General features: G+C 39.7%; 1 protein-coding gene across 1 annotated transcript; it reads right to left on the bottom strand.

Moving 5' to 3' along the window:
• Nucleotides 1–45,426: 45,426 nt before the first annotated feature.
• On the bottom strand, nucleotides 45,427–47,316 carry LOC122896793 (E3 ubiquitin-protein ligase RLIM-like). The gene is given in 4 exon segments (XM_044234853.1): nucleotides 45,427–45,890; nucleotides 45,893–46,883; nucleotides 46,885–47,198; nucleotides 47,201–47,316. Coding segments are annotated over 4 exon segments (1,857 nt in total). The 5' UTR covers nucleotides 47,289–47,316.
• Nucleotides 47,317–72,089: the final 24,773 nt, after the last annotated feature.

Below are 72,089 nucleotides of genomic sequence, written 5' to 3'. Positions count from 1 at the left end.
TTTGCCTTTGGATACATGTCTTCAAAGAAGACACCAATGTCAAAGAGGTTACTGTCTATATTCATCTCTACTTTGATAGACTCCTGCCTCACATTGACGTCTTTTATCCATTTTGAGTTTATCTTTGTGCAAAGTATAAGACAATTTTCGAGTTTCATTCTTCTATACATAGCTGTCCAACATTCCCAGCACCATTTATTGAAGAGACTATCTTTTTTCCACTGTATATATTTTTTGAAGACTAGTTCACCATTAGTTGAGGGTCCATATCTGCACTCTCTACTCTGCTCCACTGGTCTATGTGTCTGTTTTTGTGCCAGTACCATGCTGTCTTGGTGATCACAGCTTTGTAGTAATGTGTGAAATCAGGGAGCATGATGTTCACAAGTTTGTTTTTCTTTTTCATCCTTTCCTTAGCTATTTGGGTATCTTCTGTTTCCATACAAATTTTAAGATTGTTTGTTTAACCTCTTTGAAAAATGCCAGTGGAATTTTTATTGGGATGGCACTGAAAGTATAAATTGCTCTAGGCAGTATAGACATTTCAATAGTATATATTCTTCCAATCCATGAACATAGAATCCTTTTCCATCTTTTGTATCTTCTTCAGTTTCTTTCATGAGTGTTCTATAATTCCTTAAGTACAGATCATTTACATCTTTGGTTAGGTTTATTCCCAGGTATCTTACGGTTCTTGGTGCTATAGAAAATGGAATTGATTCTCTAATTTCCCTTTCTATATTTTCATTGTTAGTGTACAAGAAAGAAACTGATTACTGTACATTGATTTTGTATCCTTCCACATTACTGAATTGCTATATGAGTTATACTAGTTTGGGGCTGGAGTCTTTTGGGATTTCCATATAAAGTATCATGTCATCTGCAAAGAGAGAGAGTTAGATTTGTTCTTTCTCAATTTGAATACACTTTATATCCTTTTTTGGTTTTGGTTTTGTTTTTTTCTGATGGCTGTTGCTAGGACTTCTAGTACTATGTTGAAAAAAATTTGCAAGAGTGGACATCTTTGTTGTGTTCCTGATCTCAAAGGGAAGGCAGTCAGCTTCTCCCCCACTGAGAATTATATTTGCTGTGGGTTTTTCATGGATAGATGTTATGAAGTTGAGGAATGTTCCCTCTGTCCCTATATTTGAAGAGTTTTAATAAGGAACTGATGGTGTATCTTGTTAAATTCTTTTTCTGCATCAATTGAGAAGACCATGTGGTTCTTCTCTTTTCTCTTTTTGATTTCTATTATCACATTGATAGATTTGTGAATGTTGAACCACCCTTACACCCTAGGTATAAATCCTACCTGGTCAAGGGGGATAATATTTTTAATGTGCTGTTGGATCCTGTTAGCTAGGATCATGTTGAGAATCCTGGTATCCATATTTATCAGGGATATTGGTATGAAATACCCCTTTTTTATTTTTTTAATTTATTTATTTTGAGAAAAACATTATTCATTAGTTTTTCACCACACCCAGTGCTCCATGCAAGCCGTGCCCTCTAAAATACCCACCACCTGGTACCCCAACCTCCCACCCCCCTGCCACTTCAAACCCCTCAGATTGTTTTTCAGAGTCCATAGTCTCTCATGGTTCACCTCCCCTTCCAATTTACCCAAATTCCCTACTCCTCTCTAACACCACTTGTCCTCCATGCTATTTGTTATGCTCCACAAATAAGTGAAACCATATGATAATTGACTCTCTCTGCTTGACTTATTTCACTCAGCATAATCTCTTCCAGTCCCGTCCATGTTGCTACAAAAGTTGGGTATTCATCCTTTCTGATGGAGGCATAATACTCCATAGTGTATATGGACCACACCTTCCTTATCCATTCATCCGTTGAAGGGCATCTTGGTTCTTTCCACAGTTTGGCGACCGTGGCCATTGCTGCTATAAACATTGGGGTACAGATGGCCCTTCTTTTCACGACATCTGTGTCTTTGGGGTAAATACCCAGGAGTGCAATTGCAGGGTCATAGGGAAGCTCTATTTTTAATTTCTTGAGGAATCTCCACACTGTTCTCCAAAGAGGCTGCACCAACCTGCATTCCCACCAACAGTGTAAGAGGGTTCCCCATTCTCCACATCCTCTCCAACACATGTTGTTTCCTGTTTTGTTAATTTTGGCCATTCTAACTGGTGTAAGGTGATATCTCAATGTGGTTTTAATTTGAATCTCCCTGAGGGCTAATAATGATGAGCATATTTTCATGTGTCTGATAGCCATTTGTATGTCTTGATTGGAGAAGTGTCTGTTCATATCTTCTGCCCATTTTTTGACGTGCTTGTCTGTTTCGTGTGGGTTGAGTTTGAGGAGTTCAATATAGATCCTGAATATCAACCTCTTGTCTGTACTGTCATTTGCAAATATCTTCTCCCATTCCGTGGGTTGCCTCTTTGTTTTGTTGACTGTTTCCTTTGCTGTCCAGAAGCTTTTGATTTTGATGAAGTCCCAGAAGTTTATTTTCACTTTTGTTTCCTTTACCTTTGGAGACGTATCTTGAAAGAAGTTGCTGTGGCTGATATCAAAGAGATTACTGCCTATGTTCTCCTCTAAGATTCTGATGGATTCCTGTCTCACGTTGAGGTCATTTATCCATTTTGAGTTGATCTTTGTGTACAGTGTAAGAGAATGGTCGAGTTTCATTCTTCTACATAGAGCTGTCCAGTTTTCCCAGCACTATTTATTGAAGAGATTGTCTTTTCTCCACTGTATGTTTTTTCCTGTTTTGTCAAACATTAATTGACCATGGAGTTGAGGGTCCATACCTGGGCTCTCTACTCTACTCCACTGGTCTATGTGTCTGTTTTTATGCCAGTACCATGCTGTCTTGGTGATCACAGCTTTGTAATAAAGCTTGAAATCAGGTAAGGTGATGCACCCAGCTTTATTTTTGTTTTTCAACATTTCCTTAGCGATTCGGGGTCTCTTATGATTCCATACAAATTTTAGGATTATTTCTCCAGCTCTTTGAAGAATGCCGGTGGAATTTTGATCGGAATGGCATTAAAAGTATAGATTGCTCTAGGCAGTATAGACATTTAAACAATGTTTATTCTTCCGATCCAAGAGCATGGAATGGTCTTCCATCTTTTTGTGTCTTCTTCAATTTCTTTCATGAGTGTTCTGTAGTTCCACAAGTACAGAGCCTTTACCTCTTTAGTTAGGTTTATTCCCAGGTATCTTATGGTTCTTGGTGCTATAGTAAATGGAATCGATTCTCTAATTTCCCTTTCTGTATTTTCATTGTTAGTGTATAAGAAAGCCACTGATTTCTGCACATTGACTTTGTATCCTGCCACGCTGCTGAATTACTGTATGAGTTCTAGTAGTTTGGAGGTGGAGTCTTTTGGGTTTTCCATATAAAGAATCATGTCATCTGCAAAGAGAGAGAGTTTGACTTCTTCATTACCAATTTGGATACCTTTTGTTTCTCTCTGTAGTCTGATTGCTGTTGCTAGGACTTCTAATACTATGTTGAACAAGAGTGGTGAAAGTGGGCATCCTTGTCTTGTTCCTGATCTCAACGGGAAGGCTGCAAGCTTTTTCCCATTGAGGATGATATTTGCTGTGGGTCTTTCATAGATAGATTTGATGAGGTTCAGGAATGTTCCCTCTATCCCTATACTTTGAAGCGTTTTAATCAGGAACGGATGTTGGATTTTGTCAAATGCTTTTTCTGCATCAATTGAGAGGACCATGTGGTTCTTCTCTCTTCTCATATTAATTTGTTGTATCACATTGATTGATTTGCGAATGTTGAACCATCCTTGTAGCCCAGGGATGAATCCCACCTGATCATGGTGGATAATCTGTTAATGTGCTGTTGGATCCTGTTGGCTAGGATCTTGTTGAGAATCTTAGCATCCATATTCATCAGTGATATTGGTCTGAAATTCTCCTTTTTGGTAGGGTCCTTGCCTGGTTTGGGGATCAGGGTAATGCTGGCTTCATAGAAAGAGTCTGGAAGTTTTCCTTCTGCTTCAATTTTTTGAAACAGCTTCAGGAGAAAGGTGTTATTTCTTCTTGGAAGGTTTGGTAGAATTCCCCAGGGAATCTATCAGGTCCTGGGCTCTTGTTTTTTGGGAGGTTTTTGATCACTGATTCAATCTCGTTATTAGATATCGGTCAATTCAGGTTGTCGATTTCTTCCTGGTTCAATTTTGATAGTTTATATTTTTCCAGGAATGCATCCAATTCATCTAGGTTGCTAAGATTATTGGCATATAACTGTTCGTAATAACTTCTGATGATTGTTTCTACTTCCTTGGTGTTCATTGTGATCTCTCCCTTTTCATTCATAATTTTGTGAATTTGGGCTTTCTCTCTTTTCTTTTGGATTAGTGTAGTCAGTGGCTTATCGATCTTATTGATTCTTTCCAAAAACCAGCTAATAATTTCATTGATACTTTCTACTGTATCTCTGGTTTCTCCCTCATTGATTTCAGCTCTAATCTTGATGATTTCCCTTCTTATGTGTGGAGTTGGTTTGATTTGTTGTTGATCCTCCAGTTCTTTAAGGTGTAGAGACAGCTGGTGTGTTCTGGATTTTTCAATATTTTTGAGCAAGGCTTGGATGGCTATATATTTTCCCCTTAGGACCGCCTTTGCTGTATCCCATATGTTTTGGACCGAAGTGTCTTCATTCTCATTGGTTTCCATGAATTGTTTCAGTTCTTCTTTGATCTCCTGGTTGATCCAAGCATTCTTAAGCAAGGTGGTCTTTAGCTTCCAGGTGTTTGAGTTCCTTCGGAACTTTTCCTTGTGATTGAGCTCCAGTTTCAAAGCACTGTGATCTGAGACTATGCAGGGAATAATCTCTGTCTTTTGGTATCGGTTGAGTCCTGATTTGTGACCCAGTATGTGGTCTATTCTGGAGAAGGTTCCATGTGCACTTGAGAAGAATGAGTATTCTATTGCTTTAGGGTGGAATGTTCTGTATATATCTATGAGGTCCATCTGGTCCAAAGTGTCATTCAATGCTCTTGTTTCTTTATTGATTTTCTGCTTCGATGATCTGTCTACTTCTGAGAGAGGCGTGTTAAGATCTCCTACGATTAGTGTATTCATATCAATATGACTCTTTATCTTGATTAACAGTTTTCTTAAGTAATTGGCTGCTCCCATATTGGGAGCATAGATATTTACAATTGTTAGATCATCTTGGTGGATAGTCCCTTTAAGGATTATGTAGTGTCCTTCTGTATCTCTGACTACAGTCTTTAGTTTGAACTCTAATTTATCTGATATGAGAATCGCTACCCCAGCCTTCTTTTGAGTCCCATTGGCATGAAAGATGCTTCTCCACCCCTTCACTTTCAGTCTGCGTGTATCTTTCGGTTCAAAATGGCTCTCTTGTAGACAGCATATGGATGGGTCCTGTCGTTTTATCCAATCTGCAACCCTGTGCCGTTTTATGGGTGCATTTAGGCCATTCACATTGAGAGTGATTATTGATAGATACGTTTTAATTGACATCGAGTTACCTTTGAAGTCTTTCTTTCTGTAGACTGTCTCTATATTTCTGTTCAATGCTATTCTTGGGATTTTTCCTCTTTTATAGAACCCCCCTTAATATTTCCTGCAGTGTCGGCTTGGTGGTTGCACAGTCTTTTAAGCCTTGCCGGTCTTGGAAACTCTTTATCTCTCCATCCATTTTGAATGTCAGTCTTGCTGGATAAAGTATTCTTGGCTGCATGGTCTTCTCTTTTAGTGCCCTGAATATATCTTGCCAGCCTCTTCTGGCTTGCCAGGTCTCTGTGGACAGGTCTGACGTTATTCTGATGGGCTTCCCTCTGTAAGTAAGGTGCCTCATTGCCCTGGCGGCTTTCAAGAGATTATACATACAATTATAATTCTTCAATTTGACTATCAGGTGTCGTGATGTTTTTTTGGAGTGTATAATCTTGGGTGGAGACCGTTCAGCCTCTAGTACATGAACGCTGGTGTCATTCGCGAGATTCGGAAAATTTTCATGAAGGACTTGTTCCACGATATCTTCTAGACTTCTTTCTTTCTCCTCCCCTTCAGGGATTCTAATAATTCTGACGTTGGAACTCTTCATGGCATCATTTATTTCCCTGATTCTGCTTTCGTGGGATCTAAGCTGTTTGTTCCAGGCTTCCTCTTGATCCTTTCTCTCTATCTGTTTGTCTTCCAGATCACTAATTCTATCTTCTGTCTCAGTTACCCTAGTTTTGAGAGAGTTTTGATTAGATTGGAACTCATTGAGAGCATTGTGGACCTCCTCCCTGGTAGCTTTAAGCTCCGCCCTAACATTGTGAACATCCTGTCTGGTCGCTTTCAGTTCGGCCCTAATCAATTCTGTTTGGTCATCCATGGCTTTCTCCAACCTAGCTATTGCCTGGATAATTGTTAGCCTGAATTCTCTTTCCGACATATTGTCTATGTTGATAGCCGTTAGCTTTGTTGCAGAAGGTCCAACCTCTGTATTTTTCTTAGGTTGGGCATTCCTCCTCCTAGTCATTTTGGTGGGAGAAGAATGAACAGATGTAGCTGGATGTATCAACTCTGGTGCATTCAAGGTGCGCCCTGGAACACTTCTGAGCAATCAGGATTCCCCACCCAAACGAGAGACAAAGGAAAAGAAAAAGAAAAAGAAAAAAAGGAAAAGAAGAAAAAGAAAAAGAAAAAAAGAAAAAAAAAGAGAGAGAGAGAGAGACAGGAAAGAAAGGGAAGATGAAAGAGAAGGTTCAGCCCAGATGGGCCCCAAGGTAAGATTTATGAAGTCGACAAACAAAAAGAGATAAAAAGACTGATACAATTATATGGCAAGAGAAAGAAAAAAAAATATATATATGCAAATAAAGAAAGAACCTCATCAAAAAGAACCACAAGTGTAAAATTTATATGCTATCAGGACAAACACAAAAAACACAGAAACACTGGTGGAAGAAGATGGGAGAGTTCTTATAAATTCTCAGTGTGTGCGAGGAAGGTTGTTTTGATTCTTCCTGGATGTATCTTGATATCTTTGAAAGGACTCAACTTTCCTAAGATAAAGGGGATTAAAAATTGGTTTACCTATGGGGTAGTATTGATTGGGGAAAGGGGATTACTTTGAAGTTAACTCTATATGAATATTAGAGGATAAAAATAAAAAGGAATATACTAGACTAAACTAAACTAAAATTTTTAAAAAAGGAATTCAAAAAATAAAAATGCAAAAGAAAAACATAGGTGTATATATCAAAAAGTTCAGGTTAGAAAGGTATTATGGAATTTGATGTACTGTACAGCTCGCTGTGATGCTTAATAGGTTAAAAAAGTTACCTATGTGTAAAAAAAATATATATATATATGAACCGGAATAGTGGAAACGAGTGAACAATACAAGTTTTCCTATGAAGTAGTGGTGGTTCTCTTATAGTCCTTTTTTTTTCTTTCTTGGTTTGTTTTCTGGGGAAGGGGCCTGCCACGTGGGTTGTCAGTCAAAGATGTTTCCTGAGTTGAGTCCCCCCGCCCCCCTCAAGGGGGTGGGCTCTGGGGAAACTGCTTTTTTTTTTTTTTCAGGCTTTTGTTCTCTGGTGGGTTTTTTTTGCTTGTTCACTTTTTTACCTCTCACCTTGACTGCCTTTGATGGTTTTTGTAGTATTATAAGAAATCAAACCGCACCCTGATCTCCCTCTCAGAGAGAAGCCTCAGTCTGGGTGCAGAAGCTGAATAAATTCCCCCTTGGCCGCTGGCAGCGCAGGTTCCAAGTTGCGGACCCTGGGGGCGCAGGATCTTTTGCTCGTCCCCAAAGCCAAGGCAGTGGCGGCTGTCTGGGAGCTCCCGACCGCCAGAGAGGTTCCAAGCAGCGATCGCACACTGAGATTTTGCCTCTGGCCCGGGCTGGGAGTGCCCGGCTTGCGCGCACCTCTTTTCAGAGGCGGCTGTGGGTCGGGCGCGCGTCTGGGCCACTGAGAACGGGGCGCTGGTCCGTAAGCCGAAGGCTGGGCTTTTGCGTGCCTCTTTCAGGGGAAGTGTTTCGTACGCGCGCGGCTTAGGCTTTGAAACAATGGCGTGGGTCAAGGAGCGCCGGCTGGGCCTCAGTAACTCAGGGGAGCATGAGGGACGTGCTCGCGTATCTCAAGCTTTGTGGTAGGGCTAGCATGCGTTCTGCAGACCGGCGCAGCTCCCATCCCCTCACAGGAGCCAGAACCCACGCGCTCTGGGGCGCACTGGCGGCTTAGGGACCAGGAGCTGGTTTCTCCGCCACACTCTCTCTGCCTCAGCGCCGGGGAGGCCGTCTGGGACCAGGGACTTAAGACCCTGTCCCTAGCCACCCCGATTCCCACAATTTCCCCCCTGTGATCTTTTGCTCTTTTGGAGTGCTTTCAACCAGTCTCCAAGTTAATGCTGGTCCCCAGACGCAGGGCACTCTCGCTCACATTGGGGTATTACTTTCCCACCGGTCGCCACTGGTGGCTCCCTCCCCCTTTTGTTTATCTTCCGATATCAGTCCACGGTTCCCATTCTGCTTTACCTGCTCACTGGCGTCTTCTGCCCCTGTAGAGATCCAGACGTGTATAATTCTGATCTCAGGCTGATTTCATGGGTGATCGGAGTTCTTTGGTAGGTAATCAGCTCACTTTGGGGTACCAGCTGAAAGGGCGCCTCTTCCTACTACCCTGCCATCTTGTCCCCCTGAAATTCCCCTTTTTGATGGGGTTTTTGCCTGGTTTGGAGATCAGGGTAATGCTGGCTTCATAGAAATAGTCTGGAAGTTTTCCTTCTGCTTCAATTTTTTGAAACAGCTTCAGGAGAAGAGGTGTTATTTCTTCTTTGAAAGTTTGGTTTGGTAGGTGAACCGTGAGAGACTATGGACTCTGAAAAACAGTCTGAGGGGTTTGAAGTGGCAGGGGGTGGGAGGTTGGGGTACCAGGTGGTGGGTATTATAGAGGGCACAGCTTGCATGGAGCACTGGGTGTGGTGAAAAAATAATGAATACTGTTTTTCTGAAAATAAATAAATTGGGGAAAAAAAAAAGAAAGAAAGTTTGGTAGAATTCCCCAGGGAATCTGTCAGGTCCTGGGATCTTGTGTTTTGGGGAGGTTTTTGATCACTGCTTCAATCTCGTTACTAGATATCAGTCTATTCTGGTTGTCAGTCTTCCTGGTTCAGTTTTGGAAGTTTATAGTTTTCCAGGAATGCATCCATTTCATCTAGGTTGCTTAACTTATTGGCATATAACTGTTGATAATAACTTCTGATGATTCTTTCTACTTCCTTGGTGTTAGTTGTCATCTCTCTCTTTTCATTCGTAATTTTATGAATTTGAGCTTTCTCTCTTTTCCTTTGGATTAGTGTGGCCAATGGTTTATCGATCTTGTTGATTCTTTCAAAAAACCAGCTTCTAGTTTCATTGATACGTTCTACTGTATCTCTAGTTTCTACCTCATTGATCTCTGCTCTAATCTTGATTATTTCCCTTCTTTTGTGTGGAGTTGGTTTAATTTGTTGTTGATTCTCCAGTTCATTAAGGTGTAAAGAAAGCTGGGGTATTTGGGATTTTTCAGGGTTGGTTGGTTTTTGTTTTGTTTTGTTTTTTTGTGCAAGGTCAGATGGCCATGTATTTCCCCCTTAAGGCTGCCTTTGCCATACCCCATAGGTTTTGGACCAATTTATCTTCATTCTTATTGGGTTCCATGAATTGTTTAAGTAATTCTTTGATTTCCTGGTTGACCTGAACATTCTTAAGCAGGGTGGTCTTTAGCTTCCAAGTGTTTGAATTCCTTCCAAAATTTTCTTTTTTTTTTTTTTTTAATTTTTCTTTCTTTTTTTTTTTTTAAAGATTTTATTTTTTATTTATTTGAGAGAGAGAGACAGTGAGAGAGAATGAGCGAGGAGAAGGTCAGAGAGTGAAGCAGACTCCCCATGGAGCTGGGAGCCTGATGTGGGACTCGATCCCGGGACTCCAGGATCACGCCCTGAGCCGAAGGCAGTCGTCCAACCAACTGCGCCACCCAGGCGTCCCCCTTCCAAAATTTTCTTGTGGTTGAGTTCCAGTTTCAAAGCATTGTGGTCTGAGAATATGCAGGGAAAAATCTGTCTTTTGGTATAGTTTGAGTCCTGACTTATGACCCAGTATGTTGTCTATTCTGGAGAAGGTTCCATGTGCACTCGAGAAGAATGAGTATTCTGTAGTTTTAGGGTGGAATGTTCTGTATATATCTATGGGGTCCATCTGGTCCCTTGTGTCATCAAAGCTCTTGTTTCTTTATTGATTATCTGCTGGGATGATCTGTCTATTACTGAGAGTGGCCTGTTAAGATCCTCTACAATTAATGTATTCATATCAATATAATTATTTTGATTAACAGTTGTCTTAAGTAGTTATCTGTTCCCATGTTGGGGACATAAATATTTACAATTGTTAGATCTTCTTTGTGGATAGACCATTTATGAATGATGTAATGTCCTTCTTTATCTCTGACTACAGCCTTTAGTATAAAATCTAATTTATCAGATATGAGAATTGCAACCCCAGGTTTCTTTTGAAGCCCGTTGACATGAAGAATGCTTCTCCATCCCTTCACCTTCAGTCTGGATGTATCTTTAGATTCCACATGGGTCTCTTGTAGACAGTATATGGACAGGCCCTGTCATTTTTATGCAATTTGCAACCATGTGCTGTTTTATGTGAGGGTTTTGGCCACTTATATTGAGAGTGATTATTGAGAGATACGTTTTGATGGACATCAAGTTACCTGTGAAGTCCTTGTTTCTATAGATTGTCTCTGTAAATTTCTGTTCTATGTCACTCTTGGGTTCTTTCTTCTCTCATAGAAACCCTCATTAATATTTAGTAGTTCCAGTTTGTTGGTCACATACTCTTTGAAACCTTGCCAGTCTTGGAAGTTCTTTATTTATCCATCAATTTTGAATGTCTGTCTTGCTGGATAAAGTATTCTTGGTTGCATGTTCTTCTCATTTAGTGCCCTGAATATATCTTGCCAGGCCGTTCTGGTTTTCCAGGTTTCTGTGGGCAGGTCTGATGTTACTCTGCTGGACCATCCTCTGTACATAAGGAAACTCTTCTCCCTATCTGCCCTCAGATGCTTCTGTCTAAAATCATGATTCATTGGTTCCAAAATTAAGTGCCTTGAGGTCTTCCTAGATTTGTTGATCTTGGAGGGTGACTTTTCTTCCTCTAGGACATGAAGGCTCTTCCATTCCCCAGACTGGGAAAATTTTCATCCAGAATTTGTTCACCTATATCTTCTAGTCTTTTGTCTTTTTCCACCCCATCATGGTTCCCAATAATTCTGGCATTGGAACATTTCATTTCATCATTTATTTCCTTAATTCTGATTTCATGGCTTCTAAGCTGTTTGTCCCATGTCTCTTCCTGATCCTTTTTCTCTACCATTTTGTACTCTAGATCACTAATTCTGTCTTCTGCCTGTGTTACCCTATCTGTTAGAGTATTTAGATAAGATTGGATCTCATTTATAACATGTTTAAATTCTGCCCTGGTGGCTCTCACTGCTGCCCTTAAAGATTTTATGTTGTCATTAATGGCTTTCCCCAACCTAGCCACTGCCTGGATAATTTTAGCCTGAATTACCTTTTTACCATACTGTTCATGTCCATATCCAATAGTTCTGACAGAGAGGATATCTGAATTTTTCTCTCTTGTGAGTCTCTGAATTTTTCCTGTCTTGTGTGCTCCTCCTCCTAGTCATTTTGGTGAGTGCTTGTTGAGGGGATGTATAACTGAGTACATCAACCACGATCCAGGCAAGGTTCACCCTGGAATGCTTTGGAGCAATCTTAAGTCACCACCAAAAAGAAAGAAAAAAGAAAAGAAGAGAGAAAGAAAGAAAGAAAGAGAGAAAAAGAGAGAGAGATAAAAGGGAAAGCCCAGGCACTATGAGGCCAACAAGTAAGATTTATAAGGTATATAAACAAAAATGGACAAACAAAAAGACCGACAAAAGTAAATGACAAGCGGGAGGGGTGAGATGGCAGAGGAGTAGCAGGATGAGATGACATCAGGAAGCAGGATATCAGCTAGTTTATCAAATGATTCCGACACCTACAAATGCAACAGGAGATCAAAGAAAAAGAGCAGCAATTCTAGAAACAGAAAATCAGCCACTTTCTGAAAGGTAGAACCTGTGGAGAAGAGAATCCAAAGTGATGGGAAGATAGACCGTTGGGGTAGGGGCTAGCTCCTGGCAAGTGGCAGAGCAACAGAGCACAAAGTCAGAACTTTAAAAAATCTGCTCCACTGAGGGACATTGCTCCAGAGGCTAAGCAGGTGTGGATCCCTCGCTAGGACAACATGGTCTCAGGTCCCATAGGGTTACAGAAGGATTGTGGGTGTCTGAGTATCACAGAGCTCGCAGGTATTAGAGGGGGAAGCTGGTTACAGAGACAGAGCCAAGGAGTGAGCTCCAACTTGGGGTAACCTTAAATTGTGATCAGTGGCACAGTCATACCACTGCTCTTTGAGCAGGGACCCCCCAAGTGGCAGATCCAGGGAGAACCCCCTGTAAGAGTGGCAGGGATCTGCTGGGCTTGGAGACTACAGGCGGGGTTGTGTGACACAGATGGAGATACTCAGTCAAAAGCTGCGTGAGCTCGAAGCATGGCTGGAAACAAGGGAGATGGGAGTGATTGAGTGCTTTTCTCAGAGGGCACACTGAGGAGTGGGGCCCTGAACTCTCGGCTCCTACAGGCCAGAGATTGGGAGGCTTCCATTTTCATTACCATCCTCCAGAGCTCTACAGGGAGTGTTCAGGGAAAGAAAGCTCCAGACAGTGAACCCGAGCAGATTACTTAGACTGGCCCTGGGCAAGGGTGGTGAAATTCCATCTTGGGAAAAAACACTTGAGAATCACTACAACAGGCCCCTCCTATGGAAGATCAGCAAGAAATTAAGCCAAAACCAAGCTCACTGATCAAGGAGAACAGCAGAATTCCAGAGAAGGGGAAAACAAAACATGGAATTCATGGCTTTCTCCCCATGATTATTTAGTCTTGCAAAGTTAATTAGTATTTTAAAAATTTTTTTTTCTTATTATCATTTTTTTAACTTTTACACTTTCTTCTTTTAACATTTTTAACTAGTTTGTCTTAACAATAACTTTCAATAAAAAATCTTTTTGAGCAGTCATTATTATAGTCATACTTAACCTTTATTGTATCTAACTTTATTTTTTGTGTACACATATGGTTTTTTCTTCTAAAAAATTATGGGATACACTTCTTCAAATAGACCAAATTATACCCTAAATCTAGCACAGGGCTTTGTTCTAGTCTCCAGCCTGAACAAGTTCTCTCCACATCCTTTCCTTTTTCTTTTTTTTCCCAACCAACTTATCTTATCAACTACTTTTTTAGAATTTTCTTGAAATTTACATCTTTATAGTCATATCCCATCTGTTCTTCATGTTTACCGTGTGTGTGTGTGTGTGTGTGTATGGTTTTCTTTCATTAAAATTTTTGGAGGTAGCTTCTTCTAAGAGACCAAAATACTCCAAAAATTAAATGAGTGGCTCTGTTCTATTCACCAGTCTAATGTGTGTGTGTGTGTGTGTGTGTGTGTGTGTGTGTATACTTTTTAAAAATATTTTTGAACTTCTTTTTATCCCCCTTCTGTCCCCCACAATTTGAGGTCTCCTCTGATTTGGTTAACACACATTTTTCTGTGGTCTCTCTACCCTTTTAGTATTCTATTCTCTCCTTCATATATTCATATCTGGATAAACTGACAAGGCAGAAAAACTCACCACAAAAATAAAGGACAAGAGTCAATACTGAAGGCTAGGGACCTAACCAATATGGACATTGGTAATATGTCAGATCTAGAGTTCAGAATGATGATTCTCAAGGTGCTAGCTCATCTCAAAAAAGGCATGGAAGATATTAAAGAAATGCTGTCTGGAGAAATAAAAAAACTAAAATCTACCTAAGCTGAAATCAAAAAAGCTATTAATGAGGTGCAATAAAAAATGGAGGCTCTTACTGCTAGGATAAATGAGGCCGAAGAGAGAATTAGTGATATAGAAGACCAAATGACATTCAATAAAGAAGCTGAGCAAAAGAGAAACATACAACTACTGGACCATGAGGGGAAAATTCAAGAGAAGTGATACCATAATATGAAACATTAGAATAATTGGGATTCCAGAAGAGGAAGAAAGAGAGAGGGGGGCAGAAGGTATATTGGAGCAAATTATTGCAGAGAATTTCCCTAATATGGCAAAGGGAACAAGGATCAAAATCCAGGAAGGGCAGAGAACCGCCCTCAAAATCAATAAGAATAGGTCCACAACCCATCATCTAATAGTAAAACTTACAAGTCTTACTGACAAAGAGAAAATCCTGAAAGCAGGCCAGGACAAGAAGTCTGTAACATACAATAGTAAAAAATATTAGATTGGCAGCAGACTTATCCACAGAGACCTGGCAGGCCAGAAAGAACTGGCCTGATATATTCAGAGAACTAAACGAGAAAAATATGCAGCCAAGAATACTATATCCAGCTAGCCTGTGATTGAAAATAGAAGGAGAGATAAAAACCTCCAGGACAAACAAAAACTAAAAGAACTTGTAAACATCAAACCAGCTCTACAGGAAATATTGAAAGGGTCCTCTGAGCAAAGAGAGAGGCTAAAAGTAGTAGACCAGAAAGGAACAGAGACAATATACAGTAACAGTCACTTTACAGGCAATAAAATGGCACTAAATTCATGTCTCACAATAATTATCATGAATGTAAATGGGCTAAATGTCCCCAATCAAATGAGTCAGGGTAACAGAATGGATTTTTTTAAAGGCCCATCAATATTCTGAATACATGAAACTCATTTTAGACCCAAAGACACCTCCAGGTTTAAAGTGAGGTGGTGGAAAACAATTTACCATGCTAATGGACATCACAGGAAAGCAGGGGTGGCAATCCTTATATCAGATCAATTAGATTTTAAGCCAAAGACTATAATAAGAGATGAGGAAAGACACTTTATCATACTCAAAGGGTCTGTCCCACAAGAAGATCTCACAATATTATGATTAGCACCATACTTTAACCAGTTGAGCTAACTGGCCCACATTAGATCTAACAGTTTTAAATATCTATGCCCCTAACATGGGAGCAGCCAACTGTATAAACTAATAACAAAATCAAAGAAACACATTGGCAATAATACAATAATAGTAATAATAGTAGGGGACTTTAACACCCTCTTCACTGAAATGGACATATCATCCAAGCAAAAGATCAACAAGGAAACAAAGGCCTTAAATGACACACTGAACCACATGGACATAACAGATACATTCAGAACATTCCATCCCAAAGCAATAGAATACACATTCTTCTCTAGTGCACATGGAACATTCTCCAGAATAGATCACATCCTGGGTCACAAATCAGGTCTCAACAGATATCAAAAATTGGAATCATTCCCTACATATTTTTGGATCACAATGTTCTGTAGCTAGAAATCAATCACAGGAAAAAATTTGGAAAGAACCCAAATACATGGAGGCTAAAGAGCATCCTTCTAAAGAATGAATGGGTCAACCAGGAAATTAAAGAAGAAATGAAAAAAAAATCATGGAAGCAAATGATAATGAAAACACAATGTTTCAAAATCTGTGGTACACAGCAATAGCAGCCCTGAAAGGAAAATTTATACTAATATAAGCCTTTCTCAAGAAATAAGAAAGATCTTAAATATAAAACCTAACCCTACACCTAAAGGAAAGGGAGAAAGAACAAGAAAGAAAGCCTAAACCCAGCAGGAGAAGAGAAATAATAAAGATCAGAGCAGAAATCAATTATATAGAAACCAAAGAAACAATAGAACAAATAAATGTAAATAGGAGCTGGTTCTTTGAAAGAATTAATAAGATTGATAAACCTGTGGCCAGGCTTATCCAAAAGAAAAGAGAAAGGACCCAAATAAATAAAATCATGAATTAAAAAGGAGATATCACAACCAACACCAAAGAAATACAATTAGAAGAACATATTATAAGCAACTATTCACCAGCAAATTTGACAATCTGGAAGAAATGGATGCATTCCTAGAGACATATTAACTACCAATGAACCAGGAAGAAATAGAAAACCTGAACAGACCCATAACCAGTAAAGGTATTGAAACAGTCATCAAAAATCTCCCAAGAAAGAAGAGCCCAGGGCTAGATGTCTTCCCGGGGGAATTCTACCAAATATTTAAAGAAGAATTAACTTCTATTCTCCTGAAACTGGTCCAAAAAATAAAATGGAAGGGAAACTTCCCAACTCATTTTATGAGGCCAGCATTACCTTGATCCAAAAACCAAAGCTCCCATCCAAAAAGAGAATTACAGACCAATATCCTTGATGAACACAGATACGAAAATTCTCACCAAAAATACTAGCCAATAGGATCCAACAGTACATTAAAAGAATTATTCTCCATGACCAAGTGGGATTTATTCCTGGGCTGCAAGGTTGTTTCAACATCCTCAAATCAATCAATGTGATACAATACATTAATCAAAAAAAGAACAAGAACCATATGATACTCTCAATAGATGCTGAAAAAGCATTTGACAAAGTACAGCATCCTTTCTTGATCAAAACTCTTCAAAGTGTAAGGATAGAGGGTACATACCTCAATATCATCAAAGCCATCTATGAAAAACCTACAGCAAATATCATTCTCAATAGAGAAAAATTGAGAGCTTTTCCACTAAGGTCAGGAACATGGCAGGGATGTCCATTATCACCACTGCTATTCAACATAGTACCTGAAGTCCTAGCCTCAGCAATCAGAAAACAAAAAGAAATTAAAGGCATCCAAATTGGCAAAGAAGAAGTCAAACTCTCACTCTTTGCAGTGGATAATGATATTATATGTGGAAAACCCAAAAGACTCCACTCCAAATCTGCTAGAACTTGTATAGGAATTCGGTAAAGTGTCAGGATATAAAATTAATGCACAGAAGTCAGTTGCATTTCATACAGCAGCAACAAGACAGAGGAAAAAGAAATCCTATTTACAATTTACAAATTTACAAATCCTATTTACGGAGTCAATCCTATTTACAATTGCACCCAAAACCATAAGATACCTAGGAATAAACCTAATCAATGAGGCAAATAATCTGTACTCATAAAACTATAAAGTACTCATGAAAAAAATTGAGGAAGATATAAAAAATGGAAAAATGTTCCATGCTCATGGATTGAAAGAACAAATATTTGTGAAAATGTCTATGCTACCTAAAGTAAGCTACACATTTAATGCAATCCCTATCAAAATCTCATCCATTTTCTTCAAAGAAATGGAAGAAATATTCCTAAAATTTATATGGAACCAGAAAAGACCTCAAATAGCCAGAGGAATATTGAAAAAGAAAGCCAAAGTTGATGGCATCACAATTCCGGACTTCAAGCTGTATTACAAATCTGTCATCATCAAGACAGTATGGTATTGGCACAAACACAGACACAAAGATCAATGGAACAGAATAAAGAGCCCAGAAATAGACCCTCAACTCAATGGTCAACTAATCTTTGACTAATCAGGAAAGAATGTTCAATGGAATAAAGACAGTCTCTTCAACAAATGGTGTTAGGAAAATTGGACAGCCACATGCAGAAGAATGAAACTGGACCATTTCCTTACACCACATACAAAAATAAACTCAAAATGGATGAAGGACCTCAGTGTGAGAAAGAAATCCATCAAAATCCTTGAGGAGAACACAGGCAGCAACTCTTTGACCTCAGCCACAGAAAATTCTTCCTAGGAACATCATCAAAGGCAAGGGAAGCAAGGGCAAAAGTGAACTATTGGGACTTCATCAAGATCAAAAGCTTTTGCACAGCAAAGGAAACAGTTAACAAAACCAAAAGACAACTGATAGAATGGGAGAGGATATTTGCAAATGACATATCAGATAAAGGGCTAGTACCCAAAATCTATAAAAAACTTATCAAACTCAACACCCAAAGAACAAATAATACAATCAAGAAATGGGAAGAGGACATGAACAGATATTTCCGCAAAGAAGACATCCAGACGGCCAACAGACACATGAAAAACTGCTCCATATCACTCGGCGTCAGGGAAATACAAATCAAAACCACAATGAGATACCACCTCATACCAGTGAGAATAGCTAAAATTAACAAGTCAGGAAATGACAGATGCTGGTGAGGATGTGGAGAAAGGATAACCCTCTTACCTGTTGGTGGGAAATCAAGCTGGTGCATCCACTCTGGAAAACAGCATGGAGGTTCCTCAGAAAGTTGATCATAGAGTTACCCTATGACCCAGCAATTGTACTACTGGGTATTTACCCTAAAGATAAAAATGTAGTGATCTATATACACTATGGAGTATTATGCCTCCATCAGAAAGGATGAATATCCAACTTTTGTAGCAACATGGACGGGACTGGAAGAGATTATGCTGAGTGAAATAAGTCAAGCAGAGAGAGTCAATTATCATATGGTTTCACTCATTTGTGGAGCATAACCAATAGCATGGAGGACAAAGGGCATTAGAGAGGAGTAGGGAATTTGGGTAAATTGGAAGGGGAGGTGAACCATGAGACTATGGACTCTGAAAAACAGTCTGAGGGGTTTGAAGTGGTGGTGGGGTGGGAGGTTGGGGTACCAGGTGGTGGGTATTATAGAGGGCACAGCTTGCATGGAGCACTGGGTGTGGTGAAAAATAATGAATACTGTTTTTCTGAAAATAAATAAATTGGGAAAAAAAATGTAGTGATCTGAAGGGGCATGTGCACCCAAATGTTTATAGCAGCACTCTCCACAATAGCCAACTATGAAAAGAACCTAGATGTCCATCAACAGATGAATGGATAAAGAAGATATGGCATATGTATACAATGGAATACCACGCAGCTATCAAAAGAAATGAAATCTTGCCATTTGCGATGACATGGATGGAACTAGAGGGTATTATGATGAGCAAAATAAGTCAGTCAGAGAAAGACAATTATCATATGATCTCCCTGATATGAGGAAGTTGAACAGCAATGTGGGGAGCTTGAGGGATTTGAAAGGAGGAAATGAAACAAGATGGGATTGGGAGGAAGACAAACCATAAAAGACTCAATCTCAGAAAACAAACTGAAGATTGCCCAGGGGAAGGGGTATAGGGAGAGGGTGGTTGGTTTATGGACTTTGGGGAAGGTATGTGCTATGGTGATTGCTCTGAAGTGTGTAAACCTGGCAATTTACAGACCTGTACCCTTGGGCCTAATAATATATTATATGTTAATTAAAAAAAAATTTAAGTGCTCCCTGCTTGGCAGGGAGTCTGCTTCTCCCACTGACCTTTCTCCTCTCATGCTCTCTCCCTCTCTCTCTCCAATAAATGAATAAAATCTTTTAAAAAATTTTTTAAGTAAAAAAAAAAGTACATGACAAGGAAAAGAAAAGAATCCAGTCAAAATGAACCCCCAAAATAAGTTTTATATAATACCAGTACAAAAACAGATACACAGAAATACTGACAGAAGAAAAAGATGGAAAGGTGGTTATAAATACTCGATGTGGGTGAGGAAGGTTATTTTGGTCCTTCCTGGGTTTATCTTGTTATCTTTGTTAAAGGGCTCAACGTCACCAAGATAAAGGGAGATTAAAACTGGTTTATACATAGGGGTAGTATTGAATAGGGAAAATGGATTACCTTCAAGTTTATATCTATGTATTTAAAAAAAAAGAAAAGAAAAAGAAAAACACAGATATGTGTATGAAAAAACTTCAAGTTAAAATGTTATTGTGGAGTATGTTATATTAATCCTCTAGTTGTAATGGTAGGTAAGTTAAAGAAATCAAAAGTACAACAATCATGAGAACGAATTTTTTTAAAAGTTATATCTATGAAATATACAGCTTTTAGGGCAATCCTGGGAGCTTAATATATTGTTTTCTCCTGATGTTGAGGTTTTCCTGTTTTATGGGGACCCTGTGGCAATTGTCTTCTCATTTTTTTTGGCTTCTCTTCTGAGGGAGGGGCCTGCTGCATTGTTTTTCAGTCAGTCTTGCTTGGGTTGAGTCGTCCTGCCCCCTAACAAGGGGCTGAGCTCTATGGAAACAAGTTTTTCAGGCCCATGTTCTCTGGAGGCTTTTTGGTTTTGTTGGCTTTTTTGGATTTTTTTGGCAGCTTTTTGTGACTTTTCAGAGTTTTAGTGGAATGCACACTGCACCCAGACCTCCACCTCAGAGAGAAGCATCAGTCTGCTCCCCTCTGGGTGGTTCAGAACACACGACTCCCCTTTTGCAAACTCTGCTGAACCATGCCACCTCCCACAGGCCATGTGTGCACCCCAGCTACTGTCTCAGGGGTCGCCCAAAGCACCCACTTGTCACTGTATCCTGTGCCACTAAAAGTGCGAGCAATATTCGTCCAGGCAGCCCGTTTCTGGTAGCTGCCTTTGAGGGGACTGCTATCTGGGTACCAGGCCCATGCCGCCAGGTGCACCGAGGGATCCTGACCAGAGATCATGCTGATTTTCTTCAGGCACAGACTGGAAGTGCCCAGACCCTTGGCTATTCCTAGAGACCACCAGGTAGCATCAACACCAAGCTTTCTCAGGCACTGGTGGGGAGTGTGTTCAAACCCCAGTTGCCCAGTATGGGCAGAATGCAAAAAGGTGTGGTTCTAGAGAGCACCCACCAGACTCCTTTAAATGTGGGTGGGAGTGAGGCCAGCTGATGGTGGTGTAAGAAGTGCATAGCTGGGTGCTCAGGGACCAGGAACTGGAGGCTCTGCCTCACTCTCTCTGGCATGAGAGTTCACTGGTGGTGGCCATCCTGGGTCCATGAGCTTAGGTCTGTGCCCATGACCACCCAATTCCACCAGTTGCCCCTTAAGATATTTTGCTCTTTTTGAGTATTTTTAACCAGACTCCAAGTTAATGCTGGTCCCCAACCACAGGGCACTTTCGTTTTGGGGTATTAATTTCCAATGGTTCACTTCAGGTGGCTCCCTCCCCCTTCTGCTTATCCTCTGATACCAGTCCAAGCATTCCCACTCAACTTTACCTCTCCACTGGTGTCTTCTGACCCCATAGAGATCCAGCAGAGTATAATCCTACACCTCAAGCTGATTTCATGGGTATTCAGAGTGTTCTAGTAGATATTTAGCTCACTTTAAGGGATGAGGTGAAATAGGGTCTCCTACTTCTCCAGATTCTTGCCTCTCCCCAGGACCTCAAACTTTTGGTGGTGAATTCCAACTACTCTGGATTTTCCTAGGTTGGATCTTGCTTGTGCCCTGGGTGGGTGATAGTTGGGACTCTGCTTTTTCACTCAACCATCCCTCAACAGAATGACTAGAAAAGGAACACCCCCAAAAAAGAAAGAACCAGAGAATGTGGCCTCTGCCACAGAACTACTAAATATGTATATAACCAAGATGTCAGATATTGACTTCAGAGTAAAAATTATCAGGGCCAAATCTTGGCTTGAGGAAAATATTAATGAAAATATAGAATCTGTAAGGGGAGAAATGAGATATAATCAGTCTGAATGTAAAAATGCTATGAATGAAATGCAGTCTAAGCTGGATACGTTGACTGACAGGGTAAATGAGTCAGAAGAATGAATTTATGATATAGAGGATAAGATGATAGAAAAGATGGAAATTGAGGCAGCATGGGGGAAACAAATTAAAACCCAAGGAATCAAACTGAGAGATTTAGTGACAGATTTAAATGTTACAATGTTAGAATTATTGTGATCTCTGAATGGATGGAGAGAAAGACAGGTCTAGAAGATACAGTTGAACAAATCATGCCTGAGAACTTCCCTAATGTGGAGAAGGAAACAAGAATTCGTGTCTGAGAGGTGGAGAGGACCAATCTCAAGATCAATGAGGACAGACCAATGTCCTGACATATAGTAGTATAATTTGCAAGATCCAAGGAAACAATCATAAATGTGGATTAAAGGAAGAGATTTCTTACATATGGAGGGAGGACTATCATAATAATGTTAGACTTATCCACAGAGACCTGGTAAGCCAGAAAGAGTACTAATGATAAGACATATTCAGGGTATTAAATGAGAACATCCAGTCAAGGGTAATTTATCCAGCCAAGTTGTCATTCAGAATGGATGACAAGACAAGGAGTTTTGAAGACCTGCAGAAACTAAAAAAATATGTGACCACCAAGCTGTCCCTGCAAGAAATATTAAGGGGGATTTTCTAAAAGGAGAAAGACCCCAACAGTGATGTAGAAAAGAAGTTTACAGAGAAAATCCATGAAGCTGTATGGCCTGGAGTGTTTTTGGGGAACAGTCTATGATCTCTATGTTCTAAGACAGAAGTTTGGACGCAACCACTTCTGCTCTGACTCTTGGAAGGGACCCAGAAATCCACCAGAGAAAGCCACCAGAGAAGAAAACCCCCCCAAAACTAGTTATTATTGAGGCCATCCCCAACGACAGTGGACAAGGCAATTCTGCCAAACTAGGGTTCCTTGAGTACAGTGCAACAGGCCCTTCCCCCAGAAGACAGGCTGAAAGAACAAGAGGCCAAGAAGCCCAAAGTCCCTATAAAACAGGTCCATCTTTCATGGATTGTGGTCCATAGTTTGGAATCTATACATTCCCTCAACCAATTCTCACCAGAATGACAAGGAAGAGGAGCCCCCAAGAGAGGAAAAATTCAGAGACTGTGACCACTTTTACTGAACTGTTGGATATGGATATAAGCAAGGTGTTGGAAATTAAATTCAGGGTAATAGTTATCCAGAAAATGGCTAGGTTGGAGAAAACCATAAGTGGAAACATAGACTCAGTAAGGGCAAAAGTGAGAGCTAATCTGGCAGAACTTAAAAATGTTATCAGTGAGATCCAATCTTATCTTAACACTCTAACAGCTAGGGTAAATGAAGCAGAGATCAAATTCATGGTCTAGAACACAAACTGATAGAAAAGAAGGATCAGGAGGGGGTCTGGAACAAACAGCTTAGAAGCCAGAAAGCAGAATTAAGGAAATAAATGATGCCATGAAACATTCCAATGTCAGAATTATTGGAATCCCTGATGGGGTGAAGAGAGAGAGAGGTCTAAAAGATATAGGTGAGTAAATCCTAGCTGAGAATTTCCCTAATCTGGGGAATGAAACAAGTGTTCATGTACTAGATGCAGAAAGGATGCCCCCCAGAATCAACTAGGGTAAAAAGACCTCCAGACATGAGATTGTGAAGTTTGTGAATTGTAATTCATAGAAATCATCTTAATGGCAGCTAGGTGGAAGAGATTCCTTAACTACAGAGGGAAGAATATCAAAATAATGTCAGACCTGTCCACAGAAACCTGGCAAAGCAGAAAGGGCTGGCAAGACATATTCAGGGCACTAAATGAGAAGAACATGCAATCAAGAATACTTTATCTGGAAAGGCTGACATTTAGACTGGATGGAGAGATAAAGAGCTTCCAAGAATGGCAAAGACTAAAAGATTATGTGACCACGAAGTCGGCACTACAAGAAATATTGGGGGGGGCGGTCCATAAAAGAAGAAAGACTCCAAGACTGATATAGAACAGAAATTTACAGACACAATCTACAGAAACAAGGTTCTCACAGGCAACATGATGACAATAAAAAAAATACCTTTCAATAACCACTCTTACCATGAATGACCTAAATGCTCCCATTAAAATGACACAAGGCTGCAGATTCAATGAAAAGATGAGTCATCCATATACTGTCTACGAGAGATGCATTTTGAACCTAAAAATATATCCAGACTGAAAGTGAATGGATGGAGAATGTCAACAGATGTCAAAAGAAAGCTGAGGTAACAAATCTCATATTAAACCATTAGATTTTAAGCTAAAGACTGTAACTAAACATCCAGAAGGACACTATATCATTCTTAAATTTTTTTTTAATTTATTTGACAGAGAGAGAAATCACAAGTAGGCAGAAGTAGGCAGAGAGGCAGGCAGAGGGGGAGAAGCAGGCTCTCTGCTTAGCAGAGAGCCTGATGTGGGGCTCAATCCCAGGACCCAGGGATCATGACCTGAGCCAAAGGCAGAGGCTTAACCCACTGAGCCACCCAGGCACCCCAGGACACTGTATCATTCTTAAAGTGTCTATCCAACAAGAAGATCTAGCAATTGTAAATATCTATGCCTCCAACATGGGAACATCCAACTTCTTAAGCCAACTGTAAATCAAAGAAAAAGATATATTGATATGAATATGTTAACTGTAGGGGATCTTAATACACCACTATCAGCAAAGACAGATCATTTAAGGAGAAAATCAACAAATAAATAAGAACTTTGAATGCACACTGGACTGGATAGACCTCAAAGATATATACATAACACTCCACCCTAAAACAACAGAACACTCATTCTTCTCGAGAGCACAAGGAACCTTCTCTAGAATAGACCACATACTGGGACAAAAATCAGGGCTCAACTGATACCAAAGGATTGAGATTATTCCTTGCAGATTCTCAGATCATAATACTTTGAAACTGGAGCTCAACGACAAGGAAAAGTTTGGAAGAAATGCAAACACCTGGAAGCTAAAGACCACTTTGTTTAAGAATGCTTGGATCAACCAGGAGATCAAAGAAGAACTGAAACAATTCATGGAAACTAATGAGAATGAAGACAGTTCAGTCCCAAACCTATGGGATATGGCAAAGGCAGTCCTAAGGGGAAAGTACATAGCCATCCAAGCCTCACTTTAAAAAAATACAAAAATTCTGAATACACAAGCCCTCTTTACAATGTAAAGAACTGGAGAATCAACAAATTAAGTGTACCCCACACATGAGGAGGGAAATAATCCATTTAGAGCAGAGATGAATGAATTAGAAACCAGAGATATGGTAGAACACATGAACGAAACTAGAAGCTGGTTCCCTGAAAGATTTAATAAGATTGCTATCAACTACTGGCAGGCTAATTCAAAAAAGAAAAAGGACCCAAACTAATGAAATTATGAATGAAAGGGGAGAGATTATGACTAACACCAAGGAAATAGAAACTATGATCAGAAATTATTATCAGTAGTTATATGCAAATAAGTTGGGCAACCTAGAAGAAAAGGATGCATTCCTGGAAACCTATAAACTTCCAAGACTGAAGCAAGAAGAAATTGACAACCTGAATAGACCAATAACTAGTAAGGAGATGGAAGCAGTGATGAGAAACCTTCCAAATAACAAGATTCCAGGACCTGATGGATTCCCTGGGGAAGGTTACCAAACATTCAGAGAAGAAATAATACCTATTCTCCTAAAGCTGTTTCAAAAAAATAGAAGGAGAAGAAAACTTACAGACTCTTTCTATGAAGCTATCATTACCCTGATACCCAAATCAGGCAAGGACCCCAACAAAAGGGAGAATTCCAGACCAATATCCCTAATAAATGTGGATGCCAAAATTCTCAACAAGATTCTAGCTAACAGGATCCAACAGTACATTAAAAAGATTATCCACCAGGACCAGGTGGGACTTATTCCTGGGATGCAAGGTTGGTTCAACATTCACAGATCAACCAATGTGATAGAACAAATCAATAAAAGAAGAGAGAAGAACCACATGGTCCTCTCAATTGATACAGAAAAGGCACGTGATAAAATACAGCATCATTTCCTGGTTAAAACTCTTCAGAGTATAGGGATAGATGAAACAATCCTCAATTTCATTAAGTGTATCTATGGAAAACCCACAGTGAAAATCATTCTCAATGCGGAAAAGCTGAATCTTCCCATTCTCAATCAGGAACATGACAAGGATACCACTCTCACCACTACCATTCAACATAGTACTAGAAGTCCTAGCAACAGCAATCAGACAACAAAAAGAAATAAAATGTATTCAAATTGGCAAAGAAGAGGTCAAACTCCCTCTCTTCGCAGATAACATGATACTTTATATGGAAAACCCAAAGACTCCACTCCTAAATTACCAGAATTCATACAGCAATTCAGTCATGGGGCAGAATATAAAATCAATGCATAGAAATCAGTTGCTTTCTTATGCACTAACAATGAAATTATAGAATGGGAAATTAGAGAATCAATTTGATTTATAATCACACCAAAGACCATAAGGTACTTTGTAATAAACCTATACAAAGAGGTAAAACATATACAATCTAGGAACTACAAAACACCCATGAAAGAAATTGTAGAAGACACAAAAAGATGGAAAAACATACCATGCTCATGGATGGGAAGAATAAACATTGTTAAAATGTCTATGTTGCACCCCAAAGATACAGATGGAGTGAAAAGATTGGCCATCTGTACCCCAATGTTCATAGCAGCAATGGCCATAGTCGCCAAACTGTGGAAAGAGCCATGATGTTCTTCAACAGATGAATGGATAAAGAAGATATGGTCCATATATGCAATGGAATATTATGCCTCCATCAGAAAGGATGAATACCCAACTTTTGTATCAACATGGACAGGACTCGAAGAGATTATGCTGAGTGAAATAAGTCAAGCAGAGAGAGTCAGTTTTCATATGGTTTCACTTACTTGAGGAGCATAAGGGATAACACGGAGGACATTGGGAGGAGGAGAGGAGGGGGATGCTGGGGGAAATCGGAATGGGAGATGAACAATGAGAGACTGTGGACTCTGGGAAACAAACTCAGGGTTTTGTAGGGGAGAAAGGTGGGGGGTTGGGTGAACCTGATGGTAGGTAATAAGCAGGGCATGTATTGCATTGCATGGACCACTGAGTGTGGTGCATAAACAATGAATCTTGGAACACTGAAAAAATAAAGTTAAAAAGAAAAATCTATGCCGCCCAGAGCAATCTAAACTTTCAACGCCATCTCTATCAAACTACCAATGGTATTTTTCAAAGTGTTGGAACAAACAATCCTAACATATGTGTGAAACCAGAAAAGACCCCGAATCGCTAGGGAAATGTTGAAAAAGAAAAACAAAGCTTGGGGCATCACATTGCATGATTTCAAGCTTTATTACAAACCTGTAATCACTAAGGCAGCATGGTATTAACACAAAAACAGACATATAGACCAATAGACCAGAGTAGAGAGCCCAGATATGGACTCTCAACTCTTTGCTCAAATAATCTTTGACAAAGCAGAAAAAAAAATGCAAATAGAAGAAAGACAGTATCTCCAGTAAATGGTGCTGGATAATTGGACAGCTATACACAGAAGAGACCCATTAATTGCACTATTAGGTATTTATCTCTAAGTCACAGATGTAGTGGAAAGGAGGGCCACATGCACCCCAATGTTCATAGCAGCAATTTACACAATAGCTAAACTGTTTTAGGAGCCAAGATGTTCAATGCATGAATGGATAAAGAAGATGTGGTTCATATATCCAATGGAATTTTACTCAGCCATCAGAAAAGATGAATACCTACCATTTTCATAACATGGATAGAACTGAAGGGGATTATGCCAAGTGAAATAAATCAAGCAGAGAAAGTCCATTATCATATGGTTTCACTCATACCTGGAACATGAAATAGTGTAGGGACCACAGGGGAAGGGAGGGAAAACTGAAAGAGAAGAAATCAGTCAGGGAGACAAACTGTGAGAGACTCTGGACTCCAGGAACCTAACTGAGGCTTACAGAGGGGAGGGGGAAAGGTGTTATTGAGTAATGGATATTAAAGAGGGCACATGTGGTGATGAGCACTGTTATGCACAACTAATGAATCATTGACTACTACATCAAAAACTAATGATGGGGAGGAGACAAGATGGCGGGGGAGTATGAGGAGGCGCCTTTTCAGCCGGTACCCCAAAGTGAGCTGATGACCTACCAAAGAACTCCAATCACCCATGAAATCACCCTGAGATCAGAATTATACACGTCTGGATCTCTACAGGGGCAGAAGACGCCAGTGGGAAGTCTTTTTATCTCTTTTTGTTTGTCTACTTCATAAATCTTACCTTGGCCAATCTGGGCTGAACGTTCTTTTTCATCTTCATTTCTTTCCTCTCTCTCACTCTCTCTCTCTCTCTCTTTTCTTTTTCTTTTTCTTCTTTTCTTTTTCTTTTTCTTTTTCTTTTCTTTTGTCTCTCGTTTGGGTGGCGGAATCCTGAAGGCGCAGAAGTGTTCCAGGGTGCACCTTGACTGCACCACAGTTGATACATCCAGCTACATCTGTTCAGTCATCTCCCACCAAAATGACTAGGAAGAGAAATGCCCAACAGAAGAAAAATCCAGAGGATGGACCTTCTGCAACAGAGCTAACGGCTATCAATATAGGCAATATGTCGGAAAGAGAATTCAGGCTAACAATTATCCAGGCAATAGCTAGGATGGAGAAAGCCATGGATGACCAAACGGAATTGATTAGGGCCGAACTGAAAGCGACCAGACAGGATGTTCACAATGTTAGGGCAGAGCTTAAAGCTACCACGGAGGAGGACCACAATGCTCTCAATGAGTTCCAATCTAATCTAAACTCTATCAAAGCTAGGGTAACTGAGACAGAAGATCGAATTAGTGATCTGGAAGACAAACAGATAGAGAGAAAGGATCAGGAGGAAGCCTGGAACAAACAGCTTAGAAACCATGAAAACAGAAATAGGGAAATAAATGATGCCATGAAGTATTCCAACGTCAGAATTATTGGAATCCCTGAAGGGGAGGAGAAAGAAAGAAGTCTAGAAGATATCGTGGAACAAGTCCTTCATGAAAATTTTCCGAATCTCGCGAATGACACCAGCGTTCATGTACTAGAAGCTGAACGGTCTCCACCCAAGATTATACATTCCAAAAAAACATCACGACACCTGATAGTCAAGTTGAGGAATTATAATTGTAGGTATAATCTCTTGAAAGCCGCCAGGGCAAAGAGGCTCCTTACTTACGGAGGGAAGCCCATCAGAATAACGTCAGACCTGTCCACAGAGACCTGGCAAGCCAGAAGAGGCTGGCAAGATATATTCAGGGCACTAAATGAGAAGAACATGCATCCAAGAATACTTTATCCAGCAAGACTGACATTCAAAATGGATGGAGAGATAAAGAGTTTCCAAGACCGGCAAGGCTTAAAAGACTGTGCAACCACCAAGCCGACACTGCAGGAAATATTAAAGGGGGTTCTATAAAAGAGGAAAAATCCCAAGAATAGCATTGAACAGAAATATAGAGACAGTCTACAGAAAGAAAGACTTCAAAGGTAACTCGATGTCAATAAAAACGTATCTATCAATAATCACTCTCAATGTGAATGGCCTAAATGCACCCATAAAATGGCACAGGGTTGCAGATTGGATAAAACTACAGGACCCATCCATATATTGTCTACAAGAGACCCATTTTGAAACTAAAGATACACGCAAACTGGGGGGGGAGGAGTCAAGTTGGCGGAGAAGTAGCAGGCTGAGACTACTTCAGCTAGCAGGAGATCAGCTAAAGAGCTTATCTAAAGATTGCAAACACCTGCAAATCCATCGGCAGATCAAAGAGAAGAAGAACAGCAGTTCGAGAAACAGAAAAACAAACACTTTCTGAAAGGTAGGACTGGCGGAGAAGTGAATCCAAAGCGACGGGAAGATAGACCCCGGAGGGAGGGGCCGGCTCCCGGCAAGCGGCGGAGCAACAGAGCACAAAATCAGGACTTTTAAAAGTCTATTCCGCTGAGGGACATCGCTCCGGAGGCTAAACTGGGGCGAAGCCCACGAGGGGTCGGCGTGACCTCAGGCCCCGTAGGGTCACAGAAGGATGGGGCTGTCTGAGTGTTGCAGTGCTTGCGGATATTGGAACGGAAAGCCAGCTACAGACACAGAGCCGACAGTAAGCTCGCAGCTCGGTGTTGCCTTGAACCGGTTGCAAGAACGGTGAGCTCGGAGCTCGGCCGGAGGTTAGGCAGACGCGAGTTACTAGGAGCTGTTCGCTGAGGGCGCACTGAGGAGCAGGGCCCCGGGCTCATGGCTCCTCCGGGCCGGAGACCAGGAGGCCGCCATTTGTATTCCCGTCCTCCAGAATTCTACGGAAAGCGCTCAGGGAACAAAAGCTCCTGAAAGCAAAGCCGAGCGGATCACTCAGCCCGGCCCCTGGTAAGGATGGTGCAATTCCGCCTGGGGCAAAGACACTTGAGAATCACTACAACTGGCCCCTCCCCCAGAAGATCAACAAGAAATCCAGGCAAGACCAAGTTCACCTACCAAGGAGTGCAGTTTCAATACCAAGGAGAGCTGCGGAATTCCAGAGGAAGAGAAAACCAACCACGGAACTCATGGCTTTCTCATTGTGATTTTTTAGTCTTGCAGTTAATTTTTTTCTTTTTCATTTTTTTTTCTCGTCTTCTGCTAAATTTTTTCTAACTTTTACCCTGTTCTTTTTTAACGTTTTTTAACTAGTTTATCTAATATATATATTTTTTTCTTTTTTATGCTTTTCTTTATTCGTTTACTTTTTTTAATTCTTTTTTTTCTTTCTTTATTTTTGAATCTCTTTTTATCCCCAAATCAGAAGAGATCCCAATCTCTTCAATCTTTTTTTTTAATTCTTTTTTAAATTCTTGATTGAATTTTTAATTCAGTCTCTTTTTTTAATTCTTTTTTTTTCTTTTTATTTCTTTCTTTCTTTTTGAACCTCTTTTTATCCCCAAATCAGAAGAGACCCCAATCAGAAGAATTGGGAGATCCCAATCAGAGGAGATCCCAATCAGAGGAGATCCCTCACCCAATCGTGAGGGGGGACTGCTTCCACCCTTTTAGTATTTTACTTGCTCCTTCATATACTCTTAGCTGGACAAAATAACAAGGCGGAAAAATTCACAACAAAAAAAAAGAACAAGAGGCAGTACCGAAGGCTAGGGACCTAATCAATACAGACATTGGTAATATGTCAGATCTAGAGTTCAAAATGACAATTCTCAAGGTTCTAGCCGGGCTTGAAAAAGGCATGGAAGATATTAGAGAAACCCTCTCCAGAGATATAAAAGCCCATTCTGGAGAAATAAAAGAACTAAAATCTAACCAAGTTGAAATCAAAAAAGCTATTAATGAGGATCAATCAAAAATGGAGGCTCTCACTACTAGGGAAATGAGGCAGAAGAAAGAATTAGCGATATAGAAGACCAAATGACAGAGAATAAAGAAGCTGAGCAAAAGAGGGACAAACAGCTACTGGACCATGAGGGGAGAATTCGAGAGATAAGTGACACCATAAGACGAAACAACATTAGAATAATTGGGATTCCAGAAGAAGAAGAAAGAGAGAGGGGAGCAGAAGGTATACTGGAAAGAATTATTGAGGAGAATTTCCCCAATATGGCAAAGGGAACGAGCATCAGAATTCAGGAGATTCAGAGAACACCCATCAAAATCAATAAGAATAGGCCCACACCCCGTCACCTAATAGTAAAATTTACAAGCCTTAGTGACAAAGAGAAAATCCTGAAAGCAGCCCGGGAAAATAAGTCTGTAACATACAATGGTAAAAGTATTAGATTGGAAGCTTACGTATCCACAGAGACCTGGCAGGCCAGAAAGAGCTGACATGATATTTTCAGAGAACTAAACGAAAAACATGCAGCCAAGAATACTATATCCAGCTAGGCTATCATTGAAAATAGAAGGAGAGATTAAAAGCTTCCAGGACAAACAAAAACTGAAAGAATTTGCAAATACCAAACCAGGTCTACAGGAAATACTGAAAGGGGTCCTCTAAGCAAAGAGAGAGCCTACAAGTGGTAGATCAGAAAGGAACAGAGACAATATACAGTAACAGTCACCTTACAGGCAATACAATGGCACTAAAATCATATCTCTCAATAGTTACCCTGAATGATAATGGGCTAAATACCCCAATCAAAAGACAAAGGGTATCGGAATGGATAAAAAAACAAAACCCATCTATATGTTGCCTCCAAGAAACTCATTTTAAACCCGAAGACACCTCCAGACTTAAAGTGAGGGGGTAGAAAAGAATTTACCATGCTAATAGACATCAGAAAAAAGCAGGAGTGGCCATCCTTATATCAGATCAATTAGATTTTAAGCAAAAGACTATAATAAGAGATGAGGAAGGACACTATATCATACTCAAAGGGTCTGTCAACAAGAAGATCTAACAATTTTAAATATCTATGCCCCCAACGTGGGAGCAGCCAACTATATAAACCAATTAATAACAAAATCAAAGAAACACATCAACAATAATACAATGATAGTAGGGGACTTTAACACTCCCCTCACTGAAATGGACAGATCATCCAAGCAAAAGATCAACAGGGAAATAAAGGCCTTAAATGATACACTGGATGAGATGGACATCACAGATATATTCAGAACATTTCATCCCAAAGCAACAGAATACACATTCTTCTCTAGTGCACATGGAACATTCTCCAGAATAGATCACATCCTCGGTCCTAACTCAGGACTCAACCGGTATCAAAAGTTTGGGATCATTCCCTGCATATTTTCAGACCACAGTGCTCTGAAGCTAGAACTCAGCCACAAGAGGAAGTTTGGAAAGAACCCAAATACATGGAGACTAAACAGCATCCTTCTATAGAATGAATGGGTCAACCGGGAAATTAAAGAAGAATTGAAAAAAATCATGGAAAAAAATGATAATGAAAATACAACGGTTCAAAATCAGTGGGACACAACAAAGGCAGTCCTGAGAGGAAAATATATAGCGGTACAAGCTTTTCTCAAGAAACAAGAAAGGTCTCAGGTACACAACCTAACCCTACACCTACAGGAACTGGAGAAAGAACAAGAAAGAAACCCTAAGCCCAGCAGGAGAAGAGAAATCATAAAGATCAGAGAAGAAATCAATGAAATAGAAACCAAAAAAACAATAGAACAAATCAACCAAACTAGGAGATAGTTCTTTGAAAGAATTAATAAAATTGATAACCCCCTGGCCAGACTTATCAAAAAGAAAAGAGAAAGGACCCAAATAAATAAAATCATGAATGAAAGAGGAGAGATCACAACTAACACCAAAGAAATACAAACTATTATAAGAACATACTATGAGCAACTCTACGCCAACAAATTTGACAATTTGGAAGAATGGATGCATTCCTAGAAACATATAAACTACCAAAATTGAACCAGGAAGAAATAGAAAGCCTGAAAAGACCCATAACCAGTAAGGAGATTGAAACAGTCATTAAAAATCTCCAAACAAAAGCCCAGGCAAGACGGCTTCCCCGGGGAATTCTACCAAACATTTAAAGAAGAACTAATTCCTATTCACCTGAAACTGTTCCAAAAAATAGAAATGGAAGGAAAACTCCCAAACTCATTTTATGAGGCCAGCATCACCTTCATCCCAAAACCAGACACGGATACCATCAAAAAAGAGAGCTATAGACCAATATCCTTGATGAATACAGAGGCTAAAATTCTCACCAAAATACTAGACAATAGGATTCAACAGTACATTAAAAGAATTATTCACCATGACCAAGTGGGATTTATCCCAAGGCTGCAAGTTTGGTTCAACATCCACAAATCAGTCAATGTGATACAACACATCAATAAAAGAAAGAACAAGAAACATATGATACTCTCAACAGATGCTGAAAAAGCATTTGACAAAGTACAGCATCCCTTCCTGATCAAAAACCTACAAAGTGTAAGGATAGAGGGCACATACGTCAATATCATCAAAGCCATCTATGAAAAACCCACCGCATATATAATTCTCAATGGAGAAAAACTGGAAGCTTTTCCACTAAGGTCAGGAACACGGCAGGGATGTCCATTATCACCAATGCTATTCAACATAGTACTAGAAGTCCTAGCCTCAGCAATCAGACAACAAATGGAAATTAAAGGCATCTAAATCAGCAAAGAAGAAGTCAAATTATCACTCTTCGCAGATGATATGATACTCTATGTGGAAAACCCAAAAGACTCCACTCCAAAACTGCTAGAACTTGGACAGGAATTCAGTAAAGTGTCAGGATATAAGATCAATGCACAGAAATCAGTTGCATTTCTCTACACCAACAACAAGACAGAAGAAAGAGAAATTAAGGAGTCAATCCCATTTAAAATTGCACCCCAAACCATAAGATACCTAGGAATAAACCTAACCAAAGAGGCACAGAATCTATACTCAGAAAACTATAAAGTACTCATGAAAGAAATTGAGGAAGACACAAAGAAATGGAAAAATGTCCCATGCTCCTGGATTGGAAGAATAAATATTGTGAAAATGTCTATGCTACCTAAAGCAATCTACACATTTAATGCAATTCCTATCAAAGTACCATTCATCTTTTTCAAAGAAATGGAACAAATAATTTTAAAATTTATATGGAACCAGAAAAGACCTCGATTAGCCAAAGGGATATTGAAAATGAAAGCCAAAGTTGGTGGCATCACAATTCCGGACTTCAAGCTCTATTACAAAGCTGTCATCATCAAGACAGCATGGTACTGGTACAAAAACAGACACATAGACCAATGGAACAGAATAGAGAGCCCAGAAATAGACCCTCAACTCTATGGTCAACTAAACTTTGACAAAGCAGGAAAGAATGTCCAATGGAAAAAAGACAGCCTCTTCAATAAATGGTGCTGGGGAAACTGGACAGCCACATGCAGGAAAATGAAATTGGACCATTTCCTTACACCACACACAAAAATAGACTCAAAATGGATTAAGGACCTCAATGTGAGAAAGGAATCCATCAAAATCCTTGAGGAGAACACAGGCAGTAACCTCTAGACCTCAGCCGCAGCAACATCCTCCTAGGAACATCGCCAAAGGCAAGGGAAGCAAAGGCAAAAATGAACTACTGGGATTTCATCAAGATCTAAAGCTTTTGCACAGCAAAGGAAACAGTTAACAAAATCAAAAGACAACTGACAGAATGGGAGAAGATATTTGCAAACGACATATCAGATAAAGGGCTAGTGTCCAAAATCTATAAAGAACTTATCAAACTCAACACCCAAAGAACAAATAATCCAATCAAGAAATGGGCAGAGGACATGAACAGACGTTTCTGCAAAGAAGACATCCAGATGGCCAACAGACATATGAAAAAGTGCTCCATATCACTCGGCATCAGGGAAATACAAATCAAAACCACAATGAGATATCACCTCACACCAGTCAGAATGGCTAAAATCAACAAGTCAGGAAATGACAGATGCTGGCGAGGATGCGGAGAAAGGGGAACCCTCCTACACTGTTGGTGGGAATGCAAGCTGGTGCAACCACTCTGGAAAACAGCATGGAGGTTCCTCAAAATGTTGAAAAGAGAACTGCCTTATGACCCAGCAATTGCACTACTGGGAATTTACCCTAAAGATAGAAACGTAGTGATCCAAAGGGGCACGTGCACCCGAATGTTTATAGCAGCAATGTCCACAATAGCCAAACTATGGAAAGAACCTAGATGTCCATCAACAGATGAATGGATCAGGAAGATGTGGTATATATACACAATGGAATACTATGCAGCCATCAAAAGAAACGAAATCCTGCCATTTGCGACAACATGGATGGAACTAGAGTGTATCATGCTTAGCGAAATGAGTCAGGCAGAGAAAAACAACTATCATATGATCTCCCTGATATGAGGAAGTGGTGATGCAACATGGGGGCTTAAGTGGGTAGGAGAAGAATCCATGAAACAAGATGTGATAGGGAGGGAGACAAACCATAAGTGACTCTTCTTTTTTAGTATTTTATTTATTTATTTGACAGAGAGAGATCACAAGTAGGCAGAGAGGCAGACAGAGAGAGAGAGGAGGAAGCAGGCTCCCTGCTGAGCAGAGAGCCCGATGCGGGACTCGATCCCAGGACTCTGAGATCATGACCTGAGCCGAAGGCAGCGGCTTATCCCACTGAGCCACCCAGGCGCCCCATAAGTGACTCTTGATCTCACGAAACAAACTGTGGGTTGCTGGGGGGAGGGGGGTTGAGAGAAAGTGGGTAGGGTTATGGACATTGGGGAGGGTATGTGCTTTTGGGTAAACTGGAAGGGGAGGTGAACCATGACAGACTATAGACTCTGAAAAACAATCTGAGGGGTCTGAAGTGGCGGGGGGGTTGGAGGTTGGGGTACCAGGTGGTGGGTATTATAGAGGGCACAGCTTGCATGGAGCACTGGGTGTGGTGAAAATATAATTAATACTGTTTTTCTGAAAATAAATAAATTGGAAAAAAATTCCAAAAAAAAAAAAAAAAGAAGAACAGACCTACTAATAAAAACAGAATTCTTACCAGAAAAAAAAAAAATACATGCAGACTGAAAGTGAAGGGATGGAGAAGCATCGTTATGCCAATGGGCCGCAAAGGAAGGCTGGGGTGGCGATTCTCATATCAGATAAATTAGACTTCAAACTAAAGACTGTAGTCAGAGATTTAGAAGGACACTACATAATCCTTAAAGGGACTATCCACCAAGATGATCTAACAATTGTAAATATCTATGCTCCCAATATGGGAGCAGCCAATTACTTAAGAAAACTGTTAATCAAGATAAAGAGTCATATTGATATGAATACACTAATCGTAGGAGATCTTAACATGGCTCTTTCAGAATTAGACAGATCATCGAAGCAGAAAATCAATAAAGAAACAAGAGTATTGAATGACACATTGGACCAGATGGACCTCATAGATATATACAGAACATTCCACCCTAAAACAATAGAATACTCATTCTTCTCAAGTGCACATGGAACCTTCTCAAGAATAGACCACATACTGGGTCACAAATCAGGACTCAACCGACACCAAAAGACTGAGATTACTCCCTGCATATTCTCAGATCACAGTGCTTTGAAACTGGAGCTCAATCACAAGGAAAAGTTCCGAAGGAACTCAAACACCTGGAAGCTAAAGACCACCTTGCTTAAGAATGCTTGGATCAACCAGGAGATCAAAGAAGAACTGAAACAATTCATGGAAACCAATGAGAATGAAGACACTTCGGTCCAAAACATATGGGATACATCAAAGACGGTCCTAAGGGGGAAATACATAGCCATCCAAGCCTCGCTCAAAAAAATTGAAAAATCCAGAACACACCAGCTGTCTCTACACCTTAAAGAACTGGAGGATAAACAACAAATGAAACCAACTCCACACATAAGAAGGGAAATAAGCAAGATTAGAGCTGAAATCAATGAGGGAGAATCCAGAGATACAGTAGAACGTATCAATGAAACTAGAAGCTGGTTTTTTGAAAGAATCAATAAGAACGATAAGCCACTGGCTACACTAATCCAAAAGAAAAGAGAGAAAGCCCAAATTCACAAAATTATGAATGAAAAGGGAGAGATCACAACGAACACCAAGGAAGTAGAAACAATCATCAGAAGTTATTACGAACAGTTATATGCCAATAAGCTTAGCAACCTAGGTGAAATGGATGCATTCCTGGAAAAATATAAACTACCAAAATTGAACCAGGAAGAAATCGACAACCTGAATATACCAATATCTAATAACGAGATTGAAGCAGTGATCAAAAACCTCCCAAAAAACAAGAGCCCAGGACCTGACGGATTCCCTGGGGAATTCTACCAAACCTTCAATGAAGAACTAACACCTATTCTCCTGAAGCTGTTTCAAAAAATTGAAGAATAAGGAAAACTTCCAGACTGTTTCTATGAAGCCAGCATTACCCTGATCCCCAAACTAGGCAAGGACCATACCAAAAGGAGAATTTCAGACCAATATCACTGATGAATATGGATGCTAAGATTCTCAACAAGATCCTAGCCAACAGGATCCAACAGCACATTAAAAAGATTATCCACCATGATCAGGTGGGATTCATCCCTGGGCTACAAGGATGGTTCAACATTCGCAAATCAATCAATGTGATACAACAAATTAATATGAGAAGAGAGAAGAACCACATGGTCCTCTCAATTGATGCAGAAAAAGCATTTGACAAAATCCAACATCCGTTCCTGATTAAAACGCTTCAAAGTATAGGGATAGAGGGAACATTCCTGAACCTCATCAAATCTATCTATGAAAGACCCACAGCAAATATCATCCTCAATGGGAAAAAGCTTGCAGCCTTCCCATTGAGATCAGGAACAAGACAAGGATGCCCACTTTCACCACTCTTGTTCAACATAGTATTAGAAGTCCTAGCAACAGCAATCAGACAACAGAGAGAAATAAAAGGTATCCAAAATGGTAATGAAGAAGTCAAACTCTCTCTCTTCACAGATGACATGATTCTTTATATGGAAAACCCAAAAGACTCCACCCCCAAACTACTAGAACTCATACAGCAATTCAGCAACGTGGCAGGATACAAAGTCACTGTGCAGAAATCAGTGGCTTTCTTATACACTAACAATGAAAATACAGAAAGGGAAATTAGAGAATCGATTCCATTTACTATAGCACCAAGAACCATAAGATACCTGGGAATAAACCTAACCAAAGAGGTAAATGATCTGTACTCGAGGAACTACAGAACACTCATGAAAGAAATTGAAGAAGACACAAATAGATGGAACACCATTCCATGCTCTTGGATCGGAAGAATAAACATTGTTAAAATGTCTATACTGCCTAGAGCAACATATACTTTTAATGCCATTCCAATCAAAATTCCACCGGCATTCTTCAAAGAGCTGGAGCAAATAATCCTAAAATTTGTATGGAATCAGAAGAGACCCTGAATCGCTAAGGAAATGTTGAAAAACAAAAATAAAGCTGGCGGCATCACCTTACCTGATTTCAAGCTTTATTACAAAGCTGTGATCACCAAGACAGCATGGTACTGGCATAAAAACAGACACATAGACCAGTGGAACAGAGGAGAGAGCCCTGATATGGACCCTCAACTCTATGGTCAATTAATCTTTGACAAAAACAGGAAAAAATATACAGTGGAAAAAAGACAGTCTCTTCAATAAATGGTGCTGGGAAAACTGGACAGCTATATGTAGAAGAATGAAACTCGACCATTCTCTTACACCGTACAAAAAGATCAACTCAAAATGGATAAAAGACCTCAACGTGAGACAGGAATCCATCAGAATCTTAGAGGAGAACATAGGCAGTAATCTCTTCGATATCAGCCACAGCAACTTCTTTCAAGATACGTCTCCAAAGGCAAAGGAAATAAAAGCGAAAATAAACTTCTGGGACTTCATCAAAATCAAAAGCTTCTGCACAGCAAAGGAAACAGTCCACAAAACAAAGAGGCAACCCACGGAATGGGAGAAGATATTTGCAAATGACAGTACAGACAAAAGGTTGATATCCAGGATCTATAATGAACTCCTCAAACTCAACCCACACGAAACAGTCAAACACATCAAAAAATGGGCAGAAGATATGAACAGACACTTCTCCAATAAAGACATACAAATGGCTATCAGACACATGAAAAAATGCTAATCATCACTAGCCCTCAGGAGATTCAAATTAAAACCACATTGAGATATCACCTTACACCAGTTAGAATGGCCAAAATTAACAAAACAGGAAACAACATGTGTTGGAGAGGATGTGGAGAAAGGGGAACCCTCTTCCACTGTTGGTGGCAATGCAAGTTGGTATAGTCTCTTTGGAAAACAGTGTGGAGATTCCTCAAGAAATTAAAAATAGAGCTTCCCTATGGCCCTGAAATTGCACTCCTGGGTATTTACCCCAAAGACACAGATGTCGTGAAAAGAAGGGCCATCTGTACCCCAATGTTTATAGCAGCAATGGCCACAGTCGCCAAACTATGGAAAGAACCAAGATGCCCTTCAACGGATGAATGGATAAGGAAGATGTGGTCCATATACACTATGGAGTATTATGCCTCCATCAGAAAAGATGAATACCCAACTTTTGTATCAACATGGACGGGACTGGAAGAGATTATGCTGAGTGAAATAAGTCAAGCAGAGAGAGTCAATTATCATATGGTTTCACTTATTTGTGGAGCATAACAAATAGCATGGAGGACAAGGGGCTTTAGAGAGGAGTAGGGAATTTGGGTAAATTGGAAGGGGAGGCGAACCATGAGAGACTATGGACTCTGATAAACAATCTGAGGGGTTTGAAGTGGCGGGGGGGTGGGAGGTTGGGGTACCAGGTGGTGGGTATTATAGAGGGCGAGGCTTGCATGGAGCACTGGGTGTGGTGAAAAAACAATGAATAATGTTATTCTGAAAAGAAATAAATTGAAAAAAAAGATAAAGAGATATGAATACACTAATCGTAGGAGATCTTAACACGCCTCTCTCAGAATTAGACAGATCATCGAAGCAGAAAATCAATAAAGAAACAAGAGCATTGAATGACACATTGGACCAGATGGACCTCATAGATATATACAGAACATTCCACCCTAAAACAACAGAATACTCATTCTTCTCAAGTGCACACGGAACCTTCTCCAGAATAGACCACATACTGGGTCACAAATCAGGACTCAAACGATACCAAAAGACAGAGATTATTCCCTGCATAGTCTCAGATCAAAATGCTTTGTAACTGGAGCTCAATCACAAGGAAAAGTTCCGAAGGAACTCAAACACCTGGAAGCTAAAGACCACCTTGCTTAAGAATGCTTGGATCAACCAGGAGATCAAAGAGGAACTGAAACAATTCATGGAAACCAATGAGAAAGAAGACACTTCGGTCCAAAACCTATGGGATACACAAAGGCGGTCCTAAGGGGGAAATACATAGCCATCCAAGCCTCGCTCAAAAAAACTGAAAAATCCAGAACACACCAGCTGTCTCTACACCTTAAAGAACTGGAGAATCAACAACAAATGAAACCAACTCCACACATAAGAAGGGAAATAAGCAAGATTAGAGCTGAAATCAATGAGGGAGAAGCCAGAGATACAGTAGAACGTATCAATGAAACTAGAAGCTGGTTTTTTGAAAGAATCAACAAGATCGATAAACGATTGGCCACACTAATCCAAAAGAAAAGAGAGAGAGCCCAAATTCATAAAATTATGGATGAAAAGGAAGAGATCACAACGAACACCAAGGAAGTAGAAACAATCATAAGAAGTTATTATCAACAGTTATATGCCAATAAGCTTAGCAACCTAGATGAAATGGATGCATTCCTGGAAAGATATAAACTACCAAAATTGAACCAGGAAGAAATCGACAACCTGAATATACCAATATCTAATAACGAGATTGAATCAGTGATCAAAAAACTCCCAAAAAACAAGAGCCCAGGACCTGACGGATTCCCTGGGGAATTCTACCAAACCTTCAAAGAAGAACTAACACCTATTCTCCTGAAGCTGTTTCAAAAAATTGAAGCAGAAGGAAAACTTCCAGACTCTTTCTATGAAGCCAGCATTATCCTGATCCCCAAACCAGGCAAAGACCCTACCAAAAAGGAGAATTTCGGACCAATATCACTGATGAATATGGATGCTAAGATTCTCCACAAGATCCTAGCCAACAGGATCCAACAGCACATTAAAAAGATTATCCACCATGACCAGGTGGGATTCATCCCTGGACTACAAGGATGGTTCAACATTTGCAAATAAATCAGTGTGATAGAACAAATTAATATGAGAAGGGAGAAGAACCACATGGTCCTCTCAATTGATGCAGAAAAAGCATTTGACAAAATCCAACATCTGTTCCTGATTAAAATGCTTCAAAGTATAGGGATAGAGGGAACATTCCTGAACTGCATCAAATATATCTATGAATGACTCACAGGAAATATCATCCTCAATGGGAAAAAGCTTGCAGCCTTCCCATTGAGATCAGTAACACGACAAGGATGCCCACTCTCACCACTTTTGTTCAACATAGTATTAGAAGTCCTAGCAACAGCAATCAGACAACGAAGAGAAATAATAGGTGTCCAAATTGGCAATGAAGAAGTCAAACTCTCTCTCTTCGCAGATGACATGATTCTTTATATGGAAAACCCAAAAGACTCCACCCCCAAACTACTAGAACTCATACAGCAATTCAGCAACGTGGCAGGATACAAAGTCAATGTACAGAAATCAGTGGCTTTCTTATACACTAACAGTGAAAATACAGAAAGTGAAATTAGATAATCGATTCCATTTACTATAGCACCAAGAACCATAAGATACCTGGGAATAAACCTAACCAAAGAGGTAAAGGATCTGTATTCAAGGAACTACAGAACACTCATGAAAGAAATTGAAGAAGACACAAAAAGATGGAAGACCATTCCATGCTCTTGGATCATAAGAATAAACATTGTTAAAATGTCTCTACTGTCTAGAGCAATCTATATTTTTAATGCCATTCCGATCAAGATTTCACTGGTATTTTTCAAAGAGCTGGAGCAAATAATCTAAAAATTTGTATGGAATCAGAAGAGACCCTGAATCGCTAAAGAAATGTTGAAAACCAAAAATAAAACAGGCGGCATCACGCGACCTGATTTCAAGCTTTACTACAAAGCTGTGATCACCAAGACAGCACGGTACTGGCATAAAAACAGACACACAGACCAGTGGAACAGAGTAGAGAGCCCAGATATGGACCCTCAACTCTATGGGCAAATAATCTTCGACAAAACGAGAAAAATATACAGTGGAAAAAAGACAGTCTCTTCAATAAATGGTGCTGGGAAAACTGGACAGCTATATGTAGGAGAATGAAACTCGACCATTCTCTTACACCGTACACAAAGATCAACTCAAAATGGATAAAAGACCTCAATGTGAGACAGGAATCCATCAGAATCCTAGAGGAGAACATAGGCAGTAATCTCTTCGAAATCAGCCACAGCAACTTCTTTCAAGACATGTCTCCAAAGGCAAAGGAAACAAAAGCGAAAATAAACTTCTGGAACTTCATCAAAATAAAAAGCTTCTGCACAGCAAAGGAAACAGTCAAAAAAACAAAGAGGCAACCCACGGAATGGGAGAAGATATTTGCAAATGACAGTACAGACAAAAGGTTGATATCCAGGATCTATAATGAACTCCTCAGGCTCAACACACACAAAACAGGCAAACATATCAAAAAATGGGCAGAAGAGCCTGCCTCTCTGCCTATTTGTGATCTCTGTCAAATAAACAAATAAAATCTTAAAAAAAAAAAACGAAAAAAAATGGGCAGAGATATGAACAGACACTTCTCCAATCAAGACATACAAATGGTTATCAGACACATGAAAAAATGTTCATCATCACTAGCCCTCAGGAGATTCAAATTAAAACCACATTGAGATATCACCTTACACCAGTTAGAATGGCCAAAATTAACAAAACAGGAAACAACATGTGTTGGAGAGGATGTGGAGAAAGGGGAACCCTCTTCCACTGTTGGTGGCAATGCAAGTTGGTGCAGCCTCTTTGGAGAACAGTGTGGAGATTCCTCAAGAAATTAAAAATAGAGCTTCCCTATGACCCTGCAATTGCACTCCTAGGTATTTGCCCCAAGGATACATATGTTGTGAAAGGAAGGGCCATCTGTACCCCAATGTTTATAGCAGCAATGGCCACAGTTGCCAAACTATGGAAAGAACCAAGATGCCCTTCAACGGATGAATGGATAAGGAAGATGTGGTCCATATACACTATGGAGTATTATGCCTCCATCAGAAAGGATGAATACCCAACTTTTGTAGCAACATGGACGGGACTGGAAGAGATTATGCTGAGTGAAATAAGTCAAGCAGAGAGAGTCAATTATCATATGGTTTCACTTATTTGTGGAGCATAACAAATATCATGGAGGACAAGGGGTTTTAGGAGAAGGGAGTTGGGGTAAATTGGAAGGGGAGGTGAGTTATAGGAGACTATGGACTCTGAAAAACAATATGAGAGGTTGGAAGTGGCGGGGGGGTGTTGGGAGGTTGGGGTACCAGGTGGTGGGTATTATAGAGGGCACGGATTGCATGGAGTACTGGGTGTGGTGAAAAAATAATGAATACTGTTTTTCTGAAAATAAATAAATTGAAAAAATTTTTTAGAAACTAATGATGTATTATATGTTAGCTAACTGGACATGATAATATAAAAAGTGAATTAAAAATTAAAAAAAGAAACCAACCACATTCATCAAAAAACTATAACAAATAATACTAACATTTGCATGAAACTACAAATGATGTTGAATAGCCAAAGTAGTCTTGAGAAAGAAAGAGTAAAAAGAAAAAAGCTGGTGGTTTCACAGTCCCAGATTTCCAAATATACTAAGCTGTAGTAGTCAAAATATGTGGTCATAGCACAAAAATAGATACACATATCAATGGGATAGAATAGAAAGCCCAAAAATAAATGCATGCTTGTATGCTCAAGTAATCTATGACAAAGAAGGCAAGAATATATAATGGAGCAAGATGGTCTCTACAATATATAATGCTGGGAAAAACCTGATAGCAAGATGAAAAATAATGAATGTGTTACACTTTCTTATACCATACACAAAAATAAACTCAAATTAGATTAAAAATCTGTATGTAAGACCTGAAATAAAATCCTAAGGAAACCATAAACAATAATCTCTTTGACTTTTGGTTACCAGAGTCAGAGGGTGGAAGAAGGGTAACTATAAAAATGTGTTCGAAAGGTTCAAACTTCCAGATATAGAATAAGTAAGTACTAGATTACTAGGGATATATTATATAATGTGATAACTATAGCTAACACTGTTGTATGATATATATGAAAGTACTAGAGTAAATCATGACTTCTCTTCAGGAAGATTTAAAAAATTTTTCCTTCTGTTCTTGTTTTCTTCTCATTGCATCTTTAAGAAAAGATGGAAGCCACCTAAACTTATTGTAGTAATAATTCCACAATATATGTGTATCAAACCATTATTATGTATTCTTTTTTTAAGATTTTATTTATTTATTTGAGAGAGACAGTGAGAGAGAGCATGAGCGAGGAGAAGGTCAGAGAGAGAAGCAGACTCCCCGTGGAGCCGGGAGCCCGATACAGGACTCGATCCCGGGACTCCAGGATCATGACCTGAGCCGAAGGCAGTCGTCCAACCAACTGAGGCACCCAGGCATCCCCCATTATGATGTATTCTTTAAACCCATACAAAGATTATGTCTATTATTTCTCAATAAAAGTGAAAAAATTCAAAAGGAACTACCATACAATACAGTAATTGCACTTCTGAGGAAACAGCTGAAGGAAATGAATACATTTTGTTGAAAAAATATCAGACATTGGCATGTTCCTGTTCATTGCAGTCTTATGTACCCTAGACATGGAAACAAATTAAATGTCCATCAGTGAACGGGAAGGAAAAATAAAATATGATAAAAACAGAGAAGGAAGCAAATCATAAGAGACTTTTTTTTTTTGCTTTTTAAATATTTCCTTTTATTCTGGAACAGAAACTGGAAAAAGGACAATGATTCACTCAGAAAGCAATGACTCAATTCAGGTTACTACTTTACATTTAAGCACCACTCAAAAAGTGGGCAGAAAGCAAGTGATTCTTCTTTGCCCATCACAATACCAGCTACATAGCTGAGAGTTCAGAACTTAATTACACAATGCTTTCTCTGTTACCAGAAGCTAACACTGCTCTGCGACAAATAGGACAGGTAGAATTCTTAGACAACCAGCGATCGATGCAGTGGACATGGAACTCATGGGAACAAGGTAGTTTACGAAGTTTGTTGCCTTCTGTGTATTCTGTAATGCAAACACTACAGGTTTTTAATGCATCGTTTTCACCAAAACTTCTCATTGCCAAGTTGTCAATCTGTTCTTTGGTGAGTCCTCTAGGTTGGTCATCATCATCCTCATTTAAGAGGAAAAACTGAACCAGACTAAGGAAGGGCAAAGAGCCACTTTCATCAAATGTTACCAGGGCTCTGTGTCGACCCTCTCGTCTGGCACCTGATGAGCCTGATGATGAGCTTCCTTCATTACTGCCTTCAGACACCTCTGAGCTAGTCTCTGAACTTTCACCACTAGAACTGGAGCTAGGACTGGAACTGGAACTGAACTGGAACTTGAACTTGAACTGGAACTGGAACCAGAACTGCTACTACCACCAGAACCCCCTCTTCCATTCCATGACTCTGCCCTTTCCACATTTTGACTTGAGACTGAGCCACTGGGCTCGGAATCACTATCACTGTACATAAAGTAGCTTAACTCACCAAAACCTGTCATTATCTGCCTTAACATGGTCTGAATTGCAACAGATGTAGTCTCACTTAAACCAGTATTAAAGATTCTACGAATTGGAATTCTGATGGTACTGACATAGGTTCTCACATCTGCCTGTTCGGAACGTGAAAATGTACGCCTAAAACCTCCTCGTTCACTTTCATAAGTGACAGTATTGTTTGGTGTCTGAGACCTTGACCGAGTTCTGCTAGCTATGCTATCTCTCTGTTGGTACTCTCCAGGACGAACTCTTCTTACTTGCAGATCAAGGACTATGGTTGGAGGTCTCTGTCCTGATCCTGCAGATTCACCACTGCTGGTTGTGTCTGAAGAACCTGCTCCTTGTGAGGCATTTCTTGTTACAGAAGCTGCAAAAAGACCTCTACTTAGCAAATCAGGTCCACTTATTTGCTGTCTCAATGTCACATGGTGTCGGGTTCTAGAACTTCCCTTAGTCTCATTTACCAAAGGATGCTCAAAAGTCTGAGATGAGATAGTATGATGAGATCTCCGTGGAATTTCACTCATTGGATGCAGAGGTGACCTACTTCTTTCAGCTCTCACTCGGGTTCTCCGATGGTCTGGGCTCCTGCTTCTTGCCCTTCTCTGACCTCTGGTGGATGCGACTTCTCCCATTAATGCCTCAGTTGAATTTCGTTCTGATCTAGGGGGTCTTGCAGATGTTGATTCAGATCGTGGATTTTCCACGTGCCTTTGGCTGCTGTTGTCTGTATTTTCTCCACCAGAGTGTCTTGCAGATGGCTCATTTTCATTCTCTGGATTTTGACTCCCATTATTACGGTTAACGTTGATCTCTAAACTGAAATCTGAAATCACCACTGTTTGGGTTAGTCCGGCTCACTGCTCTCCAAGACTGGTTTCCTCTTTGACCACTTCTTGTTGTATTTCCAGTTTGTCTGACGGTGTTAAGCCAGTCTATTATAGAGTCATCATTGGACACATCATCTGAAGAGTCTCCACCTCTGTTTTCATCTGAGTTTTGTGGTGCTGGGCCATCTTTAATTTGTTGTAGTCTTCTCAGCAACTCTTCCTCAGTACTTTCACCTGGGGTGCCTAGCAAATTGTTATCCCTCATAAGTCTATAACCTTCTTCACTCAGGTTATTTACAAATTGATAGCTTCTTCCCGATCCAATTGGTCCATCTGACTTCTGCACTGTGCTGCAGACTGATCACCACTTCCTTTATCATTAGAATCTGAGCTTTCCATCTTGATGAACAAGTGGAAGATAATTCGGTTTTGGTGTCGGGTCCAACTCTGTCGGTTCGGCGGCTGCCACCACTGCAGCCGCGGAGGCTCCTGCGCGCCTTCCCTGCAGCTGCTCTCAAGCCCGCCTCCAATGAGTCGCTGGTGGAGACCCGCATCTAGCCCAGTGCCTGCTCAGAGACGTTGCTCAGGCAGCCATTATCTTCCCCATTGTTACCAAGCAGCTTCATAAGAGACTCTTAACAGGAAACAAACTGAGGGTTGTTGGAGGGGAGGTGGAGAGGCGGGGTAAACGGATGATGGATATTAAGATTGGAACTTGCTGTAATGGGCACTGAGTGTTATATGCGAGTGATGAATCATTGAATTCTATCCCTGAAACTAATACTACACTATATGTTAACTAACTAAAGTTTAAGTGAAATCTTGAAAGAAAAAAAAATGTCCATCAATGGATGAATGGATAAGGAAATTGTGGTATATATACCGTGTAATATTTAGGGCAATAAGAAGGAACACATGATATTTGTGACAATAAGAATAGACCTCAAGTCATTACAGTAAGTGAAACTTGTCAGACAAACGGTATATGAATTAATTTGTATATAGGATCTGTAAAGCAAAATCAAAATATATAAAAATAGTTCAGGGGCATCTGAGTGGCTCAGTGGGTTAAAGCCTCTTCCTTGGGCTCGGGTCATGATCCCAGGGTCCTGGGATCGAGCCCCACATTGGGCTCTCTTCTCGGTGGGGATCCTGCTTCCTCCTCTCTCTCTGCCTGCCTCTCTGCCTACTTGTGATCTCTGTCTGTCAAATAAATAAATAAAATCTTTGAAAAAATAGTTCAGATTTGTGATTACAGTGTCGGGGGTGGTAACTGGGAATGTGTGAAGAAGGTACCAAATAGTACAAACTTCCATTTATAAGGTAAATAAGTACTGGGGATGTAGTGTACATCATGGCTATATTTAACATTATGCTACTTTTGAAAGTTGTTAAGAAGGAAATTCCAAGATCTCTCATCACAAGGGAATTTTTTTTCTTTTTTTATATCTATATTTTATGATGTTAACTAAACTTATTTTGGTAATGATTTTTTAATATATATAATTGAAGTCATTATGCTCTATACCTTATACAGTGCTGTATATTAGTTATATCTCAATAAAGATTGAAAAATATAAATACTACACTAAGCAATATACAGATTTAATGCAACATTTATCAAAATCCTGGTGGTCTTTTTTACAAAAATAGAAAAATCCGTTCTAAATTTCAATATCAAGGATATCAACAGATCCTAAAATAGTCTTGAAAAATAATGTAGTCAGTGATCCCATGTTTCCTGAATTCAATACATTACAAAGTAACATTAACATAAAGGTTTATGATACTAACTTAAAGACATTTATATAGACCAATGCAGTAGAATAAAAAGCTAAGAAATAAACTATTGCATAAATGCTCAAATAATTTTCAACAAAGGTACTAACACCATACAATGGAGAAAGGACAATCTTTTCAACAAATTACATTGAAAAACTGGATATCCAAAGGCAAAATAATTAAGTTGGACTCTTACCTAAAACCACATGCAAAATGTAAATTTCAATGAATCAAAGACTTAAATATGAAAGCTAAAATTATAAAATTCTTAGAAGAAATCATTGGGTATATGAGGGAGTGGGGAATAGAGGAACAATTTCATTAATTCAACCCAAAAACCATAGGTAACCAAAATTAAAACAGATAAAATGCACTATATTGAAATTTTATAATTCTATGCATCAAAGGACACAATGAAGTGAAAGGCAACCTACATATTGGGAAAAATATATGCATTATTGATAAGGGGTTCATACCCAAAATATATCAAAAACTCTTATGAAGTCAACAAATCATAAGCAAACTAATTAAAAACTGGTCAGAGGACTTGAATACACTATTCTCTAAAGAAGATATATAAATGACAAATAAGCACATGGAAAGGAATTCAATATCACTAATCAAACAATGTTGCAGGGGTGCTTGGGTGGCTCAGTAAGTTGAGCACCTGCCTTTGGCTCAAGTCATGATTCCAGGGTCCTGGGATCAAGCCCCAGTCCAGGCTCCCTGCTCAGCAGGGAGTCTGCTTCTTCCTCTGCATCCCCACCCCTCGCCGCTCATTCTCTTTCTCTTCCCCTCTCATTCTCAAATAAATAAAAATGTTATTAAAAAAACAATGTTGCAAAAAATAGGATAATAAAAAATGTTAGAAGTAAAAGCTCAGAAAGGACATTTCCATTTGGGATTTGAAATTTTCTAATAGGGGTCCCTGGGTGGTGTAGTAGGTTTAGTATTTGACTCAGTTTCAGCTCAGGTCATGAACTCAGTCATGCATCTGACACTCTGCTTGGTGCAGAGTCTGTTTAAGTTTCTCTTTGCCTTTCTCCCTGCCCCTCCCACCTCCCTTTCTTGCTCTCAAATACATAAATAAATCTTCAAGAAAAAAAAAAAAGAAAAGGAAAGATTTACCGTATTCCTGGTAACCTAGAAGACCACACATATACATACACATGTGCATATGCCCAGGGTTGTGTGGATACCAACCAAAGAGGCAGAGTCCTACCTCTGGCTGACTTTGAAGCTCTGTGCAAGCAGGAAGTGAAGATGAAGGAATTGTCGACTCCTGTTTGAATGGTGAAGGCATGCACAAACATGTACACAGAACTCCTGGGAGACCTATTGATTACAGACATGTAAGGAAATATTTCTGCAATAATTACCCAACCTAAACTAATGGAACGGAGACTTTAGTGACTGCACACATGACAAAATACAAGAGTATACAGAATTAGTTTCAAAAAGTCACTCAACAAACAAGATAAACTGCTATCAGAAATAACGAAAACAATAAATCCTAGGAACAGAAAATTTGATCTGCAAAATTTTTCAGATTGTATTATTTAAAATATACTGTTTCCAACGAAATTATAAGGCATGCAAATAAATAAGGAAAGTGTGTTCCTCACACAGAAAATAATAAGCTATACACAGAGAAATAAGACAATCATTTCTAAAGAACTAAAGAAAATGTCCATCAACTGATGAGTGGATAAAGAAGATGTGGTGTATATATACACAAAGTGGGATATTACTCAGCCATAAAAACCTGAAATATTTCCATTTGCAATGACATAGATGGAGACATAGAGTATTATGCTAAGTGAAATAAGTTAGTCAGAGAAAGATAAATACCATATAATTTCACTCATATGTGGAAATTCAGAAACAAAACAGATGAATGCGGTTGAGGGAGAGATGAAGTCCAGGAAACAAACTCTTATCCAGAGAGAAAAAAACTGAGGGTTATTGGAGGTGGGGTGGGCAGGGGGATGGGTTAAATAGGTGATAGGGATTAAGGAGGAAACTTGTTGTGATGAACACTGGGTGTTGTAGATCAGTGATGAATGACTAAATTCTACACCTGAAACAAATATCACACTGTGTGTTAACAAACTGGAATTTAAATAAAAAATTGGAAAAAATGAGAAAATTATGAGATTGGTATCTCATAAAGAATATCAGTAAAGAGGTAGAAATTTTTTTAAAGAGTCAAATAGAAATTAAGAGGTTGAAAAGTGCAGTAACTAAAATTTTTTTTAAAAGGCACTAGAGGGGCTCAACAGAATATTTGAGCAGGCTGAAGAAATAATTGATAAAGTTGATGTATTGGGATTGCTCATTCTGAGACACATAAAAGGAAAAAAATTAAAAATAAACAGAGGCTCAGAGACATGTGGGACACCATTAAACATACCAAAATGAGGGAGGAGTCAAGATGGCAGAGAAGTAGCAGGCTGAGACTACTTCAGCTAGCAGGAGATCAGCTAGATAGCTTATCTAAAGATTGCAAACACCTGCAAATCCATCGGCAGATCGAAGAGAAAAAGAACAGCAATTCTAGGAACAGAAAAACAACCACTTTCTGAAAGGTAGGACTGGCAGAGAAGCGAATCTAAAGCGACGAGAAGATAGACCCCGGGGGGAGGGGCCGGCTCACTATAGACCCCGGGGGGAGGGGCCGGCTCCTGGCAAGTGGCTGAGCAACGGAGCACAAAATCAGGACTTTTAAAAGTCTGTTCCGCTGAGGGACATCGCTCCAGAGGCTAAACCGGGGCGAAGCCCATGCGGGGTCAGCGTGGCCTCTGATCCCGCAGGGTCACAGAAGAACCAGCTACAGAGAGCTGACAGTAAGCTCGCAGCTCAGGGTTACCTTGAAATGGTCGCAGGCTCGGTGAACGCAGAGCGCTGCCGGAGGTCAGGCAGACAGGAGATACTGGCGCTGTTATCTGAGGGCGCACTGAGGAGTGGGGCCCCGGGCTCTCGGCTCCTCCGGGCCAGAGACCAGGAGGCCGCCATTTGTATTCCCATCCTCCGGAACTCTACGGAAAGCGATCAGGGAACAAAAGTTCCTGAAAGCAAACCCCAGCAGATTACTCAGCCCGGCCCCTGGTAAGGGCGGTGAAATTCCGCCTGAGGCAAAGACACTTGAGAATCAATACAACAGGTGCCTCCCCCAGAAGATCAACAGAAATCCAGCCAAGACCAAGTTCACCTACCAAGGAGTGCAGTTTCAATACCAAGGAGAGCAGCAGAATTCCAGAAGAGGAGAAAGCAAAGTACGGAACTCATGGCTATCTCCCTCTGATTTTTTTGTCTTGCAGTTAAAGTAATTTTTTCTTTTTCATTTTTTTTTCTCTTCATTTGCTAACATTTTTTTTTAACTTTTACCCTTTTCCTTTTCAATGTTTTTTTAACTAGTTTATCTAATATATATATATTTTTTCTTTTTTATACTTTTCTTTATTCATTTTCTTTTTTTAATTCTTTTTTTTTCTCATTCATTCTTTTTGAACCTCCTTTTATCCCCTTTTATCCCCCCTCACAATTTGGGATCTCTTCTGATTAGGTTAAAGCATATTTTCTTGGGGTTGTTGCCACCCTTTTAGTATTTTACTTGCTCCTTCATATACTCTTATCTGGACAAAATGACAAGGCGGAAAAATTCACCACAAAAAAACGAACAAGAGGCAGTACCGAAGGCTAGGGACCTAATCAATACAGACATTGGTAATATGTCAGATCTAGAGTTCAGAATGACAATTCTCAAGGTTCTAGCTGGGCTCGAAAGAGGCATGGAAGATATTAGAGAAACCCTCTCGGAGATATAAAAGCACTTTCTAGAGAAATTAAAGAAATAAAATCTAACCAAGTTGAAATCAAAAAAGCTATTAATGACGTGCAATAAAAAATGGAGGCTCTCACTGCTAGGATAAATGAGGAAGAAGAAAGAATTAGCAATATAGAAGACCAAATGACAGAGAATAAAGAAGCTGAGCAAAAGAGGGACAAACAGCTACTGGACCATGAGGGGAGAATTCGAGAGATAAGTGACACCATAAGACGAAACAACATTAGAATAATTGGGATTCCAGAAGAAGAAGAAAGAGAGAGGGGAGCAGAAGGTATACTGGAGAGAATTATTGGGGAGAATTTCCCCAATATGGCAAAGGGAATGAGCATCAAAATTCAGGAGGTTCAGAGAACGCCCCTCAAAGTCAATAAGAATAGGCCCACACCCCGTCACCTAATAGTAAAATTTACAAGTCTTAGTGACAAAGAGAAAATCCTGAAAGCAGCCCGGGAAAAGAAGTCTGTAACTTACAATGGTAAAAATATTAGATTGGCAGCTGACTTATCGACAGAGACCTGGCAGGCCAGAAAGAGCTGGCATGATAGTTTCAGAGCACTAAAAGAGAAAAACATGCAGCCAAGAATACTATATCCAGCTAGGCTATCACTGAAAATAGAAGGAGAGATAAAAAGCTTGCAGGACAAACAAAAACTGAAAGAATTTGCAAACACCAAACCAGCTCTACAGGAAATACTGAAAGGGGTCCTCTAAGCAAAGAGAGAGCCTACAAGTGGTAGATCAGAAAGGAACAGAGACAATATACAGTAACAGTCACCTTACAGGCAATACAATGGCACTAAAATCATATCTCTCAATAGTTACCCTGAATGTTAATGGGCTAAATGCCCCAATCAAAAGACACAGGGTATCAGAATGGATAAAAAAACAAAATCCATCTATATGTTGCCTCCAAGAAACTCATTTTAAGCCCGAAGACACCTCCAGATTTAAAGTGAGAGGGTGGAAAAGAATTTACCTTGCTAATGGACATCAGAAGAAAGCAGGAGTGGCAATCCTTATATCAGATAAATTAGATTTTAAGCCAAAGTCTATAATAAGAGATGAGGAAGGACACTATATCATACTCAAAGGGTCTGTCAACAAGAAGATCTAACAATTTTAAATATCTATGCCCCCAACGTGGGAGCAGCCAACTATATAAACCAATTAATAACAAAATCAAAGAAACACATCAACAATAATACAATAATAGTAGGGGACTTTAACACTCCCCTCACTGAAATGGACAGATCATCCAAGCAAAAGATCAACAAGAAAATAAAGGCCTTAAACAACACACTGGACCGGATGGACATCACAGATATATTCAGAACATTTCATCCCAAAGCAACAGAATACACATTCTTCTCTAGTGCACATGGAACATTCTCCAGAATAGATCACATCCTCGGTCCTAAATCAGGACTCAACCAGTATCAAAAGATTGGGATCATTCCCTGCATATTTTCAGACGACAATGCTCTGAAGCTAGAACTCAACCACAAGAGGAAATTTGGAAAGAACCCAAATACATGGAGACTAAACAGCATGCTTCTAAAGAATGAATGGGTCAACCGGGAAATCAAAGAAGAATTGAAAAAAATCATGGAAACAAATGATAATGAAAATACAACGGTTCAAAATCTGTGGGACACAACAAAGGCAGTCTTGAGAGGAAAATATATAGTGGTACAAGCCTTTCTCAAGAAACAAGAAAGATCTCAGGTACACAACCTAACCCTACACCTAAAGGAGCTGGAGAAAGAACAAGAAAGAAACCCTAAGCCCAGCAGGAGAAGAGAAATCATAAAGATCAGAGCAGAAATCAATGAAATAGAAACCAAAAAAAATACAACAAATCATTGAAACGAGGAGCTGGTTCTTTGAAAGAATTAATAAAATTGATAACCCCCTGGCCAGACTTATCAAAAAGAAAAGAGAAAGGACCCAAATAAATAGAATCATGAATGAAAGAGGAGAGATCACAACTAACACCAAAGAAATGCAAACTATTATAAGAACATACTATGAGCAACTCTACGCCAACAAATTTGACAATTTGGAAGAAATGGATGCATGCCTAGAAACATATAAACTACCACAACTGAACCAGGAAGAAAGAGAAAGCCTGAACAGACCCATAACCAGTAAGGAGATTGAAACAGTCATTAAAAATCTCCAAACAAAAGCCCAGGCAAGACGGCTTCCCCGGGGAATTCTACCAAACATTTAAAGAAGAACTATTTCCTATTATCCTGAAAATGCTCCAAAAAATAGAAATGGAAGGAAAACTTCCAAACTCATTTTATGAGGCCAACATCACCTTGATCCCAAAACCAGACAAGGATCCCATCAAAAAAGAGAAGAGAATTACAGACCAATATCCTTGATGAACACAGATGCAAAAATTCTCACCAAAATACTACCAATAGGATTCAACAGTACATTAAAAGAATTATTCACCACGACCAAGTGGGATTTATCCCAGGGCTGCAAGTTTGGTTCAACATCCACAAATCAGTCAATGTGATACAACACATCAATAAAAGAAAGAACAAGAACCATATGATACTCTCAATAGATGCTGAAAAAGCATTTGACAAAGTACAGCATCCCTTCCTGATCAAAACTCTTCAAAGTGTAGGGATAGAGGGCACATACCTCAATATCATCAAAGCCATCTATGAAAAACCCACCACAAATATCATTCTCAAAGAAGAAAAACTGAACGCTTTTCCGCTAAGGTCAGGAACACGGCAGGAATGTCCATTATCACCACTGCTATTCAACATAGTACTAGAAGTCCTAGCCTCAGCAATCAGACAACAAAAGGAAATTAAAGGCATCCAAATCGGCAAAGAAGAAGTCAAATTATCACTCTTCGCAGATGATATGATACTCTATGTGGAAAACCCAAAAGACTCCACTCCAAAACTGCTAGAACTTGGACAGGAATTCAGTAAAGTGTCAGGATATAAAATCAATGCACAGAAATCAGTTGCATTTCTCTACACCAACAACAAGACAGAAGAAAGAGAAATTAAGGAGTCAATCCCATTTAAAATTGCACCCCAAACCATAAGATACCTAGGAATAAACCTAACCAAAGAGGCACAGAATCTATACTCAGAAAACTATAAAGTACTCATGAAAGAAATTGAGGAAGACACAAAGAAATGGAAAAATGTCCCATGCTCCTGGATTGGAAGAATAAATATTGTGAAAATGTCTATGCTACCTAAAGCAATCTACACATTTAATGCAATTCCTATCAAAGTACCATCCATTTTTTTCAAAGAAATGGAACAAATAATCCTAAAATTTATGTGGAACCAGAAAAGACCTCGAATAGCTAAAGGGATATTGAAAAAGAAAGCCAAAGTTGGTGGCATCACAATTCCAGACTTCAAGCTCTATTACAAAGCTGTCATCATCAAGACAGCATGGTACTGGCACAAAAACAGACACATAGATCAATGGAACAGAATAGAGAGCCCAGAAATAGACCCTCAACTCTATGGTCAACTAATCTTTGACAAAGCAGGAAAGAATGTCCAATGGAAAAAAGACAGCCTCTTCAATAAATGGTGCTGGGGAAATTGGACAGCCACATGCAGAAAAATGAAATTGGACCATTTCCTTATACCACACACAAAAACAGACTCAAAATGGATTACGGACCTCAATGTGAGAAAGGAATCCATCAAATTCCTTGAGGAGAACACAGGCAGCAACCTTTTCGACCTCAGCCACAGCAACATCTTCCTAGGAACATCGCCAAAGGCAAGGGAAGCAAAGGCAAAAATGAACTGTTGGGATTTCATCAAGATCAAAAGCTTTTGCACAGCAAAGGAAACAGTTAACAAAATCAAAAGACAACTGACAGAATGGGAGAAGATATTCGCAAACGACGTATCAGATAAAGGACTAGTGTCCAAAATCTATAAAGAACTTAGCTAACTCAACACCCAAAAAACAAATAATCCAATCAAGAAATCGGCAGAGGACATGAACAGACGTTTCTGCAAAGAAGACATCCAGATGGCCAACAGACACATGTAAAGGTGCTCCATATCACTCGGCATCAGGGAAATACAAATCAAAACCACAATGAGATATCACCTCACACCAGTCAGAATGGCTATAATCAACAAGTCAGGAAATGACAGATGCTGGCGAGGATGCGGAGAAAGGGGAACCCTCCTACCCTGTTGGTGGGAATGCAAGTTGGTGCAACCACTCTGGAAAACAGCATGGAGGTTCCTCAAAATGTTGAAAAGAGAACTGCCCTATGACCCAGCAATTGCACTACTGGGAATTTACCCTAAGGATACAAACGTAGTGATCCAAAGGGGCACGTGCACCCGAATGTTTATAGCAGCAATGTCCACAATAGCCAAACTATGGAAAGAACCTAGATGTCCATCAACAGATGAATGGATAAAGAAGATGTGGTATATATATACAATGGAATGCTATGCAGCCATCAAAAGAAGTGAAATCTTGCCATTTGCGACAACATGGATGGAACTAGAGCGTATCATGCTTAGAGAAATAAGTCAAGCGGAGAAAGACAACTATCATATGATCTCCCTGATATGAGGAAGTGGTGATGCAACATGGGGGCTTAAGTGGGTAGGAGAAGAATCAATCAAACAAGATGGGATTGGGAGGGAGACAAACCATTAGTGACTCTTAATCTCCCAAAACAAACTGAGGGTTGCTGGCGGGAGGGGGGTTGGAAGGAGGGGGGTGGGGTTATGGACATTGGGGAGGGTAGGTGCTTTGGTGAGTGCTGTGAAGAGTGTAAACCTGGCGAATCACAGACCTGTACCCCTGGGGATAAAAATATATGTTTATAAAAAATAAAAAATTTTTTTAAAATGCCAAAATGAAGAGTACAGATATAAATCCATGTATTTGTGGTCAACTGAATATTAACAAGGGTGCCAAAACCATTCAGTGGGGGTGGGAAACAGTATCTCCAAAATTAATGCTGAAAACAACTGAATATCTATATGAAAAAAAAGAAGTTATATCTCTACCTTCCACCATATGTCAAAATTAACTCAATAATATCTAAATCTACAACACACTTACTAAAAAAAAAAAGGGCACATCTTTATCACATTGAATTTGGTAATGGTTCCAGAGATATTACATTCAAAGCAAAACAACAACAAAAAGATTAATTAGACTTCATCTAAATTTTAAAAATTTGTGGATGAATGAACTCTATCATAAAAGTGAAAAAATTTTAAAAAGTGAAAAAATAACCTACAGAATGCAAATCGTACAATTGATGAGTCTGATATCCAGAATATAAAGAAAACTTATAACTCAGTAATAAAAAATATATATAACTAATTTTAAAATGGTCAGTTTCAAAAAGGCATATTTCCCCAGAAGACACACAAGTATCCAATAAGCACATGAAAAAATGCTTAATATCACTAGTCATTAGTGAGATGCAAATGTAAACCACAATAAAATGATCCCTAACACACATTAAGATGTCTACCATGAAATTAAAACCACATTGAGATATCACCTTACACCAGTTAGAATGGCCAAAATTAACAAAACAGGAAACAACATGTGTTGGAGAGGATGTGGAGAAAGGGGAACCCTCTTCCACTGTTGGTGGCAATGCAAGTTGGTGCAGCCTCTTTGGAGAACAGTGTGGAGATTGCTCAAGAAATTAAAAATAGAACTTCCCTATGACCCTGCCATTGCACTCCTGGGTATTTACCCCAAAGATACAGATGCTATGAAAAGAAGGGCCATCTGTACCCCAATGTTTATAACAGCAATGACCACGGTCGCCAAACTATGGAAAGAACCAAGATGCCCTTCAACGGACGAATGGATAAGGAAGATGTGGTCCATATACACTATGGAGTATTATGCCTCCATCAGAAAGGACGAATACCCAACTTTTGTAGCAACATGGACAAGACTGGAAGAGATTATGCTGAGTGAAATAAGTCAAGGGGCACCTGGGTGGCCAGTGGGTTAAAGCCTCTGCCTTCGGCTCAGGTCGTGATCCTAGGGTCCTGGGATCGAGCCCCATGTCGGGCTCTCTGCTTGGCAGGGAGCCTGCTTCCTCCTCTCTCTCTGCCTGCCTCTCAGCCTACTTGTAATCTCTGTCTGTCAAATAAATAAATAAAATCTTAAAAAAAAAAGTTTCATTGAAATAAGTCAAGCAGAGAAAGTCAATTATCATATGGTCTCCCTTATTTGTGGAGCATAACAAATAGCATGGAGGACAAGGGGTGTTAGGAGAAGGGAGTTGGGGTAAATTGGAAGGCGAGGTGAGTCACAAGAGACTATGGACACTGAAAACAATCTGAGGGGTTTGAAGTGGCGGGGGGTGGGAGGTTGGGGTACCAGGTGGTGGGTATTATTTAGGGCACGGATTGCATGGAGCACTGGGTGTGGTGGAAAAATAATGAATACTGTTTTTCTGAAAATAAATAAATTAATTTATATTAAAAAAGATGTCTACCATGGATGTTCCTCAAAAAATTAAAAATAGAGTTGCCATATGACCCAAAAATTTCACTAGTAGGTATCTATCCAAAGAAAACAAAAACACTAACATGAAAAGATATATGTACCCGTGTTCACTGCAACATTATTTATAATAGCCAAGATATGAAAACAACACAAGTATGCATCAATGGATGAATGGAAAAATAAATGGTGTGGAGATATATGTATATAGATATATCTATATACATATATAGATATATATACACATATAGATATGTCTATATATACACATATGTGTGTGTGTACAGACACACACACACACAACAGAATACTACTCAACAATAAAAAAGCATGAAACCTTGCTATCTTTAACAATATTGATGGACCTAGAGAGTGTAATGCTAAGTCAAATAAGTCAGACAGGAGAAAAACAGATACCATGTGATCTCAAATACACGTGGAATTAAAAAACAAACAAAGAGATACCTTACCAAACTCATAGATGCAGACAACAGATTGGTGGTTCCCAGAGGCAGAAGAAAGGGGTGGGCCAGATGGATAAAGGAAGTGAAAAGATAAAAACTTCTAGTTATGAAATAAATAAGTCATGAGGTAGAAGAAGCTAAGGTGGTGGAATAGTAGGAGAGCTTTAACATTGCATTGTCCCTCGAACACAGCTAGATAAACATCAAATCATTCTGAATACCCAAGACATTGATCTGAGGACTGACAGACTAAATTGCACAACTAGAGGGAGAGAAGAGGCCACATTGAGGTAGGTAGGAGGTGCAGAGATTTACTTTGGGGAAGAAAGGGAAGAAGGGTGCTGCATCTTTCTGCAGGAGGGAACCCTGGTCACAAGACAGGCGAGAGACAGAGAGGACCACACGGGATCACACAAGGAAAACACTTCTCTAAAGACATTGATGGGGAAAAACGAGAGGGGCCTATTTTTGTGAGTTTTCTGCAACCAGCAGGTCTCAAAATTTTAGAGGTCTGTGGTATGGCTGCTTTAAAAGTCCTAAGCATACTGCAGAGCTCCTGTAGAGAAGGCAGGCAGGTAACTAGGGGGCAGAGGGCACAATCTGAAGATTGCCTGATACACACTGGTAGAGAAGCTTCGCCCTTCTTGGAGTGAATTTGAGAGAAGCAGCATTGCCTCTCTGGGGAACAAAGGAGACTGCAGGTGACATTTTCCTCACCTGCCCTTCAGCATAGGCACAGAGATACCTGCTGAGAGCAGATAACCTGCACAATGGTTCTTTGCAGTGATTTATTCCAAATCCCATACCCTTGCACTTTAGTGTGACTGCCCTCCTGAGACAAATCTGCATGAATCCCAGCACAGGGACAACCTCCCCTGGAGGACCAGTGTAGTTCTGGGCAATGCCAGCTCCCTAAAGATTGGAGTTTTTAAACTGAGCCGGCATGCCTGGGATAGAACATAGGTGCACTGTGCTGCTGGGTGGGAAGACAGCCCAGAGCACATACAGGGCCAAGGCAAAGATCTGAGGGAAGTTTTGGACACATGATTGGAGATTACTCAGTCTTGTGGGAGGGATTTCCTGGGAAAGGCCGTATGAACACCCTCTCCAGAGACATGGGGTGGGGGAGCTGGTGCCATTTCTCTCCCCAGTCCCTCAGTATAAACTAACTAAGCATCACAGCATGAACATTATCAGCCTAAGACCCTTACACCAAGCCTTGCCCCCCTGAGCTCTGCAGGTGCTGCTTTTTTAGTCAAGTGTGACCAAAAACCAGATCAGTGGGCAGATCCTCCAGAAGACCAACAGCATGGAAACAAATAAAGGTGAAAACACAACAATCCAAACTCCTTGGGCTGCAACAAAAGTGGTCATAAGAGGGAAGTATATATTATAACAAGCCTACCTCAAGAAGCAAGAAAACTCTCAAATACACAGCCTAAACATACATCAAAAGAGGCTAGAAAAAGATAAGAAATGAAACCTAAAGCCAGTAGAAGAAGGGAAATAAAGATTAGAGCAGAAACAAATGGTACAGGAAAAAAAACAAACAAATAATAGAACAGATCAATGAAACCAGGAGATTGTTCTTTAAAAGAATTAATGAAATTGATAAACCCTGAGCCAGACTTATCAAAATCATAGAAAGGACCCAAACAAGTAAAATCACGAATGAGAAAGGAAAGATCACGACCAACCACAGAAATACAAACAATTATAAGAGAATATTATGAAACAATTTCATGTTGACAAATTGGGCAATCTAGAAGAAATAAATTCCTAGAAACATACCAAAACCAAAACAGGAAGAAGTAAAAAAATGTGAATAGATCAATAACCAGCAGGAAATTAAATCAGTAATCAAAAGCCTTCCACGGGAGGAGTTAGGATAGTGGGGAAGTAGGGGAACACTAAGTTTGTCTTGTCCTTCAAATACAACTAATAGTTAGCAAATCCTAGTGAAAGCACAAGAAATCAGTCAGAGATCTGAGAAAACAAATGCTACAAGTTGACCAGTAGGAAAAGGACCATCATTTGGAAGGTGGGAAAGTCAGAGACTTGATCTGAGGTGGTATAGCTGAGGAAATGGTGGAGGGGAGGGAGCTTGTTTAAGGTGGGCAACCACAAGGTATTATAAGCATCAGAGTAGAAAACCAGTACTTTTACAAGTCTTCTGTAGTGGGGTATGTGCCTGGATTAAAGGTGCTCAGGTGGTGAAGCAGGGAGAAGTCCCAGGTGTGACAGAGTAGTCTCAAGATCTCCAGCATCACAAGAAGAATGGGTGGTGCCTGAAATGCGGCAGAGTTCCCTGGCATAGGATTAGGGAAGACAGCTGAGACCTGTGAGCCTAGGTGCCAGCTTTCTGCTCTGTGTTGCTGTAAACTGTGAACCACTGCATGGTCATGAGACTGCTTTCTTGGGAAGGGTTCAGAAAAAGGCAGAAGCATAGCAACATGTTCCTCCCCTGGGAGTAACAGTACAGGTTCTCAACTTGGAAGTCTCTAAAATTTGTAGTTTTGAAACTCAGTCACATGTCTAAGATAAAAACCCTCAGTCACAAGCAGGGAGAACACAGAGTTCTGACGGAAACCAGGGAGACCAGAGTGATTGATTGCTATTCTTTGAGGGCTTACTGAAGAGTACAGGGCACATTTTCAATTCCTAGCTAGAGACCCTGGCACAGCCATATTCATCTGTCTCATGAGTTCTGGAAAACTTCAGGGAGCAAAAGAACACAACCTAAAGGAGTCCAGAGCCACATATGCCAAACCCTGGCCCTAACTCACTGGAGACGTTTTTCCACTAGGAAAAACCACCTTAGAATCAATGCAACAACAAAAATGGGAGAATGGGAGAAGATATTTGCAAATAACATTACAGAAAAAAGGCTGGTATCCAAAATGTATAAATAACTTATCAAACTCAACACTCAAAGAACAAATAATCCAGTCTAAAAGTGAGCAGAATACATGAACACTTCTCCAAAGAGGATATACAAATGGCAAACAGACACATGAAAAAAACTTCCACATCACTTGCCATCAGGGAAATATAAATCAAAACCACAATCAGATACCAACTTTCTCCAGTTAGAATGGCAAAAATTAATAAGACAGGAAACAAATGTTGGTGAGGATGTGAGAAAGTGGAACATTTATGCTGTTGGTGGGAATGCAAGCTGGTGCAGTCACTCTGGAAAATAGTATCAAGATTCTTCAAAAAGTTGAAAATAGGGTTAGCCTATGACCCAGCAATTGCTCTACTAGGTATTTAGCCCAAAGATACAGACAAAGTGAAAAGAAGGAGCACATGCATCCATATGTTCATGGCAACAATGTCAACAACAACCAAACCATGGAAGGAGCTGAGATGTCCTTCAACAGATGAATGGATAAAGAAGTGGTACATATATACAATGGTATATTACTCAGCCATCAATAAGGATGAATGCCCACCATTTGCATTGACATGGATGGAACTAGAGGGGATTGTGCTAAGTGATATAACTCAGTCAGAGAAAGACAACTATTGTATGGTTTCACTCAGATGTGAAACATAAGGAACAGCATGGAGGGCCATAGGGGAAGGGAGGGAAAATTGAAGGGGGAGGAATCAGAGAGGGAGACAAATAATGAAAGACTATGGACTCCAGGAAACAAACTGAAGGTTTCAGAGGGGGTGGGAAGAATGGGTAGCTTGGTGATGGGTAGTGAGGAGGGCACATGCTGTGATGAGCACTGAGTGTTATATGCAAATAATGAATCATTGAACACTGTATCAAAAAGTAATGATGTACTATAGAATGGCTAACTAAACATATCAAAAAATTCTATCAAGAATGGAAATTAATTATAGATTTCAGAGAAATAAAAGAATCAATGATACACACAAACACAAAGAATCAATGCAGTATACCTGTTCCCCACAAAACCAGCACAAACACCTCACTCTCACCAAGTTTGCTGATCATAGAGGGTCGCAAAGTTCAGGTCTTGGGAAAAACAGTATATAGCATTCTTTCTATTCTTATTCTTTAGTTTTTTTAGTATACTTTTTGGTTATTTCCTTTTTGCAATTATTTTATCATTTTTATATACTTATATATTATTTTTTGTTTCATTTCATTGTATGTTTTTTCTCTTCATTTTATTTTACTTTATTTTTTTCAGTGCTCCAAAATTCATTATTTATGAACCACACCTATGTGCCCTCTTTAATGCCCATCACCAGGCTCACCCAATCCCCTACCCTCCTCCCCTCCAAAATCCTCAGTTTGTTTCTCAAAGTCCACAGTCTCTTGTGGTTTGTCTCCCCCTCCTATTTTCCCCAACTCACTTCTCCTCTCCATTTCATTGTATGTTATTTCATCTTTCTTTTCCTTTCTTTCTTTCTTTCTTTCTTTCTTTCTCTTTCGTTCATTCTTTCTTTCTATTTTGGGATCTAGTTATTTTTAATAAGTAGTTCAAAACACACACAGGATCTAGGGTTTTGTTGTTGTTTTCACTGTTTTTCTTTTTGTGTTGTTGTTATTCTTTTTATTTTTTTGTCTCTAGACTACTCTGTACTTTATTTTTTTTTATTATGTTATGTTAGTCACCATATCATACATCACTAGTTTCTGATGTAGTGTTCCATGATTCATTGTTTGCATATAATACGCAATGCTCCACACAATCTATGCTCTCCTTAATTCCGTTGTTGGTCTTGTTGGATTTATTATTGTTTCCTCTTTCTTTCTTCTGTTCTTTTCTGGACAAAATGAGAAGAAAAGTTCACCAAAAAGGAATGATGGGAGGTACCACTCATTGCAAGGAATTTAATCAGTACAGATACAAGAAGTCTGAGCTAGAATATAAAGTAACAATTATAAAGATACTAGCTAGGCCTGAAAAAGAATAGAAGACTCTAGAGAATCCCTTGCAGTAGAGATTGAAGAACCGAAATCTACACAAGCTGAAATAAAAAATTATCTCACTGAGATGCAGCCCCAAGTGGAGGCCATAAAAATGAAGATAAACAAAGCAGAAGAGTGAATCATTTATATAAAACATTAAAATGATGGAATATGCATCTCACTGTGATGGTAAATAGGTTAAAAGATTATGTATAAAAAAGTAAACTGGAGTAGTGGGAATGAATTAAAAATAAAAGTTTTAACTATGAAGTAGTGGTGGTTGTTCTCTTGTCTTTTTTTTTTTTTTTTTTTTTTTGGTTGGCTATCTGGGGGAGGGGCCTGATGTGTGGTTTTTCAGGCAGTGTTCCCTGAATTAAGTCCTCCTGCCCCCATCAAGGGGGTGGGCTCTGACGAAACCCCTTTTTCAGGCTTTTGTTCTCTGGAGGGTTTTTTGTTTGTTCCTTTGTTTTCTCTCACCTTGGTAACTTTTGACAGTTTTTGGAGGTTTAGAGGAAAGCAAACTGTCTCCAGACCTCCCTCTCAGAGAGAAGCCTCAGTCTGTTCCCCTCTGGGTGCTCCAGAGGACATAAATTCCCTCTCGGCTGCTGGCAGAGCATGTTCCCAGTCATGGTCTCTGGGGTCACAGCAACTCCTGCTTGTACCCAAAACCACAAGAGCCACAGCTGTCTGGGCAGCTCCAGATCACCAGAGAGGTTCCAAGCAGTGATAGCGCACTGAGATTTTCTTGTTGGCCCTGGCTAGAAGTGCTCAGACTCTCCAGGTCCAAGAGAGCTCCAGCTGGTGCCTGCATACACCTCTCTCGGGGGGAGGAGGTGTTTATATAGATAATTTTCTTAAAGAATTTATTTATTTATTTGACATAGAGAGATCACAAGTAGGCAGAGAGGCAGGCAGAGAGAGAGAGGAGGAAGCAGGCTCCCCGCTGAGCAGAGAGCCCGATGCGGGACTCGATCCCAGGACCCTGGGATCATGACCTGAGCCGAAGGCAGTGGCTTAACCCACTGAGGCAGGGGGTTAAGCCACTGCCTTCTATAGGCGCCCCTATATAGATAATTTTTTAAAATATTTAGCATCACAGTGAGATGTCCAGTACATCAAATTCCATAATAACCTTTTAACCTGAAATTTTTGATACATATATCTGTGGTTTTTTTCTGCTTTTCTATTTATAAAATTTTTTAAATTTAATTTTACTTTAGTTTATTATTTATTTATTTATATTTTTTAATATTCATATAGAGCTAAACTTCAAGGTAATCCCCTTCCCCCAATCAATGCTACACCTATTAAAAACCAGTTTTTAATCCCCCTTTATCTTAGGAAAGGTGAGTCCTTTAACAAAGATATCAAGATACATCCAGGAAGAATCAAAATAAACTTCCTCACCCACACTGAGAATTTACAACCACTCACCAAGCTTTTTCCTCCACCAGTGTTTCTAGGTATTTGTTTTTGTCCTGGTAGTATATAAATCTTACACTTGGGGTTCTTTTGGATAGAGTTCTTTTTTTTTCTTGTCATGTACTTTTATCATTCTTTTTATTTCTCTATTTTTGTTTGTATACTTCATAAATTTTACCTTGCGGCCCATTTGGGCTGGGCCTTCTCTTTATTTTATCTTTCTTTTTCTGTATCTCTCTCTCTCTTTTTCTTTCTTTTTTCCTTCTTTTGGGTGGGGACACGTGATTGCTCAGAAGTGTTCCAGGGTACACCTTGACTGCACCATAGTCGATACATTCAGCTATATCTGTTCAGTCATCTCTCACCAAAATGATTAGGAGGAAGAATGCCCAACAGAAGAAAAATTCAGAGACTGGGCCTTCTGCAACAGAGCTAATGGCTATGGACATAGGTAATATGTTGGAAAGGGAATTCAGGCTAACAATTATCCAGGCAATAGCTAGGTTGGAGAAAGCCATGGATGAAAAAAATGGAATTGATTAGGGCAGAAGTGAAAACCACCAGGGATGATGTTCACAATGTTCTCAAAGAGTTCCAATCAAATCTAAATTCTCTAAAAGCTAGGGTAACAGAGACAGAAGATAGGAATATTGATCTGGAGAACAAACAGATAGAGAAAAAGGATCAGGAGGAAGTCTGGAACAAACAGCTTAGAAGCCATGAAAACAGAATTAGGGAAATAAATGACGCCATAAAACGTCCCAACGTCAGAATTATTGGAATCCCTGAGGGGGAAGAGAAAGAAAGAAGACTAGAAGATATAGTTGAACAAATTCTCCATGAAAATTTCCCAATCTTGCGAATGGAACCAGTATTCGTGTACTAGAGGCAGAATGGTCTCCCCTCAAGGTTATAGAACCTAGAAAGACCTCAAGACACCTGATAGTGAGAATGATGAATCATAATTGTAGACAGGGCTTTTGAAAGCAGCTAGGACAAAGAAATTCCTTATATACACAGGAAAGCCCATCAGAATAAGGTAAGACCTGTCCACAGAAACCTGGCAAGCCAGAAGGGGCTGGCAAGACGTATTCAGGGCACTAAATGAGGAGAACATGCAGCCAAGAACACTTTATCCAGCAAGAATGCCATTTTGACTGGCATTCAAAATGAATGGAGAGATAAAGAGCTTCCAAGACCCACAAGTTTTAAAAGAGTTTGCGGCCATCAAGCCGACACTGCAAGAAATATTAAGGGGGGGGTAATGAAAGAGGAAAAATCCTAAGAATATCATTGAATAGAAATATATGGAGGCAATCTATAGAAACTAAGACTTCACAGGTAAGACGATGTCAATAAAAACGTATCTCTCAATAATCACTCTCATGTGAAGGGCCTAAATGTGTCCATAAAATGACACAGGGTTGCAGATTGGATAAAACAACAGGACCCTTCCATATGTTGTCTATAAGAGACCCATTTCAAACCTAAGGATACACACAGACTGAAAGTGAAGGAATGGAGAAGCATCTCTCATGCCAACAGGCCTCAAAAGAAGGTTGGGGAAATGATTATCATATCAGATAAATTAGATTTTAAACTAAAGACTATAGTCAGAGATACAGAAGGACACTACGTCATTCTTAAAGGGACTACCCACCAAGAAGATCTAACAATTGTAAATATTTATGCCCCCAATATGGGAGCAGCCAACTGAAAACTGTTAATCAAGCTAAAGAGTCACGTTGATATGAATACATTAATAGTAGGAGATCGTAACACACCACTTTCAGCAATATACAGATCATTCAAGCAGAAAATCAATAAAGAAACATGAGCATTGATCAACACATTGGACCCAATGGACCTCATAGATATATACAGAACATTCCACCCTAAAACAACAGAATACTCATTCTTCTCGAGAGCACAAGGAACCTTCTCCAGAATAGACCACATACTGGGACAAAAATCAGGGCTCAACTGATACCAAAGGATTGAGATTATTCCCTAATATTCTCAGATCATAATGCTTTCAAACTGGAGCTCAACCACAAGGAAAAGTTTGGAAGAAATGCAAACACCTGGAAGCTAAAGAAAACTTTGCTTAAGAATGCTTGGATCAACCAGGAGATCAAAGAAGAACTGAAACAATTCATGGAAACCAATGAAAATGAAGACACTTCAGTCCAAAACCTATGGCAGTCCTAAGGGGGAAGTACATAGCCATCCAAGCCTCCTTCAAAAAAACTGAAAAATCCAGAATACACCAGCTATCTCTACACCTTAAAGAACGGGAGAATCAACAACAAATTAAGCCATCTCCACACACAAGAAGGGAAATAACAAGATTAGAACAGAGATTAGTGAAATAGAAGCTAGAGATACAGTAGAATAAAACAATAGAACTAGAAGCTGGTTTTTTGAAAGAATCAATAAGATCGATAAACCATTGGCCAAATTAATCCAAAAGAAAAGAGAGAAGGCCCAAATTAATAAAATTATGAATGAAAAGGGAGAGACCACAACTAACACCAAGGAGATAGAAACAATCATCAGAAGTTATTATCAACAGTTATATGACAATAAGTTAAGCAACCTAGATGAAATGGATGCATTCCTAGAAAACTATAAACTTCCAAAATTGAACCAGGAAGAAATTGACAACCTGAATAGACTGATACCTAGTAATGATATTAAAGCAGTGATCAAGGGACGCCTGGGTGGCTCAGTTGGTTGGATGACTGCCTTCAGCTCAGGGCGTGATCCTGGAGTCCCGGGATCGAGTCCCACATCAGGCTCCCAGCTCCATGGGGAGTCTGCTTCGCTCTCTGACCTTCTCCTCACTCATGCTCTCTCTCACTGTCTCTCTCTCTCAAATAAATAAATAAAATCTTTAAAAAAAAAAAAAAAAAAAAAAGCAGTGATCAAAAACCTCCCAAAATGCAAGAGCCCAAGACCTGATGGATTTCCTGGGGAATTCTACCAAATTTTCAAAGAAGAAATAACACCTATTCTCCTGAAGCTGTTTCAAAAATTTGAAGCAGAAGGAAAGCTTCCAGACTCTTTTTAGGAAGCCAGCATTACTCTGATCCACAAACCAGGCAAAGACCCCACCAAAAATGGAGAATTTCAGAACAATATCCCTGATGAATATGGATGCTAAGATTCTCAACAAGATCCTAGCAAATAGGATCCAATAGCACATTAAAAAGATTATCCACCATGACCAGGTGGGATTCATTCCTGGGTTGCAAGGATGCTTCAACATTCGCAAATCAATCAGTGTGATAGAACAAATCAATAAGAGAAGAGAGAAGAAACATATGGCTCTATCAATTGATGCAGAAAAAGCATTTGACAAAATTTAGCATCCATTCCTGATTAAAACGCTTCAAAGTATAGGGATAGAGGGAACATTCCTCAACTTCATGAAATCTATCTATGAAAAACCCAGCAAATATCATCCTCAATGGAAAAAGCTCACAGCCTTCCCACTGAGATCAGAAACACAACAAGGATGCCCACTCTCACCACTCCTGTTCAACATAGTATTAGAAGTCCTAGCAATAGCAATCAGATAACAAGTGAAATAAAAGGTATTCAAATTGGCAATGAAGAAGTCAAACTCTCTCTCTTCGCAGATGACATGATACTTTATATGGAAAACCCAAATGACTCCACCCCCAAACTACTAGAACTCATATAGCAATTTAGTATTGTGGCAGGATACAAACTCAATGCACAGAAATCAGTTACTTTCTTATACACTAACAATGAAAACACAGAAGGAGAATTTAGAAAATCAATTCCATTTACTATACCACCAAGAACCATAAGATACCTGGGAATAAACCTAACCAAGGAGGTAAAGGATCTGTGTTCAAGGAACTACAGAACATTCATGAAAGAAATCGAAGAGGACACACAAAAAAAATGGAAGACCATTCTATGCTCTTGGATCAGAAGAATAAACATTGTTAAAATGTCTACACTGCCTAGAGCAATCTGTACTTTTAATGCCATTCCGATTAAAATTCCACCGCTACTTTTCATGGAGCTGGAGCAAATAATCCTAAAATTTGTATGGAATCAGAAGAGACCACGAAACGCTAAGAAAATGTTGAAAAAAACAAAAATGGCTTGCATCACGCTACCTGATTTCAAGCTTTACTACAAAGCTGTGATAACCAAGACAGCATGGTACTGGCATAAAAACAGACACATAGACCAGTGGAACAGAGTAGAGAACCCAGATATGGACCCTCAACTTTATGGTCAAATAATCTTCAACAAAGCAGGAAAAAAAATATCTAGTGGAAAAAAGTCTCTTCAATAAATGGTGCTGGGAAAATTGGACAGCTATGTGTAGAAGAATGAAACTCGACCATTCTCTTACACCGTACACAAAGATCAACTCGAAATGTGTGAAAGACCTCAACATGAAGCAGGAATCCATTAGAATCCTACAGAAGAACATGGGCAGTAACCTTTTCGATATCAGCCACAGCAACTTCTTTCAAGATATGTCTCCAAAGGCAAAGGAAACAAAAGCAAAAATGAATTTTGGGGACTTCATCAAGATCAAAAACTTCTGCAAAGCAGAGGAAACAGTCAACAAAACAAAGAGGGAACCCACCGATTGGGAGAAGATATTTGCAAATGACAGTACAGACAAAAAAGGCTGATATCCAGGATCTATAAAGAATTTCTCAGACTGAACACACACAAAACAGATAATCATGTCAAAAAATGGGCAGAAGACATGAACAGACACTTCTCCAATGAAGACATACAAATGGCTATCAGACGCATGAAAAAATGTTCATCATCACTAGCCACCAGGGAGATTCAAATTAAAACCACATTGAGATAACACCTTATACCAGTTAGAATGGCCAAAATTAGCAAAACAGGAAACAACGTGTGTTGGAGAGGATGTGGAGAAAGGGGAACCCTCTTATGTTGTTGGTAGGAATGCAAGTTGGTGGAGCCACTTTGGAAAACAGTGTGGAGATTTCTTAAGAAATTAAAAATAGAACTTCCCTATGATCCTGCAATTGCACTACTGGGTATTCACCCCAGAGATACAGATGTCGTGAAAAGAAGGACCATCTGTACCCCAATTTTCATAGCAGCAATGGCCACGATCGCCAAACCGTGCAAAGAACCAAGATGCCCTTAAACGGATGAATGGATAAGGAAGATGTGGTCCATATACACTATGGAGTATTATGCCTCCATCAGAAAGGATGAATACCCAACTTTTGTATCAACATTGATGGGACTGGAAGAGATTATGCTGAGTGAAATAAGTCAAGCGGGGAGAGTCAATTATCATATGGTTTCACTTATTTGTGGACCATAAGACATAACACGAAGGACATGGGGAGATGGAGAGGAGAAGGGAGCTGAGGGAAGTTGGAGGAGGAGATGAATCATGAGATACTATAGACTCTGAAAAACAATCTGGGGTTTTGAACGGGCAGGGGGTAGGAGGTTGGGGGATTCTGGTGGTCGGTATTATGGAGGACACGTATTGCATGGAACACTGGGTGTGGTGCATAAACAATGAATTCTGTTACGCTGAAAAAAATTAAATTAAAGTAAAGAAAAAAAAGAGCCCTTGATATGCTGATTACAAGGGAATCATTTTAGACTCAAAGACACCTCCAGATTGAAAGTGAGTGGGTAGAGAGACATTTATCATGCTAATGGACATCAAAAGAAATCTAGGGTAGGCATATCCATATCAGACAAGTTAGATTTTTTTTCTTTTTCCAATTTATTTATTTTCAGAAAAACAGTATTAATTATATTTTCACCGCACCCAGTGCTCCATGCAAGCTGTGCCCTCTATAATACCCACCACCTGGTACCCCAACCTCCCACACCTCCGCCACTTCAAACCCCTCAGATTGTTTTTCAGAGTCCATAGTCTCTCATGGTTCACCACCCCTTCCAATTTACCCAAAAGCAAATAACCTCCCCAATGTCCATAACCCTACCCCCCTTCTCCCAACCCCCCTCCACCCAGCACCCCACAGTTTGTTTCGTGAGATTAAGAGTCACTTATGGTTTGTCTCCCTCCATATCACATCTTGTTTCATGGATTCTTCTCCTACCCACTTAAGCCCCCATGTTGCATCACTACTTCCTCATATCAGGGAGATCATATGATAGCTGTCTTTCTCTGCTGACTTATTTCGCTAAGCATGATACGCTCTAGTTCCATCCATGTTGTCGCAAATGGCAAGATTTCGTTTCTTTTG

The sequence above is a fragment of the Neovison vison genome, chromosome X, assembly GCF_020171115.1.
Source record: "Neovison vison isolate M4711 chromosome X, ASM_NN_V1, whole genome shotgun sequence".
NCBI classification, from domain to species: domain Eukaryota; kingdom Metazoa; phylum Chordata; class Mammalia; order Carnivora; family Mustelidae; genus Neogale; species Neogale vison.
The sequence above is the reverse complement of the archived record's forward strand: the minus strand, read 5'-3'. Positions and strand labels throughout refer to the sequence as shown.